Source organism: Corticium candelabrum, chromosome 6, assembly GCF_963422355.1.
Source record: "Corticium candelabrum chromosome 6, ooCorCand1.1, whole genome shotgun sequence".
Lineage (NCBI taxonomy): Eukaryota > Metazoa > Porifera > Homoscleromorpha > Homosclerophorida > Plakinidae > Corticium > Corticium candelabrum.
In genome coordinates, this window is record NC_085090.1 from 2,017,191 (window position 1) to 2,087,895 (window position 70,705).

The 70,705-nt window shown below is 42.6% G+C and overlaps 5 protein-coding genes across 5 annotated transcripts; 3 read left to right on the forward strand and 2 right to left on the reverse strand.

The window, feature by feature from the left end:
• The first annotated feature begins 12,909 nt into the window (after positions 1 to 12,909).
• Positions 12,910 to 15,730, forward strand: LOC134181587 (zinc finger MYM-type protein 1-like). Its single transcript, XM_062648857.1, has 2 exons — positions 12,910 to 13,207; positions 13,267 to 15,730. Exons 1-2 carry the CDS (start codon positions 13,107 to 13,109, stop codon positions 15,623 to 15,625), a joined length of 2,460 nt encoding a protein of 819 aa, XP_062504841.1. The 5' UTR covers positions 12,910 to 13,106; the 3' UTR covers positions 15,626 to 15,730.
• Positions 15,731 to 22,232: 6,502 nt separating this feature from the next.
• Positions 22,233 to 26,886, reverse strand: LOC134181554 (uncharacterized). Its single transcript, XM_062648825.1, has 10 exons — positions 26,715 to 26,886; positions 25,178 to 25,798; positions 24,890 to 25,118; positions 24,710 to 24,822; positions 24,007 to 24,491; positions 23,840 to 23,933; positions 23,440 to 23,637; positions 23,198 to 23,355; positions 23,014 to 23,126; positions 22,233 to 22,845 (listed from the first exon to the last, which is right to left on the reverse strand). The coding sequence occupies exons 1-10, from the start codon at positions 26,884 to 26,886 to the stop codon at positions 22,308 to 22,310; spliced, it is 2,721 nt and encodes a 906-aa protein (XP_062504809.1). The 3' UTR covers positions 22,233 to 22,307.
• Positions 26,887 to 27,023: 137 nt separating this feature from the next.
• Positions 27,024 to 33,149, forward strand: LOC134180706 (uncharacterized). Its single transcript, XM_062647891.1, has 12 exons — positions 27,024 to 27,161; positions 27,220 to 27,343; positions 27,476 to 27,697; positions 27,767 to 27,816; positions 27,893 to 28,015; positions 28,068 to 28,121; positions 28,188 to 28,217; positions 28,282 to 28,353; positions 28,419 to 28,544; positions 32,490 to 32,595; positions 32,666 to 32,878; positions 32,942 to 33,149. The coding sequence occupies exons 2-12, from the start codon at positions 27,229 to 27,231 to the stop codon at positions 33,046 to 33,048; spliced, it is 1,218 nt and encodes a 405-aa protein (XP_062503875.1). The 5' UTR covers positions 27,024 to 27,161; positions 27,220 to 27,228; the 3' UTR covers positions 33,049 to 33,149.
• LOC134180705 (uncharacterized) lies at positions 28,568 to 30,512 on the forward strand. Its single transcript, XM_062647890.1, has one exon. The coding sequence runs from the start codon at positions 29,067 to 29,069 to the stop codon at positions 30,417 to 30,419; it is 1,353 nt and encodes a 450-aa protein (XP_062503874.1). The 5' UTR covers positions 28,568 to 29,066; the 3' UTR covers positions 30,420 to 30,512.
• Positions 33,150 to 53,253: 20,104 nt separating the features above from the next.
• On the reverse strand, positions 53,254 to 54,126 carry LOC134181627 (uncharacterized). Its single transcript, XM_062648894.1, has one exon. It carries the CDS (start codon positions 54,072 to 54,074, stop codon positions 53,502 to 53,504), a length of 573 nt encoding a protein of 190 aa, XP_062504878.1. The 5' UTR covers positions 54,075 to 54,126; the 3' UTR covers positions 53,254 to 53,501.
• Positions 54,127 to 70,705: the final 16,579 nt, after the last annotated feature.

Below are 70,705 nucleotides of genomic sequence, written 5' to 3' on the forward strand. Positions count from 1 at the left end.
CGAATTCGATCGCTTTCTTGGTTTTACGATATTTATATGGGAATCTAAGAATATGTAGCCATGAGAAATTTTATGTCACGTATACGATGACTCTACATACGACTGCAGACTATCTACAGACTTTGCGGTTACGCGAAACGACAGTCGCTATGTAGGATTCTAAATACATTTTACAAGTAGCACGTCTAGAAAGAAAATAGCGTGTATATTCGTAATTATTAGCGACAATTACAATACTGCTCCTAGCGTGTACGTACGTGGTGACTTTGAAGGCTCATAGCGCACGTTACACAGTATCTGCTAGCTAGTTGCAAACAACACCACACTTCCCGCTTCAAGTTTCCACATCCACCTAGTGATAAGACCTTGGGTAGCTGAGGCTGAAGGATGTGAAAATCGTTAGGCATGTCTAGAAACTGTTTGAAAGTGCGTAAAGTACTAAATAAAGATTATTACGACAGCATGAGTATTGATGATGTTCTTGCCAAAGCTAGTGTAACTCGTTCACAGAATGAGGAAGCGCTAACAACAACAGCCAGTGGTTTAGTTGTTGTGTATAAACGTAAGCCTAATGAATGCAACATAAACAACTACAACCCTCGTGTAATGATAGCTTGCCAAGCTAACATGGATATTCAGTATGCTCTAAATGCGTACACTTGTGTTATGTATGTCGCTTCTTACATAATGAAATCTGATAGTGCTATGGAAGTGCTGCTTAAACGTGTTGCTACTGCGACTAGAACTGAAGAGCTTAAAACTCAAATGAAAAGGGTTGGTGCTGCATTCTTGGACCATAGGGAAGTGAGTGCACAAGAAGCTGCAGACAGAATACTGCCGCTTCCAATGAAGTCCACAGACAGAGCTATAGTGTTTGTAGACACGAATACTAAGAAAGAAAGAATTGGTGTGCTAAAGAATAGTGCTCAAATTAATGAGCTTGATGACAATGATTGTAATGTGTTTTGTAAGAATCTACTTGATAGGCATCAGCATAGACCTCTTCAGCTTCAAAATATGTGTCTTGCACAGTTTGCAGCTGACTATGTCACTTATTATAAGGGTGATGATGATGATGTCACTCACAGTGATGTACTCTCCTCTGTCACCACAGGTGATAGTACTGAACTGTCCAGATTACACTCACACTTGGCTATGGTAAAATGAGCAAACGTCGACGTGAAGCTGTGATTAGATTTAGAACATTTAGTAGAGAAACAGAGCCTACTAACTGGTTTAGAGCAAATCTAATGCTTTACTTTCCCTGGTACAATGAAGAAACATACTTGCTGAGTGGTTGCTCTAGCTATGAAGAGCATTACTGTCGTGTTCATGCTATTGTTAGTGCTAACGAGAAACGGTATACGCTGTCTGACATAGAAGATGTTGAGCTAGATGAGAATGGTCCGCCACAGCATGTTTGGGACCACAGTGCTCCTGGTACTAAAGCCAATAGAGCTAACCATGAAGCCGAACGTTCAGAACTCCTTACTGAATTGTCTGAACAGGATGTCAGAGATAACAGACATCTCTTTACATCTACTAGTAGTAGCAGTGTGCACGTTCGTTATGAAAATGCTGCTAGTCATGGTGAAATTTTACCTGATGAGTACAGAAATCTTTTGAGGAGTCTTACTCCCAAGCAAAGCAAATGGTCATGTTTCGTAGGAGTTGGTGTAAGAAAGCTGGCATAGCTTTAAAGAAATGCAAAGCTATTGAACCTTATCGCGTTTTTATCAGTGGTTCTTGTGGTGTAGGCAAGTCACATGTGATTAAGCTCAATCGTTCAGACACTATTAGACTGTTAACTTAAAGGACTGTCTGGTACAATAGAGCCTGATGACGTTATTGTGTTACTAACAGCACCTACCGGTGCTGCAGCGTTTGTAATATCTGGTATGACGCTACACTCTGCTCTATTACTAGGTACTAGTAAATTTGGTGGTTTCCAGCCTCTAAACCATGACCGGTTAAACTCAGTACGTTGTAAGCTGTCACACTTAGCATTTCTAATAATTGATGAGGTGAGTATGGTGGGTTCCAACATGTTACTACAAGTGTATAAAAGACTACAGCAAATTAAGGGAGTCCTACCTGGGAATACTTTTGCTGATGAGTATATTGGCTGTAGGGGATCTACACCAGTTATCGCCAGAGTGTCAATCCCCAGTGTTCATTGTTGTTAACGACAGTTACAGCAAGCTGTTACCGTTCAGGCTCTTAGTGGCTTGGTGAGTTTCAAATTATGGAGCTAACTGAGATAATGAGACAGAAAATTGACTCCAAATTTTGTGAACTGTTGTGCAGAGGAAGAACAGCCACTCATACTGAACAGGATATAGATGAGCTCAGATCTAGGGAGGTTAGTCCAGACGCATCTAGTTATCCCACTGAAGCTCTCTATGTTTACAGGCTAAATGTAGATGTAGATGATCATAATAAGAACATGTTGAATGCTTTGGCTCCACATAGTCAGTAGTACTGTATTAAAGCTTATGATGCAAGAGCTGGTCAGACTAACCACATTGATCTTTCAACTTTATCTGATAAGAGGTCAGACAATGGTGGCTTACACGGTTTGAAAGTAGTGGAGCTAAAGTCATGCTTACGACAAACGTTGATGTTACAGACGGTCTAGTTAATGGTGCCAGAATTGAAGCAGTCAATGTTAGTTAATGGTGCTAGAGGTGAAGTAGTCAATGTTGTATCTGACAATGACGATGCTCTTACACACATCCTTGTCAAGTTTGATCATCGTAATGTGGCAAACTATGAGGTCAGTTCGGACAACAACCTTATGGCTGTTCCTTTAAAACGACATGAAGCAATAGTTCTAGCTAAGGGTAAACATAGTTCAGAAATTAGTCGATTGCTATTTCCTTTGACATTGGCCTGGGCCACAACCATTCACAAAGTGCAAGGACTTACATTAGACCAAATCGTAGTTGACATGAAAGGCGGTCGATTTAATTAATCCTGGATAGGCATATGTAGCATTTAGTCGTGTCAAAAACCTTGAGGATTTGTACATAGTCAACTTCAATAAAAAAGCCATTAAAGCTAGCGAGGACGTTAAGGCTGAGATGGAGAGATTAAATACAAATCTCTTCAGTCCCCTTCCAGTTTAAATTATACATGTCCACACAACTACATTATACTCTTGCACTGCTCAATGTCAGGTCACTATACGTCAAGTTGGCTAATATTGACTGTGATGACTCACTTGCATGTGCTAGTATTCCTTGTTTTACTGAGACATGGCTTACTCCGCAGATGGAAACTCCTTGTGTTCGTGATAAGTGCCAAGCTGCTAGAGCAGACTGTCTATCTGGTGATAACAAAGATGGTGTACTTGTTAGCTTCTCTGACACCATCAGACTTGGTGATTGCAATAATGCTTCATTAGAGAATAATGCTATAGAGATCATGGTAACTGTACTCAGGTTACCTAGTGGACAGTGTTTTCGACTAACGGTTATCTATAGATCACCATCTGTTTCAGCTGATACTGTGTGTCTAACAACTATGACCAATCTGTTAAGGTATTCACAATTCCTCCCATGGTGTCAATTATTACGGGCGATTTCAATGAAGATTTGTTAATTAAAACCAGACTCCAAACTAGCATGTCTCACGAGTCAATTTGGATATTCTCAATAGGTACACACTCCTACTAAAGACAGGACTACTCTTATAGACCATATTTACTGCAATAATTTAACACCAGAATGTGTTGACATTTATTTTGAAGATATGTACTACTCAGAACACGATGTCATCTTTTGCACCATACCACTCTCCTAAACAGTTGCATTAATACAACACTTGATTGCTTCTACATACTGGTATTGTGAATAGCTGAAAAGTAGCTTGTAACTACTTTCAATGTTTACGAAACCATGACAACCAGTGGTAATCATATATAGATTAATTAACATAGTTGCTTGGTAAATAGATTCTGAACAGTAACTGTAGTAATGGAGTTAGTATTGGAGTCAGAACATGTCGGGAACATGATGTCATCGTTTGCTCCATACCACTCTCCTAAACAGTTGCATTAATAGAACACTTGATTGCTTCTACATACTGGTATTGTGAATAGCTGAAAAAGTAGCTTGTAACTACTTTCAATGTTTATGAAACCATGACAACCAGCGGTAATCATATATAGATTAATTAACATAGTTGCTTGGTACATAGATTCTGAACAGTAACTGTAGTAATGGAGTTAGTGTTGGAGTCAGAACACGTTGGCTGAATCATTACATCAATTTGTTGCTGATAGCTAGTGTAGTTCTATTATTTTATCTAGCAACAGGCTCAGTAATAGATCACATTCTGCCAGCTGTTATATCTTACACACTTTAACTTGTTATGCTCCTACTATAGTAATAGCAGGCAGTCACGTGACCTACCTCCACTTTGACCTGTGACCATTTCACCCACATCATGCGTTTCTGTCATACGATTTTGTCATAGCGCGACTAATCACCTTCAAGCTGCATACTGGCCGAGGGTTTGCACTTCTAGTGCTTCATTATTTTTAGGTGTATTGTATGTAGATTACGGGAAAACCGTCGAACATGTATTTATAGCTGTTGCGTAGATTGCAGTATTTTTATGTTTTGCTGATCAAAGGAATTGTTTTAAGGTTTATCATTAGTATAGTATGTTAGCTAGACGATGTAGACTAGAGGTAAGTAGATTAAGACTTGAGAGGCCAGACGATTCTATTTTTATGTATCGAGAAGAATTAATGTAAGTAGCTGTATATAGTTGTAGTTATGATGTGGTAATGACAGTCTTGGTTTGTAGGAGAGTAAGTGTTTGATACTACGGCAGGAATTATCTCGGAGTGTGCAATTACCTTGTCAGATAAAGGGGCGTGTTCCCTGTCCGGGAAGTTCCCCTTTTGGGGAAACTCCCCGTAGTTGAAATCAACTTTTTCTGTTGGGGAGACAACGTGCTACTTGTGTGCCAAATGGCGCTTCGAAATTCGCAAGGACGTATTTACAATCGATTTTCTTCTTGCTCTAAGTGCATGGCAATGTCTGCGAGGCCCGACAAAACAAAGAACCTGAAAATCAAAGGGGTAATTACGTATCTTTGTAACCTTATGAACACGATGGGAATCAACGCAATACCAACACGAAGGCATTATGTCAAAAGTCATCTTGCAAAAAGTTGGCTAACACGTACTACCGTCATTATGGTGCGTTCGAATACTAGTTCTAGAACTAGAATTGGCGAGGGGAGCAAAGTTTATAGCGTTCGATTTTATACCTGCCATCTCACACAGTTGTTGCATGGTCTGATGGTAGCTACAGCAGCATTGTAGAACGTACAGTCGCAAGAAACATCTAATCTAGCGCGGTTGTCCGAGAAGTGTGTGATTGACCACGCATGCGCATGTACTGTGTACGCATCCGGCATATTGCTATCACGTGACTCTCGAGTTCTACGTACCCCAACATGCCGTGGCCGAGAAGGGTCATGCAAGGTCGCTTTTTTGCAAGGTCGCTTTTTTGCAAGGTCGCTTTTTTGCAAGGTCGCTTTTTTGCAAGGTGCGTTGGCCGAGAAGGGTCATGCAAGGTCGGTTTTTTGCAAAGTCGGTTTTTTGCAAGGTCGCTTTTTTGCGAGGTCGCTTTTTTGCAAGGTCGGTTTTTTGCAAGGTCGGTTTTTTGCAAGGTCGGTTTTTTGCAAGGTCGATTTTTTGCAAGGTCGGGTTTTTGCAAGGTCGCTTTTTTGCAAAGTCGCTTTTTTGCAAGGTCGGTTTTTTGCAAGGTCGATTTTTTGCAAGGTCGGGTTTTTGCAAGGTCGCTTTTTTGCAAGGTCGGTTTTTTGCAAGGTCGGGTTTTTGCAGTGACAAGCTACTGCCGTGATACTGTGACTGTTTGTATTTACGTTGCTAGTCTGAAAAGAACTGCTCTAGCTGTTGTAGGGTGCCAATACGGTCTCGCCCACGCATTTCTCACGCCTACTCCCCGCAATGTTTTCTTTCTGACGGCACTCACGCAGTGATTGTTCAAAGGGAACGGTCTGAGACGTGAAAATGGCTCGCTAGATTTGATACTTTTATGGAGATGTAGTATCTTGCTGAGTTTCGTGGCTGTTTACGAGCAATTTGTGTAGAACTCTGCAAGAGCATTTCGTGTAACACGCACGTTTCCTGGCAACCATTTGCCACCCAAGTCTGATATCCAACACCTGGCTGCTCTGTAATTCAATCTAGCTAAGTCAGCCAACAACCTCAACACACAGTCACTGCACATGTTTCTACACAGTCGACCTGGCAAGTGCGTTATTTGCGTAGGCGAGGTCAAAATTTATTTCTAATATCCGGGGATTATGCGCTTGCTGCAGAGGAGACGCCTGATCGTTTTAGCAAAAACGAGGACCGTTACAACCAGCAACGTGTGCTGAAACTATGGATATTGTTAAATGTCTATCATTTGTACGAGTTTGACTGGAATCAGCTGCGTTTCAGATGGGAAGGAGCGCGAACACCTCCGGGGGGGGGTAGGTGACTTCTTGTCTGTGCACTTTTGTCTCTTGGGCTATTTCTGTTTGAAATCGCATGTAACAAGTAGAAGACACGAATTAACGTTACTGGTGATTTTATGATGTTGTGTGCACTGGCGTTTTTCACCAATTCAGGTGTAGCAAAGCGCCCCACCTAGCGACCGTCGTCACGCACGGGGAAGTGTGTAGAGACCACATTTCTGCGCCTGAGCAGTAGTTGGCCGGCTTCTCGATTTGCAATCGATTAGAGCTGATTATCTTGTGTCTGTTCAGCGACTTTCTTGATCTGGGTCGCGTTTCTAGTTGTGTAGTTGTATTTACCAATAGTTCTTGGATTTTATTTACTGCAACAGGTAGGTGACAACTATGCCTACTCTTATTGCCGTTTTCTAACTTTGACAATAAAATTTGTATTGCAAGAATAGTCCTAGATTTTCCAGTGTTTATCAACACTAAAATGAGCAGGTGGAAGAGAGGAGAGGATGTTCACCCAGGGAGGAATTGTGTGTCATGTAGTGTTTGTGGAGGCAGATTTCATCATCCAGACAACTGGAATGAAGAATTCAAGGAGTGGATCATGACGTCATCTCAGCTTGATATGCAGTCTTGCTTGTTTCCAAAGTGTAGTAGATAGTTGAGAAGGAAGTGGGAAATTTTTTGCATATGTGTGCAAATGGATGCAGATGTGCCAAGAGAATTTGAGGAAGAAGAGCCCTCATCATCTGATTCTTTGTCGCCAAGTATCTATTGACTGTTGTGGCTTCATACTATCATTGTACTCATGTGTTCATCATTTGTGCGACCAGAAGAAAGTCCATTTTACTCCTTCAAAATCCAAATTTATCAGAGAGAGTCATTTCCTAGAGGTTGTTGAAATAAATTTTAATTTATTTATTCTAAATAAATGTTTTGTAATGAGTTGTAGACTATCTTAACAACAACAGCAATAATAATAATTATTATTATTATCCCAGGTAAAAATAATAATGAAAATAATTAATAATGACAATAATAATGAGAAATTATAATAATAAATAATGTATATGCACACAAACAAGTTCTGTGTACTATGTCTTCATGAGATGTTGTGTCATTTCAAGGTTACTGAGATGTTGCAGAGCTCATTTGACAGCAAAGACCTGGAAAGATCTACTCCAACTAACGTGAAATCACTTGATAGAATTGAGACACGGAGTACTTCAAATTATTGTCTTTGCTTGGTTCATAAGCTTGCGTGTGCAATGTTTGTGTTATGGAGTTTTATGAATGTTAGAGCGGTGACCATACCCTGAACAGAATCTAGGTATAGTTGACAACTACATCACACTATAGTTCTTACAAGTTAGAGAAAACAAAGAAAAAACGTTTCTGGTGCACTGAAAGTACATTTGATGTGACTAATTTCCGAAGGAACGAAACGTCTTGTATTAGCTGTGTCACACCTCCAAACTGCCCGTAGTCGTTCGCGAAAAAGATCTGTGCAAAACCGTCTGTTGAGGGGTTCGAATTCGACAATACCGTTGCAGTACAGGCGAATAGTGTCCCCACCATCTTGGAAAGTGTCGTAGTGTGTGTCACGCTCGTTCTCTTGAAGTAGTCGATTCTTTCAGAATGTCCATCCCACGCGACGACTAGGCACGCGAATTGGAAGAGAGCTTCTACGTCGATGCGATAATCCAAAAAAGATGTCTGTGTGGCTCTAGAGTACCCGTACACTGCAGTCTCGGATATCGAGTATCTGACTGTCCGAGGACGTACATATGATTATTTATTTATTACTTTCTTCCTCGAGTGCCCAACCATCCAGGTGTACTCTTTTGCGGGGGCGCGGATGCTCTCGCTAGAAAATCTAGTGAGCGCCGTACCGCATTTGGCGGATCGACTGTACTGTACATGTTTCTACATGTTTCTTACTTTATTAGCTTATTAGACAACGCAGAACAATCTCAAATACAACAAAACTATCAATCTATTCCAATTTCATGTCAACAACCCCTAGGTACCAGACATCGGTCACTGTGACCAGTTTCTGCTGTGACGGTTTTCTGCTGTGATGGGTTTTCTGCTGTGACGGTTTTTTGCTGTGATGGGTTTCTGCTGTGACGTTTTTTTTCTGTAATGGATTTTCTGCTGTGACTGTTTTCTGCTTGTAATACTGCAAGATGTAGCGATCGAACACGCGTGCGTAATAGTCACATGCACATGTCCAAGTCTGATGTCTCGACAATCGGGCCGTGGAAGCAGAAAAGACTTTTTGAGCTTTCTGGCGTCCAAAATCGGTAAGGCCGTTCGCCGCAGACTGCAATCATTATCTGAAACTCTTTACAGGTAGTAAAAACAGCATAGTTCGGCTCGCCGTTCTTGTTGTGCGATTTTCGACTACTGCAGTTGGAATATTACATGCTATTTCGTTAGAACTAGACTTAGGATGCACGACTAGCATTCTGCTGCATTTGACCTTCTACGCGGATGCCCAGAATTCTTGGCAGCGCAGACGAAGGTTTATCCTTATTTGGTAAAAGAGGCGGTACATTCTAGGTTTGCGCGGGAATATGTTTGCCTGGTTTTGTGCAAACCACGTAATTTTAATCACAATGGTCACCTATGAAACGGTACATGCACCTATAATTTAGAGACAATATATTGTAAACTGCAGCACAAACCCTTACGAGTCACTCTAATTGTTGTTTCTGTAGCTACAGCCTTAGTTCACTTCTGTTGTTGCGGCGCATGGCTCATTGATCTACATATTTCAGCGGTTAACATTTTACTATTTTAGGATATAAGCTAGAAGATGAGACAGAAGACTTGATGTCGTCCTCGTCCTCCTCAAAAACTGCCGTAGAGTCTGCTGCTCAGTTGCTGCGCGCTTGTGCAGCAACACAACGCCAGCTTAAGCAGCCCGGCTCCAGCGGCCTAAAACACAAAAAGCACAAGAAAGAGAATGTTGTGGTAAGTTCGCGCATGCAGTTGCATTTGCAGTTATTTTGAGCGAGTCTGTGTGCCTAGCTATGTATGTATGTATTTTTTAATTCTATTATTTGCTAAAGCATAATTGCCGAGCGTGATAAGGCTTCTAATCCGGGTCGCACAAACAGAAAGGGGCGTGGTCCTATATGGGCTATCGATCGAACTCTTGGTGTGTGTGTGCGTGTGTGTGTGTGTGTGTGTGTGTGTGTGTGTGTGTGTGTGTGTGTGTGTGTGTGTGTGTGCGCACACGAATCTCAAATTTCTCCTCCCCACGACTACGTTTCATGATAAGACCTACTTCAAAAAATCGTTTTCGTGTCCGACTACAGTTTAGTCTAGGAACGATTCGTGCAAGTGAGCAAACTGCGACGGAAAAGCGTCATGAAGTTCAGTCGCCCTATCCTTTTGTATTGTAGCTAGGGATTGTGTGTACTTGACAACCAAGAAACACCTTCAGATGCTGACTGGTAACCAGTAGGAGCTCAACAAACCACCTGTCTAGAGGAATGCATCAAGTTCAGTTGCTTTAGCTATCGTTTTGAACAATGACCTGTCAGAATACGCCTCAATTGTGAGTGCATACTCAGCTAAACTGAATTGATCACGATTGCCAAACGACGACTACTTGGCATACATACGTAGTCTAGCTACGAAGTTTGCATGTTTACTTGCATGACAGGATTACAACAAGTACGTATTGTTTAGCTAGGACGTTTCGGTAGACGGTCAGAAAACTCCGTTGCGATGTGTTACGCACCAACGCAAGGCGCCACCTACGGATACCGTACTACGTAAATTGTGCGTTTGCGTTACTAGGACGCGTGGAAAATTCCATGGTTGCATATAGTGTACAACTGTGTAAATAGTGTTGTGTTATACGTGATTACGCCTTTGCTATATCAAAGACCAGGAAACGTTTCTATAGCATGTTGACTAGCCCATTGCCCGGTAGCGTTATGTGAGATTGGCCTCATGGCTACATACGGCTCCCTAAAAATTCAAAAAATCCCCGTATACGCTAACCGCCTAGCAACATACATTGCCGTAATAAGTAATAAATTCTGAATCTTTTCGTTAGTAACTCGTTTCTATAGCGACAATTTAAAATTTTAATGCATCTAATAACTAATGCAAAGGCAAAAAATCACTATAATTATAATTAGTACATGGCACAAAATACTATGATCAATCTAATTCGCTCAATATGCTGTATAGCACATGCACAAACAGATAAAAACCTGTACTGAGTCGTTGCGCTCCTGTAAGCATTACCAGAGGAAGTCACGTGGCAACGTTCTTTGTTTTACGTTTCAATATGGCGTGCGATCTCTGCCAAAACTCCCACAACGCAAACAGACGTCGGTAGCACAACGCAAACAGACTTCGGTAGCACAACGCAAACAACACGCATGCAGTTGCTTACTCATACGCATGCTCTAGAGCCTGCAGACTTTGCAGTACACTGTGGACAACGTTGAGCTTCCGTTCGGCCTCAAATAGACACCACTTGAGTCTAGTACGTACCCATATAGAGAAGAGTTGATTGTACATGCAAGTTATTGGTGGTAAAGAAGATTAAAGCTGAATTTACAATATGCAAACGCTTGAGCGTCGCGTCGCGTGTGTCCAGTCGCGTTGTCTTGCGTGGGAGTGGCACGTATCGCGTCACACGCGTCGTACCATTCACAATACGATTTCAGCGCGCCGTAGACGTCGCTGCCTGAATTATTGAACTGACCACTCGCGCTTCGATTATCTACTAGCAGAACTCTGCCGGAACCCCCAGCTTGCTCAAAATCAATTTCTAGGCGTTCTCCCATGCACGCAGGTCTTTGTACGTCTTGCAGTTGATCATCCACAAGCAAGGACAGCTCCCTACACAATCTATAGACCGCTCAACGTCGAGTACAGCGCCCAAATCAATAATCATTGCCCACAGAAGCCACACGTGCATTTTTAGTTGGCTGTGATTGGTCGAAATCAAGGTGATACTTCAGACGCGTCGTGTACAGCTTCCGGTTCGACGCTCCAATAGAACTCGGTTCTATATCTCTACGTACGCGTCGCGTCCTTCGCGCGTCGCGTCGCGTAGGCCATTAACAATTTGAATTTTTATGACGCGACGGGACGCTCAAGCGTTCTCATATTGTAAATGCAGCTTCAGCCGGCTCACCGGGCCTGCGTCTCACGCTCTGCGGCGGTAGCGTCGGCTAGAGTGTGTGCAAATATAGGAAGAGATGCGGATGCGGATGGGGATGAGGATGCTAGAAGCAGCACTCTGGCTAGACTAGACTCTGATCTAGACCCTCCAGGTCTTGGAAGCGCGTATTTCCGAAAGACAGTCTAATACCTTATTGGCATACTGGAAACCGCAAAGGTGTCAGTGGTAACACAAATATCCTATTAATATCAATTTGAACCCCAAAAGTTTAGACCTCTTGTTACGCCACTGGCTCAGTGCTGTGGTATTTTCATTGTCGTTTAGTCCATATGATCAGAAAGCAGCAGCAACATCAGCAGCCAGTTTGAACTAAAAATAATTTAATTAATTAATTACCATTTTACCAGAGACAGGAAACAGCACGAGCAACTTCTTCCGTTCCGATTTGTTATTCCAACTTCTTCCTTCTGCCATCTATTCCAGACAACTCTGTCGGAAAAGGTGGAAGAAAAAGTGATGCTGTATGCATGTTGTTGTATGTTGTGCAAAAGTTGTATGCATAGTTTGTAAACCTATATACATTTACATATGAACATTATTCTTATGTGCAGGTGGATCTGAAACTCATTATCGTTACTTTTACTGCTCTAAATTTTTACTATATATTTTTGAATATTTAGTTGTTGTCCTGCTGTCTTCTTCAAAAAAGAAACGGAAAAAGGGTTGAGAAATCTCACTACGTAGAAGTAGTTTGCAGAAGTCTGGCAAGCTACGGTGAAGTAGTCGCAAAGTGCATGAAAGCGCTAGATGTAGAAGCAGCAGCAGATGATGAAGAAGAAGAAGAAGAAGTACACGAGAATTATGTTCTTACGACACCTGCTGGCATTGTTATTTCGCATCATGACAGCCATTGGACACTTGGATCATACAAAGCTCAAAAACGGCCGATAGGACAATTACGTGTTGGATTATGTAGAAAAGTAAGCATGCAACTAACCGCACTGCATCGTTTATGCATGCTTTGGGCCTAATTGGCAGTTTTGTTATACAGGACAGCATTAATCACACTATTGAGGACTTTCAGCAAAAGGCTGATGCAAAAAGTAGCTACTATAGTATTTATTACGGTGGCATTTGCAAAACAGGTTTTGGGTTGTATATAGCTGTTGTTGATCGTACGACATCTAAGAAAAGAAAGAGAACTGTCAACACTTCTATACGTATGCAAATGCAGTAGGTCGGTCAAGGGCGTCACGTCTTAGGGGCTAGAGAGGGCGCTAGCCCCCCCACTTTTTTAGGGCGTGGCTTGCTATATTTTGAGTCAATTCTATTTTCAACGTTAATTAAACAGAAGTGTAGCTTGTCTTTAGCTAAATTAGCTGATTCAGCATAGATGTAGTACTGCTATGAAGGACTGCCTGGAAATCGAGGCTAAAGCACCCGGATACGGAAAATGTCAGCGGGAGACAGCTGTCACAGCAGCAGCTCTGTCAGCCTCAGCAGCGACAAGAACACAAAGCGGAAAGGACAGAAACTCCTTACCACCTTTCTAAGGTCCACTAACAACGTATCGCGGATTGTTGAAATGGAAAAGTAACACGCCAATTTTTTAGATCAAGAACTTCCCTGCAGCCAGAGTCGTCTCACTCCAAGTCTTTGTCATCTTTTTGTACGTCAAGGTTCGACGATACAGCTAGTTCTATCGTGACTGTGACTGTCTCTACTAGTACTACTGCTAGTGAATCTGGCCCGAAAGATTCTGTGTGTCATGCGTTTGATCCTTGCCGAGGTCCAACTGCTTGTTCTGTGACCAATGGCCCGTATCAACCTTGTGCAAAAGAACTGCCGCATGGGAAATTTCCTCAGACGAAATCTGGCACTTGTAATAGGTCCTTTCAACCACACTGGTACACACAATTTTGCTGGCTTGAGTACAGCCCTGCAGCGGATTCCGCGTTCTGCTTTCCTTGTCGGCTGACAGTAAAGCATAACCTGGATAAACAAGGTTGTCCAGACCAAGCGTTCGTGAGTAGAGGTTTCAGGAAGTGGAAGTCAGCAGTAGCTGACATGAGGCGTCACGAGGAATCTTTGAGTCATATTTCAAATGTTGGAGTGTGGAAGAATAGCCAACAGCAGGATGCAACCAGAGGAAGTGTTATGCAACAGTTGAGTACAGCCTACCAGACACAAGTAGAGCTGAACAGACGCAATTTACGTAAAATTTTTGAAGTAATTTTTTTAATGGGAAGACAAAACATCCCATTGAGAGGCCACGATGAATCTAAAGATTCTCACAACAGAGGAAATCTGCTGGAATTTCTTGAATATCTGTCACGGTACTGCCCTGACTTAAAACGCCATTTGGAAGGAAACTTTCACTACGTAAGCCCCAAAAGCCAAAACGACATGTTGAAACTCATTGCATCTAACATTCAGAAGAGAATTACGACAGCTGTCAAACACTGCGGCTTCTTTGGACTAATATGTGACGAGTCACAAGACATATCAAGGGTAGAACAAATGTCTGTCAATGTAAGGTTTGTAACAGACAGCCTGAATGTAGAGGAGAGGTTTCTTGGATTTTGGCCTTTAAAAGGTACTGACGGAGAAAGTCTGTTTCAGCAACTGACGCAAGTTTTGCTTGAGACGGGCCTATCAATGTCTATGGTACGGGCACAGTGTTATGATGGAGCGTCAAGCATGTGCGGGAAGCACTCAGGTTTAGCTACCAGGCTTCAGGAGGTCGAGAAGAAAGCTGGATATGTGCATTGCCATGCCCACAGATTGAACCTCAGTCTTCAAAACAGCTGCGAGAACGTTACAGATGTGCGAAACGTTCTAGGTGCTGTTTCCAGTCTCTATAATTTACTTGAAGGATCAGCCAAGAGACATGAAAAGTTTCAAGATGTGCAACGAAGACAGAACGAAGGAAAGGGCCCGCAAGCAGTACTCCAACGACCATGTCATACTAGGTGGGGTTCCAGGCACGCAGCAGTCCATACTGTTAGGCAACAGTTTGCATCAATTCTGATTGCTCTGGACGAACTCTCTGACGATGCTGCGATCGGAAGTGAAGCTCACTGTTTACTGACTGTTGTATCTTCATTCAATTTTCTCTTCTATGTGTCCGTTCTAGACACTCTACTAGGATTAATCTCTCATCTATCCCAGTACCTGCAGGGAGAGAACGTAGATCTTCAGGCAGCAAAAAGATCAGCTGATAGCGTCATTGCTACTCTACAAAGTTTCAGAACAAATGAAAGTTTTGAGAATTTCTGGCAGTCATCGGAGAAAGAGAGTAAAGCAAAAAACCTGACTCCACCAGCTCTCCTTCGAGCTCGTCGACCTTCTCACCGAATTGACGAACGAAGCACGACCCAATATCAGCCACTGTCACCAAAAGAACGTTATCGACAAGCATATTATGAATTATTGGATATCATGGTATCAGACCTAACTCGACGCTTTTGTAGCAAAGATTACCGTGTGTTCTGTGGAATTGAGAAGTTGTTGTCCGAGTCAGTCTCGTTATCGGCGCCAGATCAGTCGCTTGTGAGTGAGATATTACACTTTTACACAGGTGACTTTGACAACACTCAGTTCACGTCTGAAATAAGAGTATTTTACAATTATTCTAAACTGCACTTTTCTAAAGACGTTGTGGAGACCGGCAACATAGGTGCTCTTGCTCGTCAGTTTGTTTCTCTCCGTTGCACAGAATTGTTTCCCCAAGTCTTCAAACTGTTCAAGTTGTTTCTCTGCATTCCTGCTACATCTTCAACTGCAGAGCGGTCGTTTTCTGCTCTAAGGCGACTAAAATCATGGCTGCGAACTAGGATGGCTGACGAGCGCCTCCGGTCCCTTGCTCTGATGTGCTTCGAATGCGACATTGCTAAGGAACTGGAGAGTAATATTGATGATCTTGTTTCACAATTTGGTGCTCTTTGTGACAGACGTCTTCCTCTACAATAGTTAGTAAACTTTTTGTAATGTTGATATTAAAAAGAATTTAATATATATGACGCCATGAATTACGTCACATATCTCAGCTTCAAATTTGCGCCCCCCCACTTTTGGGACCCATGTGACGCCCTTGGGTCGGTTAACGTTTCGGCTTCTCTAAAACTATGGCTTTGTAACTTAGTGAGTACTGCATGACTATGTGAGACATATATAGTAAACATCGGCGTGATTTGCAGATGATGTTCCAGAAGACAAACTTGAACGGGTTGATTCAGATACTTCGGATATTGACCTTCCAGAAGCTTCGTTTATAGGGATGTCGTCTTCTTCACTATCTTCTACAGTAGAGCAGCTACAGGAAAATTCCCAAGTAACATACAAATGCAGTTCTGCATCAGTTTATTAATAGTTTGTGCATAGAGACTGCAATGCAATGTTTAATTTATGGTTTTTTGTATTTTTTAGTTAGTTGTGGATCTAACCACTGATGAAATGGCAGAGCAGATGCCTTCTGAACAAGAACGACAACAGTCTCTTCAAGAAGTTAGATATTGACTCAGTTTATATAATAAAAATAATGATAATAATGCTCCTGGGTTTCGGGGTTCAAACCCCAGTGACTACAGTAAATTATGAAACTTGTCTGTCTTCCTTTCTCATGTTTCTCTAGCTTGTCCATAAGATTATGACTTGTTTCAGTCGTTGAGGAGTTTTTGGGGTCTGGTGAACGGTCTGTTGACGATGACGTTCAGCAATTTCTTGGTGGTCATTAATATCCACTAGGCGTGCTTCGCGGTCACCGTAAGACCTGCAATCTATTATATCGAAGTGGCTAGTTATTGCTCGCCGTGTGGACTACACGGAAACATGCAGTGGCGGATCCAGATTGGGGGGCGCGCGCCCTATTTGGCAAAGTCTTTTTTCCTTCATTAGAGCCTGTGTGCTGTACTGTACTTGTGTAGTTCGTAACGCACGCTATAGATGTATGCAATTTCCGGAAGTGTACCGAGTCTGTTCTGTTGCCAACTTGTCATAGTTATAACGTTGACCTACAGTAAATATTCTGTTTTTCATGACCGAAAGAAAGTTCCGGCAACAGTCTTTCAGTGGTTTACTGAGTATACAGTCAGCTAATGTATCTAGGTACTATCTATAGCTAGGCATTCACTTGTGTTTCCTGACTACAGCACTTCGCTGACAAGACGCAAAACTCTTCCATCATGCAGATCAGTTGCAGTTGTTCTGCAGTGTTTTATTCACACTCACATCTGGATCATACCTTCTCTCAAGACCTACTAGTAGCGCATTGCGTCAGGGACATCATTAATATTAACTTGTGACGTCATAGATATTCTGTCATTTCTGCGCTCCTTCCTTTGCTAAATCCTGGATCTGCCACTGACATGTACCCTTCTGGGCTCAACTGCCGGGTTGGTGGGCGCCCAGATGGGAGTAAAGACCCCACTTGCCCGACTTGGAGGAGCATAACGACACATAATAAAGCCACTATAGAGTAGTGGTTAGAGTTCTGGTTTACTGACCATGATGACCTAGGTTCAATCCTGGGTGCGACAACAATATAATCAAACGAGTCTGTTGGTTCTTTGTCACTGTCTATTTGGCTATGTCTGTGAGAGTAGACTGCTTTCCGTCGAAGGGGACCTACTGTGATCTGGCCTGGGAACCTTTGGCTATAAGGTGCTTTCGTGGTAGTCATTGATACCTACTGGACGTTCTGTGTGGTCAGAGCTGGCCAAATCCTCGTGGCGCACGCAATCAGTAATCGATATGTCATTTATTAACTAAACAATTGTAGTGTCATATGGATTACACGGAACATGTACTGTACCTTTGTGAGACTTACATGATGGGTTGGTAAGCGCCTAGTTGAGAGTAAAGACATCACTTACCTATTGAGAGGGTGCATGATGATGACATACGTATACAGTAGACAACGCGCACGCAGTGATGCGCTCAAACGTACGTATCATATTAAGCGTATAGCCTAAACACGTACAGTTGGCTAGAGTGCGAAACTTAAGAGTCTTTTACATTTGTCCGCAATTCCTTTGTTTATATCTTTCTCTTGTATACATGACAGTTTAGAAATATCAGAGCAGCTCAAGACTTGGAGTACGCCGAATCCCTCCGCATAGATCAACTAAAGGTGCTACAGAATGTGTATCATGCAGGCGATAGATACTTAGAGTCAAGATTACGCTGGTTCTTATAGGAGAATGACAATCAAGCTGCGCCTCATGCACAAGAGGAGGTATTTTATTCCTTGCTTAATTTTTTTATGTTGTTTTTCTTAATTGTGTTGGCAATATGACATACAGCTACCAGAAAACCAGGATGAGTCTGAAAAGGTAACGGAGTTGCACATTACAGGATAGTGTACTTATCTGTTGTATCTTTTTGCACAGCAGTGTTTTCTTATGAAACGCACTTTGTTATCTATGTTGCCATCCGAACCGAGTTCTGACGACTACGATACTGTTCAGTTTCGTGTCAGAATGCTTGATTCTAGCATTATAACTCGCAGGTTTCATGGCATAGACACTATTCAGGTAATTATAGTAATAAGATAGTAATACAGCAGCGACTTCAGGAACTAATTAACCATGCATGCATGTAGTTTAGAACGACCTATACTATACACAATGGGTTTGATACACTTACATACATACATGCACCAGCTTTCATTATGAACTCTAGCTACTACTTCATTTCTATAACTTGCACATACATGCACGTATACTGTTGTACGGTATTTGGTAGCTCCGCATCTTAAAATGCAAATGTAATATCATCGTTAGATTTGCATAATCAACAACTATACAGCAGCAACAACAACAACAACAATTTGAGATACAAATAGGCTTCCTGCTCTTTCATATGTTACACCACACACACACACACACACACCCACACCCACACACACCCACACACACCCACACACACACACACCCACACTAAAATAAATAGTAAATGGACGTATATGCTTTTTATTTGGCTTTTTATCTAAAATTAGGATGTTGTGATTTGGATGACCGGCCATCTTGGCAGTACCCGCTTTCAGCTGAAAGACTGCGGGAAGCAACCGCCGACGCGTTTATAGATTTAAACATGATCGAGCTTCCAATTGTTGATGCATTTGATGGTCGAGCTGTTGTTAATTTGCTTCTGGAAAAAACAGTACATTTGAAATTTACAAGAAAAATGTTCTTGAATTGATTGTTTCATCCTGTTGATGCCAATAGGATGAAAGTTCGACGAACGCCAGCGCGCAAGATGAGTCCAATCAAGGTAAAAGACAATCTGGTAGTTGTCTCGTTTTACAGGAAGTACGGAATGGGTGCTCCCAAAAGCACGTCAGATAGACCCAATTTTGAGACTCGACCAATTTGGGTGCTTGGTGATCCGTAATTGAGCTAGTTTTGAAAACGTGTCTTTACGCTTGAGATTTCACTGCATACATGCATGCAGATAGTTGTTTTTGTCTATCTTTTATATGTTCATTCATCCATGCATCTTCATCAATATACAGAGTTTCGCGGCGAGTTTTGGTGGCGATTTCCCAGCGAGTCACAGTGAATCCGCGACGAATCACAGCAAATCCACGGTGAATCCTCAGCAATTCACAGCAAATTCGCGTTATATATATGTATATATATATATATATATATATATATATATATATATATACATACATACATACATACATACATATACATACATACATCATACATACATACGTAATACTTGTGTCTGTAGGTATGCGTGCGTGCTTCCTTGTTGGTGTACACGTCTATTATGTCTAGAGCTGTTTTGAGACAAAATGCACGGTACTTGTTTAAAGATTTGTTGTGTCTATTGACAATATACCGTTTTAGAGCAAAGTTTGTCACTTTCTGCCTGCCTTAAAGAACTTGACAAACAAATTTCACCAACAAGCTCGTGTACCATTGATCCTCGAAGGTCGCATGTTTTCCGTGACCTTCTCGCTGCTAGCAAGAGAACATCTTTCGATCCTCTCAAGAATATTAAAGTAAAAATTAATACGCGTGGACCAAGTGGTTTGTTAGTTGATCTGAAATTTTGTGTAGATTGAATTTGTCGGAGAAGAAGGTGTAGACACTGGTGGCCTCGTTCGAGAAGCCTGGCGGTTGTTGGCCAGGTCTCTAGCAGAAGACTGCGGTCTAATGCAAGGACCACCGAATGCAAGAATTCCGTTACACGATGTAACGTCTTTGCAAGTAACCAGTAGAAAATGAAACCTTTTGGGTGCATTGCCATAACTTCATATTTATATCTACTGCTTAGAGAAGAGACTTTTTAAAACTGGGTCAATTGATGGCTACAGCCCTAGTTCATGGAGGGTCAGGATTTCCTTTCCTGGCACCTGTAGTTTATGACTATATCTCTGGGGTACCGCTTCAAAGACTCCACCCTCATCATTCACAAATTCCACAGGTGGAAATACTGAAGATTGCCCAACAGGTGTTACGAATATATATATATATATATATATATATATATATATATATATATATATATATATATGAATTGCTAAGATGACATATCTGTTATGCTGCAGATAGCAACTTGCAATCCAGAGATGTTGGCTAATGTGCTACAGGAGGATGCCGTGTTGTCAACTGTCCTAGAATCAGGATGCTCTCCTGTCGTCACTTCCGACTTCGATGCCAATACCTCTAGAGACAAAGTATTGTCAGCTATCTCGCTACACTATTGTGTAACAAGCGTGAAAGCGGAACTGGATAACTTGGTACAAGGCATGCAATGCCTAGGTGTGCTTGCTGCAATACGAAGACATCCAGCAATATTTCGGCCTTGCTTTGTTGCAGATGGTACGGAGCTTCTAACAGCTGGTAAGTGGCAGTCGAATTGATTAAGTAGAACAGATAAACCTGGTTGAAATGCACTGTAATTACACGACAGAATCTATCCGAGTCTTATTTAAGACAAAAGTGTTCTCAGATAGAGGGAGTACAGAACATGAGCGGGAACAAGCTGTTTACATGTTATTCCTTCAGCTTCTGGATGACTGTGAAGGTACAGCGTATACAGAATTATCACTATATATGTAGATTACAGACTGCTCGCAACGGAATAACTTTATCATGATAGACTGAGTAATTTTACTTCTTTGTGAAGGTGCAACGTGTGAGGCAAGTTTGAAAGATGTGCTCGTCTTTTTTACTGGAGCAGATGCAGTTCCTTTGATGGGATTTCCCATCGATTGCACTTTGAGTTTCAACAGGGACATCGTATATCCTACGGCGTCTACATGTGCGCTAGAGATGACGTTACCAACTCGATACCACGACAATTATGAACTATTTAAACAGAAAATGGTGCAAGGTCTGCTTTGGCACGGGGGATTTGGTAAGCAATGATTCCAGAGGCAGAAGATTATTAGTAGTGGTTGTGTTGGTTGTTACGTTTTATTGTTCTTGACGTATTTACACAGCATGTACTGTACAAGTGTACCGAAGTTAGATAGAGAGAGGTTTTTGAGTTGTCACCATGAAGCATCGTTTTGATGCCAGTGATAGAGTATTGTTGTTGTTTACACGTTGTTTCCTTTGCACCATGCACCATGAAACATCGTTTTGATGCTAGCTACCCATGACAAAATTCCGAGGTGACTCGCCGTGACCCGCAGTGACTCATGGAGGATTACGGCGAGTCACGTCGAATCGCGGTATGTCACCGTGAGTCACAGTGAGTCACAGTGAGTCACCGCGTGAGTCACAGTGAGTCGCGACCGCTGTAGACGTACCGCATTTCTAAATATTATATTTGCCTGTATATATAGGTAGACGCATGATCCGTCACGGGTTTAGATGGTGTGATCGTTCAAAAAGAGAGTCGCTAAGTCTCACAGTTTCGTACTCTTCAGCTAGAGGGACTATCGATCTCCTCTGCAAGCTGCATGCATGCATGTAAGTTCGAAATGCATGTACGTATATATAGCTTTACAAATAGATATCGGACATCGATCGCCCCGCCAGGCCATGAAAATCAACTACGAGCGTCGAACTGGTGTGCGTCGCATGTACTGAGTGAACGTTCGTCAACGCTACGTGTGAATGTTGTAGGTTTGGGTGGCGCGCGCTATGTCAACATCTGCATTTATTGTTATAGCGCGCGTGAGCCAGACCTATAGAAGTACTGTGTACTGTAGAACTGGGAATGATCGAGTCTAGAAAGTTGTATGGCGACAAACGATCGAAGTCTTATTCAGTGGCGGTGCATATGAACGCGTAACTACATAAATCGATGCAGGCGAAAGGCACCTCAGAATTCGAGGCGGTATCGTTTCTGAACGTCGATCCACGCAGACAAGTGTAATGGAGGACATGCACGGACGACTGCCGGAGAGCAGCGCTATAGCAAGAGAACCAGGCAGACGTTCAATCTCTCTCTGTTTGAAGGTATGTTGTGTAATATATTTATTACTATCAATTAATAATAAATAAGGAAATAGCTCATATCAATATGGTATAAAATTATTAATATCATTCTGAATTATTTTATTCCAACAAACCAATTAATTATCAATTAAGTAACTAATTTGCACAATGTGTTCAGTCTGCCAGTTGAATTCAATAAACTAGAGCAGTATAAAACCTACATTGAAATTTCAACTTTAATTAAATTCTTAGTCACATTCAATAACATTAGGCAGTCTTGCCAAAAAGAAGCAAGTAGATCCGTCCATCTTAATACACATCAACTTATCAGTAATTGTACTGATTTCTACTGCTAAGTAGCAGTCGGACTGATGTGCTGGCATGATGTTCTGACCAAGAAGAGATTGCAAATCTCCATACTCTAAAACAATGTCAGAAAGGTAGTCCTCTTGCACTGTGTTTATAGACCAGTCTTCAATGTCAATTCGTTGTATGATAGCAAAGAACCTTCTTTCATGTTTGATGATTACTTCAATAAAACCAAATGCAGTTTCTTCAAGCTCCTTGAATTCCACGGTGTAAGAATTTCGAGATGGAGAACAACTTGTCCGCGATTGAATTCGATGGCAGTGCAGCATGAAGCTCTGAAGAGTGGTGACTGTATTGTTGTGTATTTCTGCATCTCCACTAGATCTGAGGAGAGCGTTTAAGGTGTCAACAAAATGGTCTTCTATGGTAGAAATCAGCTGCTTCCCTATTGGTGAATCACTTTCTAAAACACGTGCTCTGTAACACAGTTTGCCACAAATAGTATATGCTTTGTCTATCTCTGATACATACATACATACATAATATATATATATATATATATATATATATATATATATATTATATATATATATTATATATATATATATGTATGTATGTATATATAGATATAGATATAGATCTTACTCTAACAGTCCAAACTTGTCAGCTAGAGCAAGAACTTCTGGCTGATTCATGTGTTGTTGTATTGACGGTAACATTGCTGGAATTGCTTTGATTGCTGTGACTGCTGATGCGATCTACAAACAGTTATCGAAGACCCACTATTTTTATACTGTGGTATGGTCAGTCGAATCAAACTGTAACTCACTTGATTGGAAACAAAACGAGTACCATGTACATATCTTCTCAGGATTCCATTGAGCGACTCGAACCAGAAAGTGGAGTATGCCCATAAAGAGCCCCACTTTTCCACACAATCTGCCAAATGCTGGAGAAGGTGGACCTTCATTGTACATGCTGTGATTCCTACAGTCCAAAATACCATAACTTACAACATGCATTTGCCCCCTGAACAATTAATGTGCCTGACATAGGTGATTCCAAACTTACCATACAGCAGTTCATGGCGGTCATAGAATTTCTGCAAAAACTTTCTTGCTTGGTTAATGTCATCACGTGACACTGTAGTTCCACACAGTGTACGGCAAGCAGCAACAAGTAAACAGTAATGCACGTAGTACTCTGTTGGCAATATGCCTCGCAGAACAGGAACAGACCAATAAAAGAGCCATGACCTGAGTTCATTAGCTGTAATGGAATGATTGTGAGATTAATTAACTACCAATTATATGTGTGTGTGTGTGTGTGTGTGTGTGTGTGTGTGTGTGTGTGTGTGTGTGTGTGTGTGTGTGTGTGTGTGTGTGTGTGTGTGTGTGTGTGTGTGTGTGTGTGTGTGTGTGTGTGTGTGTGTGTGTGTGTGTGTGTTTACGTGTTCTCTATTTATTCTTACCTTTCCATGTATTGAACTCTTTCAGAGTGCGAGGGGTCCTAATGATAATATTAGCTGGGGCAATGGAAAGGAGCCTCTTGTCCAAGAACTGTATCTAGGTGATAATTAGAAGACAGCTGCATGTGAGTACACTTAGTTAATATTTTGCATGCCTGTGTAAATGATACCTTGTGACCAATAAAGTATGCTGAAGAACGGTCGCTTAGCCACTTTTCTAGCAGATTTCTCGTGACTCCGAGGCACACAACATGCATGTAGTCAATAGCTACTCCATCCACAAGATTAAATCCTTTAGCAGCTAGAAGAGGGGATGCTACTGGGTGCATTCCATTTACCTGTGACACAAGACTTATTGTAGATACACTCAAACATAATGAAATGGCACTTGCAGCTGTCTTTGATTGTACTGCTTCAAGCACATCACGAATGATGCTTTCATGTGTCCGACAAGCTGCAGTGGAGTTGTAAGGCCAATAGCGGTGCAAGTGGTCATCTCCCACAGTGATGCCAGTGTGGTAACAGTATATGCAAGCACATATACCATTATGCTGTTTCATACAAGAAACCATAGCCCTGGCAGGTAGGTCACAGGTAACTAGCGTGAGGCGAGCATGGCATAACTGCTGTCCTTCAGCTGTTTGAAACTTCACTCCTGTTAATCAAACAATAGCAATGTATATATGATTGTTATATCTTATGTATGTATTTGTGTGAGGATTTTGTATGCAGCATATATGCATTCATGTATGTATGTATGTATGTATGTATGTATGTATGTATGTATGTGTGTATGTATGTATGAGTGTGTGTGTATGATGATGACTATGGTCGTGATGTGTAACTGTCGAATATTTAGCTCAGTTTTCATACCTTCTGTTGACAATCTCATCAGTTGATCCATGAGAGGTTGAAAAAATGCTTGCACAGGTGGCTTTGAGGGCTTGAACCATAAAGCGTAAATGATGACATATTTCAGTGAAAAGCTAAAATTTAGCCGAACCACATCAAAGCTGTAGTTATCATCAAGTCACAACACACTTTACATCTTACCGAGACTTTGGAGAGAGCTCATTGATGGTCAGATATACCGGCCACAAAGATCCACTTCGAGATACTTTGAAAATGGTCATGCCATCAGTGTTCAAAGTTAGTGTCAGATTCCACTTTGAGGCATTCACCTGTGAGACTCTTCTGTGGCCTTGGCTATTGACAATATCAGAGACACATGCTGCATCTCTTTGTTGAAAATTTCGTGACAGTTCTGCACAAAAGTGATGATCTGTAGTGGAATACATCACATAGCAGTGAAAATTTGATTGAAACGGACAAGGGCCAAACCTTTAAAGAGCTGAGCCAAAGAGTCCTCAATGTTGAACATCAAGAATTCATTTGGTGGTGATCCATCACTTTGACATTCAGGTCTGGGGCAGCTTATCTCAGTGTCAGGAAGGAGGTCTTCACAGACAGAGCATACTAGAGGGGTGTTGTGTTGCATTGGCTGAAAAGAATTCTTGAAAAGTTTCTTCAGACTGTATAACGATTTTACTGCCTTATGACCTTGAGGAAAATGGGCATTGAGGAGGTCAAGCAGACCTTGTGCAGTTTTGTTGGACAGCTTGTGCTGCAGAACGAACAGCAAGATAAAGACAGAGCTGGTCTTGGCTGTCAAAGGACACCCAGGGTAAACAAAGTCTTCTAATAAGCCACTCCCTGCATCAGCATATTCTGCTCCAGCTTTTTCAGTGGTATCTGTATTTTCCAATGTTTGGCCCAGTAAGGCCTCGTTTTCATCAGACAAATTGTGTTCAGTGGCTAGTTCTTCAGATGTAGACAAGGAATATTCATCGAAGTCAAAACAGGCATCATCTGGCACTACAGGAAGTGACCTTGTTGAGGTGGACCTATGGATTGCATCAGATGAAGATGAAGTAGATTCTTCAGAGTTGCCTGATAGGAAGCCTGGTAAAAGGAATCACCAACATGTCATGGACATAAAGGACATATTACTTGATAATATGTCATGGTCATGCAAGCAGCAGATGATATTTCTGGACAGGCTGGCCTAGTTGTCAAGAGGCACTGAATAAAATATCACCTAATTCAAAAGCATGTGGAAAAGAGGCATCTCTTTTGAAATACAGTCATTCTAAGGAAGATCATTCCATTGTGCAGGAAAACTGTTACTGAAGACATTTGACAGAGACATTAATAGTTTTATTCATTAATTAATTTAGTTGCTTGAGTTGGGCAACAAAATCATAGAGTGAACTGAGTATGTCGTTTACAGTTGTTTTGTTTGTAGCTGGTAGCTTTGACAACATATGCAATAAATGAATCTGTCTGTCTGCATAGTCTATCTGAACCAAGTCCACTATTTACTGCATAGCTAAATGGCCGAGAATTACTGGTACTTGCTTTTGATGTCTAGCGTGTACTTGTAGAGTTATTGGGCTAATGGATCAATCCGTCTGTGTGCTGGTCTGTCTGCCATACATTCAATTAATATATTATAAGCTATAAGTACGCGCAGTACCTGTAAAACCAACACTTAACTTAATTAAAGCAGATACATACATATTATCAACTCATCTATTTGGCTACTACAAACAAGCACACGCACGCGCGCGCGCGCACACACACACACACACACACACACACACACACACACACACACACACACACATACACACACACACAGTATACTTGGGCTCTACATATTAATTAATACCGGTACCGTAGGCAATGCATACACGACTCTGCTATAGGTACTATCCTCGGAATCCCAGACTTGCGACTTCCTAAATATTTTGCAGTTACTTTTTAAGATTCTACTTGTTTAATATGCACAACTCAGTATAGTATAAATTTTCTATACCTTGTGGTGAAGTACGGTGTGACTCGATATCTCTTGGGTTGACGCCTTGGCTAGGATCAACGCCAGCCATGACCATAGTAAGCTTTCGTTTCAATTTAGGTGGAAGTTGAGTCGTATCTCTGAGATATTGTCTGTAGGGTCCCCGTTTTCGTCCTCGTCCTTTAGAGTCCATTAGTGAGGATCTGAAGTTTGCACCTGTGTACAGATCGAGTTATTGGGCGCCATCCAACAACCAATTGGTTGTTAATTAATAGCAATTAATTGCTGTCGGGTGCCACCTGCCGTAGAGCTATAGTGCATGCTATCTGCACGTGAAAAGGGAAGTGGCAAAACTTGTAGCCAATCAGCGAACGACAGATGGTTCACCCCATCAGACGCGGGACAGCAGAAGGCAACTTTCTGTGACACGTACGCGGCAGCTAGCTCTAGTTCGGGAGCACCTTTCTAGTTAGTAAAGGACTGTTGGTCTATTGCTAATGTCTGCGATTCAGTGTGGACTTTCTAGAGCTTTACAATGTCCAATCTGAAATCGACTACTAATGCTGCTGGAAAACTTCCGAAAAGTCGTCAGCGGAAAAAACCGTCCATGCTGCAGGATTTTGACGTGGAGGACTGCCCAACGTGGGACGGTGAGCCTAACGTATAGACAATCCACATGTACACGTATACGTGCAGATATATGTAGACATTGCAGCCCACGAGTCTAACTAACTTAGTAAGCGCGTGTTTCCCGCCACTGCATGACTCGTGCTTTCATGCAGTTTCGGAATCAACGGATCAACGGTCTGTCACAGTTGAGTTTCAAGAGGATGGACGACGGAAATGTGTGTCGGACACAAAGGTTTGGAAACTGCAGAAAATGGACGAAGACTCCGATGAAGATCTGAAGTTTGACGATCTTCAGAAAGGGGACGTGGTTATGGCATACTGGAGCCCCAACAGGGCATACTATCCGGCTACATTAGTCAAAACCACAGAGGAAGGTGCCAGGCCAGAATATGTACTCTCTAGTACGAGACATGTATATGCATATTAGATTTGTGCATGAATAGGTAATTCTACCCGTGAGAGTGTAAAACGACAGCTCTGTCTCGACAAAGAGGTACAGTAGATCTAAAGTATATGCATGGCCGTATGTGCATCATCACTGAACAGCTGTTCGATCATGTTTGCTGTAGGAACTTCAAGAGATGGAAAAATCCAAAAAACACAAAAAGAAGAGTCAGAAATCAGCAAAAGTAGCAGCTTTGAGCGCCCGAAATAGTAGTCTCTTGCAATCTGAGCCAACAGAGGACATGAAAGTACTCGTATTTGCATTTGTTAGAATAAACAGAGATATAATTCTATTTTCAGATACAGACATATCATTCCTCTACAACATCCACAACTTCTGTTTCTTCCAAGCAGGTTTGTGCATTTCTGGGATTTCCTTCTATGTGCATTATGGAAATACATAACTCATGTCCTTTTCAGACAGCAACACAATGGAATGATTCAAGACAGGTATACTAGATATTGCCTGTATCCAATTTTTAGTAAACTATAAGTGCTCTCATTTCTTGACAAGGATACACAGGAAGTCACTAGAGATACGCAACGGGAGCCCAGCACATCTGATATTCTCCTCCAGTCTGACGAGGTATACTTCTTACTAATGTCATTACAAAATGTCAGATGTTTAATTTTTGGTGCAATATTTTATAGCAATCTTCTACAAACGTTACTCTAGTGGCAATATTTGATGCCATAACAACGCTCCAGGAGATCCTAATTCCCATGTCAGAGAGGTTAGCAAGAGTTGAGAGTCTCTTAACAGCATCCTCAAATCAGGTTATTGAATTTAGTTAATTTTCTTAATGCCTCTCCATTTATGTGCATCTTCTATTACTACCCTTCTGTCTCTCTGTCTGTTAGTCTGTCTTTCTGCCTCTCTATTAGTCTGTCTGTCTGTTAATCTGTCTGTTGGTAAGTCTGTCTATCCGTTTCTGTCTGTTCGTCTGTCTGTCTGCCTATTAGTATGTCTGTCTGTCTGTCTGCCTATTAGTATGTCTGTCTGTCTGTCTGTATGTATGTATGTATGTCAGTCTGTATGTCTGTGTGTCTGCCTGTTAGTATGTCTGTCTGTTTGTTCTGGGACCACCAAAAGATGCTTTAGCAGTTCTTTTGGATTTGAAGGCATCCCTTTCTGAGATCGGTCTAGAAATCAAAGATGAAAAATGCAAATTGTATTTTCCCACTGCTCCTGATAATTTCAGCGCTGGTGTCCCAGTTAGCAAAGATGGAATCGACGTGTTGGGGTCACCTGTAGGCAATCATGATTATGTTCAGTCTAGGTGCCTGGCTGTGGCTAACATGGGCAGCTCGTTGTGTTCAAAGCTACTTGAACTTGACGACCCTCAGTGTGGCCTCCTTTTGCTCAGACATTGTCATGTCCCCAGGCTGAATTTTTTGGCTAGGACTGTGCCACCTGACAGGTTACTGCATGCAGCTGTTTGTCATGACCACCTTACAAGGGCTACTTTCACTGACATGGTTGGTTTGAACGAATTGGATGACACCGGATGGAGCCAGGCCACTCTGAAGGTCGGGTTCGGCGGATTTGGCTTATCATCAACTCAGAAGATGGCTCACCTAGCATTTCTGGCGTCATGGGCACACTCTTTGAAAGAACTGCCATTGAGATTTCCACCTCTGAAAGATCGTTTAGAACGGTTTATTGAAGGTAGCAATACAGGACAACTTATTCGTACATTGGTGGCAAAACTACCACCCAAGTCGGGTGCAGATGATGACGAGCAGTTTCACACCTTAGAGCAGATGACAGAATACCCTAGAAAATTGCAACATCGCCTGACGGTAGACGCTTCTCATAAACGATCAGAAGAAGTTATCAAAAGCATGAACTCAGAGAGACATGTTGCAAGGATCAGGTCCTTACACGGAAAAGGAGCTGGAGCATGGCTAGAGGTAATACCAACTTCAGACAAGAACGCACTGAAGCCGAATGAATTTCGTGTAGCGTCTTGTATGAGGTTGGGTGCTGGTTTGCCTTTCAGCCGGCTGCTTAAGACGTGTGACTGTGGAACTGAGCTGGATCGCGAGGGCTACCACCGTTTGACATGTAAATATGGAGGTGGACCTGTGTGGACGCATAACTCCATAGTGTCTGCATGGAGTGATTGCCTAAGCGATTTACTCATTCCCCATCAAATAGAACCGAGACAGCGATTTGTAGACAACGAAAACCGGCCTGACATCACGCTTTACGACACTGACACTGGGATCACAAAAGAATGTGATGTTTCGATAGCTCACCCTTGGAGCAAAGACATTATTAAAGGTGCAGCCAGAGAAGGTGGCCATGCAGCAGCTAAACGAGAGGCAGCAAAGTCAAAAAAATACTCAGAGGAATCGCTTGCGGATGGATCGAAGCCTATAGTTGTCCCACTCGTCTTTGAACACTTCGGCAGGTGGGGCTTAAAGGCTGACGAGCTGATGAATGAACTGGGGAAGAAGGCGAGAGGCTTTGATGGAAGAAGAATTGCGGTAGAGTTTAAAACCTTCTGGAGGAAAAGACTGTCTATTACTCTTCAAAAATGCAACAGCAGAGTGATTTTGCGGAAGCTGTCAAGGCTTTCTGTGCGCTCATTAGGAGATGACAGTGTTTTGGGAGTAGATAGAGACATTCAGTGTTTTACTCATTAGCAATAGTCTCGGACTACAAGTAGAACATTTCATTTTAACAATAACTGTTTGTAGTAGTGAAGATTGTTGACAATAAACTTGATTCTGTCTGTCTGTCTGCCTGTCTGGCTGGCTATATATATATATATTAGTCTGTCTGTCTGTTAGCCTGTTAGTCTGTTAATGTCTAGCTGGCTGGCTGTATCTGTCTGTATGTGTGTATCATTGTATGTATGTATGTATGTATGTATGCATGCATGTATGTATTACCGTATCTATGTATGTATGTATGTGGCTCAATTGGTTAGAGTGTGCAGTTGGAGATTGACTACATCCGGGACCTTTGGGTCAGAGTTCAAGTGCGGGTGGGCCACATACATAAATTCCCTTGGGCAAGGAACTAACATACAATTGCCTCTCTCTCCGGAGTGTCAAGTTCTGTCCAAGAAGAAGAAGAAGTGACATATAGACAGTGACTGATGATAGCATTGTAGCGTTGTAGCATTGTAGCATCGTAGCATTGTAGCATCATAGCATCATAGCATTGTAGTAACCTGGGCCCTAAGGGTCCTTGTAACAAAAAAAAAAAAAATGTATCTATGTATCTATGTTGCATGTATGTCTGTTAACCTGTTGATTTGTCTGTCTGTCTGTCTGTCTGTCTGTCTGTCTCATGGAATCTATGTTACATGTATGTCTGTTAATCTGTTAATTTGTCTGTCTGTCTGTCTGTCTGTCTGCCTCATGGAATCTATGTTACATGTATGTCTGTTATTCTGTTAATTTGTCTGTCTGTCTGTCTGTCTCATGGAATATATAAGCACATATTTCTTTGCAGTTACATGCAGTTGTATAAGATCAATGCATTTGATCCTATGGACCTTAATTAATTCTCAGCATCAATCCCATACAATTACAACATCAAAATTTGTGTTACCTGTAAAGTTTGCTTGCTTGTCTTTCTGTCTGTCTGTCTGTCTGTCTGTCTCAAGGAATAAGCACAAATTTCAATGCAGTCACATGCAGTTGTATAAGATTGATGCATTTGATCCTAAGGACCTTAAGTCTCTCCATCAATCCCATACAAATTCCAGAATCAAAATTTGTGTGTATTGCCTGTGGAGCTTGCTTGCCTGTCTGTCTGTCTGTCTGTCCGTCTGTCTGTCTGTCCGTCTGTCTGTCTGTCTGTCTGTCTGTCTGTCTGTCTGTCACTGTTTGTCTGCTACTGTCTCTCGGCTGTGACTCTTTCCCTGTCTGCCTGCCTGCAATAAGTGCACACTCCCGTGCTACATTTTGCAAGAGATTAGTACAGAAGCTGGCCTATTCGATTCCCTATACCTACTTTGGAACTAGTATGATGAATGGGTCATCATTCTGCATCAATCCCATACAAATTACAGCATCAGCATTGTGCTTATTCTTGTGCTTGTTTCCCTGCTTTCCTGTCTGCCTGCCTGCCGGTCCCACATGGAATGTATACACTATTCCCGAGTTATTTGGGTATTTATGAGATACAGGAGATACAGGAAGCTTTTCCATTCGATCTCTCATACCTCATATGGAAATAGCTTGGGGAATTGGTCATCTTCTTGCATCATCCCATGCAAATTTAAGCATCAAAAAGTTGTGCTTTTTCCTTTGCTTGTTTGCTTGCATGGCAGTCTGTTGTCAGTCACTGTCTCTGAGCTCTAGCTGTCCCTATCCCTGACTGTTACTATTGCATGGTCTGTCTGTCTCTATATCTGTCTGCCAGTGCGTCCTCACTTAAATAAATACTGTTTTATCTGCCCGTATCATTGCCTAGCTGTTTCAAATGGAATAAGCACAAATCTCCGTCCTGGAATTTTATGTGACCCATTTCACATACTATCTTATTTGGGATTAGTATATGAAGACTGGGCAAACTTCCTGCATTAATTAATATTGTACACAAATTCCAGTATATGAATTTGTGCACACTATCTGCCTGTCTGTCTTTCTGTTTCATGGCTATATCTGTTTGATGTTTCTCTTCGTCTTTAGTAGTATGCTTTCCTGATACGTTGTATGCATACTATGATAGGTCTAATAGATGACTTTCTGTTTGCACAGTCAGTTCAATCTCCTGCATCTCTACAAGTACCAAGCACATACCAAGAGAAATTTTCTCCAAGTTCTCAGGCGCTGCTGTCTCCTTCTAATGTGTTCACCGATGAAGGTCAATGTGATGCAAAAAGTTGGTTGATTGGCCTGAAGTTGATTATTATAGCACATGTGTCTTATTACAGCTACAGTCTTCTTGGGTGATCCAAGTTTAGAAGTAAAAGTGAGCAGGAAGGCTCTAGTTAGAGCCTCTGTGAAAGCTGGGAGAAGGAACCAGCTGGCATTGAACTTACTGGACCTTCTATTTGAACAGAAAACCTTGGCAGAGTCCACAGTCAATGGTACGAGAGATGGCAGCAAGAAGGCACTGGACAGCACCATCATTGACGCCATCAAAAGTAATAAAGGAATAGCATATAGTCTGTCTGGAATCTGATCCAATGTCCGCTTACTACATATAGGTCACTGCTTTGAAAAGTTTCCCGTGACAAGCGCAGAAACGCCCAAGGAAGCCATGCAAAGACTAACAAAGTCCATCACTGACAAGTGCACTTCTCTTGCAAAATAAATCTAGTAACAACTATATAGCGGTTTTGTTTTGCATCGACTTTTACGGTTTGTTCTTCTTTGGCTTTGAAATATGGAAATAAATGCACGTGTATGATACCACGTAGGCGTGTACAGTGTACCATATATAGACGCGAGCAGTCCAGGGACCATGGGGTGCAATCCCATCACGGATTCACAGTGGGTCACCACGAATCCGCGTCGAATCCAGCCACGAACTCACAGTGGATCACCACGGATTCACGGTCAGTCACCGCAAATTCGACGCTACCTCGCCACGGAATCGCTGCGAGTCGCCGCGAAGTCACGACCAAATCTCTCCGCGAATTCGCGATGAGTCGCTTCGACAGACTCGCAGCGAATTCGACGCGAATCCGAGGCAGATTTTCGTCATGGGTAGTGGTGTAAACTGTGCATGGTCCTCTAGATATGCGGTAATATAATACTGTGCGAGATGGCCGAGGAGGGTCACGAGTTCTGCTTGTAATACTGTAACGATTTTCTGCTTGTAATATAGTAAGAGTGATACTTTGGTAGCTACACTTACTCAAGTAGTGAACACGCGTGCGCACTAGTCACATGTCCAAGTCTGTCCCGATGTATCGATCTCTCGATCAAACAGCGGAAGCAGCAAGAGCTTTTTGAGCTTTCAGGCATCAAAAATTGGTAAGTCTCTTCGCCGCAGACTGCTATCATTAGCTGAACATTTCTACAGGTAGTAGAAACACGAGTCCGGCTCGCCGTTCTTGTTGCGCGATTTTCGACTACTGCAGTTGGAATATTACATGCTGTTTCCTTAGAATTTTAAGCAGGATGCACGGCTAACACTTTGCCGCACTTGATCTTTTGGCGGGTGACCAGAATTCTTGGCAGCGCAGACGAAGCTGTTGATCCCTATTTGACCTACATAATACTTAGATGACCTACAGTACAAGTCCAGTGACTGCGTTCGGAGTCCCGGTTTCTTTAAATTGATGTCAAAATTGGGTCACCCCAAACTCTTTCCTGCATCCGCCCCTGCTGACAGTCGATAAAGTAGGAAGAGAAAATGCTGTACGCGAAGAGAGAAGACGAGGCGCAATGCGAAAGGAACGCTTACAACTAGACAAGCTCAATGTCCAGAGACAACTTGAGGCCTTGCAGCGCTCGCTAAACGACCTACAAGTACAAACGTCCAACGTTGAAGAGCTGCTTTCAGATGTCGAAGCTGCAAGGAAGCACAGGTTAGCATATTGCCACCAGCAATCTACAACCCGTTACATCGAAAACCGAAACTGACTCCATCAGATGCGCGTATTTTACCATATGGGGCGATGGAGGTATTACCAGTTGATGGGCAATGTATGTCACGTAACGACGGCCAACGATTTTTTTAGATAAAATTTCTGGTGGTCCCTCTCGAAGAGGAGCCACAACTGGGGTTGGGGTTTGTAGGCACTTCGGCAACACGTTGTCACCAGTCCAGGTGAGTACACAAACGTCAACATTGCTAGAGGCAGTATTGGAAGGTGTGGGAATCATTGACCACAAAGTGGATAAGGATCCAGTGGCGAGCCAATGTAGAGAGACGTTTGGAGGAATAGGATGTCATATACGATACACCCTCGAGAAGACGCACGACCGTATGCAGTAGCTACCCTCGTCGGGTTTCGTTACCATATCACGACGAAGTGAAAGACGAATTAGAAAGAATGCGCTCAGTACAGGCAATTCGACAACACCTGGTCTGAAATCGTCTTGTCATGAGGTTTCGACTAATGTAATTATCAACTCGGTAGCTTCACGTTTTGGAGATATCCGGGGTTCTTTCACCGCGTAGCGCACGTAGTAGAACGTGCACCACTAACCATCAGTCCGAACTCAGATGACTCAACACGCGGGTGTAAATAGATGAACCGGCTAAGAATTAACTGCATGGATGCGCGATACACAGAAGGATGCAGTGAAGGAGTGGTTTCGCAACAGCAGTTAACATGCAGTACAGAATGGTAATAAAAAGTGCATTCATTACTACTGACACGTGGTATGTTAGTTGTGAGTATACTACTACAGTCTGCTATTACTACAAGAGGTTTTATCGTTGTTTTTAATTAATTATTACCCCTTCTCTGTATACAAGCAGTCAGTACAAGTTGTTACAAAATAATGTCGGATACGGACTCTGAACGACTCGAGGGGAGTGAACTCAAAGTGGCTTGTCCAGTGTCTCTTGCTTCAAGCTCAGAGATGGTTAGTCTTGGCTGGAATTATTATCTCTGTCATACTGTTGAAAGTGCATCATCTGATCCTATTATACAATTTTCGCATCGCAGTTGAGAAAAACTACATAAACAAAGTATCTCGTGTAAGAGGAGACGGCGATCCCACGTACGAAATTTTTTGTTTAGATGTCGCAGTTCTTCAGACGATCCTCCTAGAGGAGGCTATACCACCGTCGGTGTTACCAAGACTACACGAACAAAGCTAATGTATTGCGTCTTCTTCGTCGCAAGCAAGCAGAGTCCTCAGCAGTGAAAGAGGCAATACCTTTGTCGGCTCAATCTCGTAGTAACAACACAAGACACGTTCGAGCGCTTATCCATGCAGCTATAGACCACATGCAGGTTTTGCAATTTGTCAAAAATACCAGCAAACAAAAACCCACAAAAAGTCGTCTCGTTTCCTGTAAATTGGACACCGGTGCTAATCGCCTTATAAGGCCGCATGCACAACTACACATAAAGAACGTTTGCTGGTAACCAGAGGAGGTAGTGCATGCTTTCGCACATGCGTATTAACCGACAACACGCCTTACGGCAGTGGGCGCGGTCATTACTTCGGCTGATCTGTTCGCCGCATGGTTTATCCTATTTGAAGCGTGTGCGATGCGAGGTGTTGTCTTACATGTTACACTAGCCACAGAAGTGGAACGGTTGCCCAAGTCTTGACGTGTCTTGAGTTACGTCATGACGCGTGGGTTAATCATGCATTTGCTTTTGTATACGTGGAGCCTTTGGGCCGTTACGCGCTGTTCTGAATAGAACAATAGTTGCTGAGAGGCGTTGCGTTGAGAAACCTCAAAGACTCTAAGATTTCACCTCGCAACTGCGACGATGGAACGGTGTGACGCGTCGGTATGCCATTTATACAGGCTATACTAATGTGTGCGTCTATTAGTCTAGCACGGTACCAACTATTTAGTAAGAAATCGCCAAAAGCTGAACAACTGCCACCTACCATGTATGCATTAAACCATGCAGCACACACGTCGATCCAACTATCATGGCGTAGATTTACCGCCTAATTAATAAACGGAGCAGTGTGAGTACAACTGTGTATAAAACAACATTAGCTAAATCAAGAAAAAACGCTGTAAACCCAAGTTGCGTTCTTCTCAAGACGGTCTTGTGTCCAAGGCTTCAGTTACGCAAATTGTTATGCTCTAGTGCAGGTGTCGCACACTTCCAACGCTGCCAACACTCAAAATATTTATGTACTACAACATCTCTTTACATCCGTAATAGGTATATGACAGCAGAGTGGAATCTGTAACTGCTATGCCTCCTCCCAAAACGAAATGAGTTGCGTCGATTTAATGGCATGTAACGTACTTGGCTAAATTCCTACCGAACTTATCAGAAGTGACCGGACTGTTACGCGAGTTACTCAAGAAAAGCTCTGCTTGGGTTCAGAAACCCGAGCAACAAAAACATTTGGAAAGTTGAAACAGCTGTTGGCTAGTTCGCCGGTGTTAGCCTATTACTTACTGTCCAGAACACAGAACCATAGTATCTGGGCATGCGTCGTTCTACTGCATGGGGCAGTGTTATTACAGGTACAACAGGATGAATGGTGAGCACCCATTGCATACGTTTCACGTCCCCTTACTAACGCAGAAAAACGCTATGCATCACAGTGGAAAAAGAAGCACTGGCGAATACATGGGGATGTGAACGATTCGCGCAGTATTTGCTAGGAAGACCAGAGCCATTCACGGTGGAGACGGATCACAAGCCGTTACATTAACAATCCTATACTTTAATACGCCAACCCACGCTTCCGTCTCTCTGGATGTCTGTAACGCGCCTATCGACACGACGCCTCTCTTGGATCGTCGCGAAACGCGGCGGCCCGTTCGAGTTCGGCCGTTGGAGACGAACGGTCGAGTCGGATTTCGCCCGGATTGCCTCCGACGGCCAGAAACGAGACTTTGGCGGCCTGAAATGAGATGGGCCGGAGTTCTGTAATTGCTACAACGGATAGAGAATGCAAGATGCGTTCGCTGCAGTCGGAGTAAGCCGGCTCACCGGGCCGATTCTGCTTGCGTCGTACGTCTTTTTCGCGTCTTCTTGCCATCCTCTGGTCTAGATTAGAGTGCAAGATGCGCCCGGTGCAGCAGAGGTTTCAAGCCGGCTCATCGAGCCGCGTGTTCGTGCGTGTGCAAACGCGCAAAGATAGATTGCAACCGTCCACATAAACATTATAAACCGACTATGTTTACGTTTTATCTCCTTGATGGAATGTTTGGTTATATAACAATATACAGTACGCAGCCATTTGGACTCATTTTATGAAATTTCCATCACACGTATACACGGCGCAGCTTCCTCTAGTTCTCAATATACAAGATTTAAGTTAATGTCCTCCTAGGCTATAGTATACAAAGGCCAAGTGCGCCTCGCCCGATACTACTACAGCGCGGATTACGTCCCAGGGAAAGAACTCAGTGGCGACTCCAGTGTCCAGACCACCATTAGAAGAAGGAAATGATTTGAGTCTGTAGATTCTCATTTTATGCCTAATTTGCTGAAAGATCTAGTGGCAGTGAAGACGTTTAGATTTTAATTGGATTACTGATGTTGCTGTGACACGAGGGTTCATTTTCCACCTTTTTTATTTTACTTTGTAGGCTTCTCTTTCATAATTTATTGCGTATAATTATAATTTACAGTATATACTGCATACAACCCATCAGTTATCACACACACACGCACGCACGCACACAAACCCAATCCACCTCCAATCTGACCAAGCTTATCATTAATAGCAACCAGACGTTCTTTCTCCACTTCAGATTCAAAGTCTACAAAAACAAAAAAATTCGGTAGCCACCGAAGCTGCAAAACCAAAGCCGGTCATGTCAATTATTCTCTGAGAATCAAGTACCTGAGATGAAGTGCGATTACATTTCAATTTTCCAATGTATTGATACGTACCAGCAGTATTGACATGTGTAGATTATGCAGCTTGGATCACAATTCCCAAACTCTAGGTCAGGCAATTCCCCCGTATTTGCAAGCAATTCCAGAATATGTACCACAATATTTGCCTGTAGACAATGAATACACAACAGAATATGACACATACTGAAGATGCCCATATTACAGTCTGCGTCAAAACTATTGACACATTTCCGGTTTACTTGTACTACTTTTAGAAAGTCTTCTTGTTTTCCTAGTTAATAAGAAACCCGCGCCAAATGTTTCTCAAACATCTGAAAAGCAATCACAAAAGCTATTCCATAGTCTGCGCATCCGCTTAGAGACCTTTTCCATCGTCAAAATGAGTCGTGAAAGACAACTCCGCGATATTCTGCTATTACACCGCTCTGATACCAAGAAGCCATCCAAGATCTGTCAAGAGATAGAACTGTTTCCCGCTCTACAGTGTACCATCACGAGATTAGACACTGGAGAAGGAATCGAACGCAGAACTTCCGGTGGAAGACCAAGAAAACTAGCAGAAAACTAGCGAACAGCACTAATGAACATAACACAACAAAAGTCAGCAAACAAACTTGCCCATCAGCTGGCAGCGCAGGAAGGAGTTGTCGTCAGTTCTGCCACCATCAGAAGAGAACTTCATGACGCAGGCTATCGGTACACTTTACCTAGAAACATTCCGCTGCTAACTGAAGCTAAAGAAAGAGAAGTGTAGACTGGTGCTCTGACCGTGCAGCTGATGCCTGGAACAAAACAATCTTCACAGATGAGACCACTTTTAAGCTGTACCGCAATACCGTCCATGTCTGGGTTCCAGCAGCTGTTGAACCAGTCAATCCGCTTCCTTGTCAAGACCCCAAAAATCCACGCATGAAGTGGGATAAGCTCGCGCGAAACAACTGTTTTGAAAACGTTCAAGACAAACATGACAACAGCCATTGTTATCGACATTCTGGAAGAGTGTCTTCTTGAATCGGCTGATACACTTTACCCAGACGGATGGCGTCTTCAGCTTGACAATGCTCCTACGCACAGCTCGTCAAACTCAGCGGTGGCTGCAAGACAACGGCGTCACGGTTCTCGATTGGCCCGCTAACTCACCAGATCTTGCGCCAATAGAAACCTCTGGGCGGTCATTAAGCGGCGTGTTGAGCTTCGTAGGCCACAAAACGTCTACGAACTTAAGACGCAATCCAGGCGGAGTGGCAGTTTCTGGTCAGATTGTTTTCGCAAGCTGCATATCCATCATCGCAGGGAGCCAAGGAACAGGTACACCACTACAGACAACAGACCGGACATCGTCTTTTTTCGACTCCGACACTGGATACAATATCGATCTCGACATCTCCCTTGCTCACCCGTGGAGCAGTGACATCATCCCCACATCTGCTGGTGTTGATGGTGCAGCTGCAGACAGGAGAGCGGACAGGAAGAGAGCAAAATATAACAAACAACAACTACAAGGAGGGTCAATTGTCAGTGCAATTCCATTGGTAATGGAACACTTTGGAGCATGGGGGTTTGATGCATGGAAATTCTTAAAAAAGATAGCAAAGAAGTCATCAGATGAAGTCGGAAGACTAACTGCAGCGGAGTTTATCGACTTCTGGAGCAAACGCTTTTCGGTCCAACTCCAAAGGTGCAATGCGAACGTCATCTCTAAGAAGTCATCTTCATTGACTGGGGTCAACAGAAGTGACTTTTATGGCACTCAGTTCTTTAGCCACTAGCTGACACCGAGCTAGGGCTTTGCACGTAGTGTAGCTGCGTTTAGAGTTTCTAGAGTTTCTAGAGTTACTAGTTCCTTCAAGTTTTGTTTTGAATTTAGTTTAGTTCACGAACATTGATAGCAGTTGGACAGCATATATAGTTATTTGCATTGCGGAAATGTATCATAGATAAAATGTTCAAATTAATGTGTTTGACAGACAGACAGACACCTTCAAGGCTATTCTATCGCTCCAATCCATTACTGAATCACAACGGAGTCAATGTACCATGCCTGTGAAATATGGAGGTTTTGGTTTGACGTCTGTAAAAGATGTTGCCTCTGCGACATATCTAGCAAGTTGGGCTCATTCTGTAGCTACTTTACTTAAAAGGTTCCCAACTCTTTGGGAGTCACCTGAGTTAAATAACACGAACAATATTCAAGTCTCATTGGACAATGCCACAGTGGAATATAACGATTCTCTTGGTCATGGTGACGTTTCTCAGGTGAGAGGATTTTGTGATCTACTTGTCAACAACACAAAAAGCTTCAGCACCGTTTCTCTGCCCAATCTTTTCAAGCAAAGTCGAGATGTGTCTAGGGACAGCTGGTGATGCCAAGGGCAAGGCTCGTTTACAATCAGTTGAAAGAAAAGGTAGTGGCTCATGGCTTGAAGCGGTTCCCTTCTCAGAAAAGCTTGCGCTTAATCCCAGCGAGTTTCGCTTAGCGGCTCTATTGAGGATGGGTTGCCCAATGCCATTTGGAGGTTGGCTGTCACACTGTGAATGTGGGAAAGTTCTCGACAAAGATGGATACCATCTTAGTTATAAACATGGAGGAGGCCCTATATGGCAGCATGATTCTGTTGTGAATGGATGGTCTGAATGCTTGCGTGAAGTAGGTCTGCACCACAGAAAAGAACCAAGAGACAGATATACAAATAATAATACAAGAGATTAGCCTTTTGAAGTTTGAGACAGAGACAAGGATTAGTGTATATTTAGTGTTGTAATTGTGCTTATAATGTATTGAAATAAATGAAGACAGACGACAGACATCCCGGATGAATGAAAGCGGCACTTACAGCCTAAGCCTGGTTCACAATATTGACGCCGACGTCAACGTCAACGTGATGTCGTGACGTCCACCTGGACGTCGAATTATGAACAACAAAGCGGCGTCAACGAGGCTTCATGACGTAGAAGTAGAGCAAAGTTCTATTCCAGCGTCAAAACCGGAAGTGCTCAGCGTCAAATGTAACCATGTGGGCATTTTTAGCCCACAAGTACAAACGTCCAACGTTGAAGAGCTGCTGTCAGATGCCGTAGCTACAAGAGAGCACAGGTTAGCATATTGCCACGAACAATCCACAACCCGTTACATCGAAAATCGAAACTGACTCCATCAGATGCGCGTATTTACCCTATGGGGCGATGAAGGTATTACCAGTTGATGGGCAACGTATCTATCACGTCACGATGGCCAACGGGCTTGCTCGTTATCTAAGATTTCTGGTGGTCCCTCTTGAAGAGGAGCCACAACTGGGGTTGGGGGTTGTGGGCACCTTGGCAACACGGTGTCACCAGTCCAGGTGAATACACAAACGTCACCATTGTTAGAGGCAGTATTGGAAGGTGTGGGAATCTTTGACCACAAAGTGGATAAGGATCCAGTGGCGAGCCAATGTAGAGAGACGTTTGGAGGAATAGGATGTCTAAATCATTATCATATACGATACACGCTCGAGAAGACGCACGACCGTATGCCGTAGCTACGCCCCCGTCGGGTTTCGTTACCACATTACAACAAAAGTGAAAGACGAATTAGAATGAATACGCTCAGTACAGGCAATTCGACAACACCTGGTCTGAAATCGTCTTGTCATGAGGTTTCGACTAATGTAATTATCAAATCGGTAGCTTCACGTTTTGGAGATATCCGGGCTTCTTTCACCGCGTAGCGCACGTAGTACACGTGCACCACTAACCATCAGCCCGGACTCAGGTGACTCAACATGCGGGTGTAAATGGCTGAAACGGCTAAGAATTACCCGTATGGATGTGCGTGACACAGAAGGATGTAGTAAAGTAGTGGTTTTACAACAGCAGGTGACATGCATTATAGAATAGTAATAAAAAGCGCATTTATTACGACTCACACATGGTACTACTACTACTACTACTACAAGAGGTTTTATCGTTGTTGTTAATTAATTATTGTGCCTTCTCTGTATACAAGCAGTTGGTACAAGTTGTTACAAAATGTCGGATACGGACTCCGAACGACTCGAGGAGACTGAACTCGAAGTGGCTTGTCCTGTAACTCTTGCTTCAAGCTCAAAGGTGGTTAGTCTTGGCTGGAATTATTATCTGTGTCATACTGTAGAAAGTGCATCATTTGATCCAATTATACAATTTTTGCATCGCAGTTGAGAAAAACTACATAAACAAAGTATCTGTGTAAGAGGAGATGACGATCCCACGTACAAATTTTTGTTTAGATATCACAGTTCTTCAGACGATCCTCCTAGAAGAGGCTATACCACCGTCGGTGTTACCAAGACTACACGACCAAAGCTAATGTATTGAATCTTCTCCGTCGCAAGCAAGCAAAGTTCTCAGCAGTGAAAGAGGCAGCTCAATCTCGTAGTAACACAAGACACGTTCGAGCGCTTATCCATGCAACTACAGACTACATGCAGGTTTTGTAATTTGTCAAAAATACCAGCAAACAAAAGCCGACGAAAAGTCGTCTCGTTTCCTGTGAATTGGACACCGGAGCTAATCGCCTTATAAAGGCTGCATGCACAACTAAACAAAGATGAAAATTTGCTGGTAACCAGAGGAGGTAGTGCATGCTGTCGCACATGCGTATTAACCGACAACACGCCTTACGGCAGTAGGCGCGGTCATTACTTTGGCTGATCTGTTCGCCGCAAGGTTGATGCTATTAGAAGCGTCTGCGATGCGAGGTGTTGTTTTACGTGTTACTCTAAAGTCTGTTCGATTATTGGAAGACGTGGGAACTGCGGTTAATAGATAAGAAATTGAAGAGCTGAGATGGGCGTTGTTAATTCCAGCTAGTGAAATAAACGGCCCAACCCAGGACGCACTACAGATGCACGTGCAGAGAGCTAACTATCAAGCCGCAGTTTGGGTAAGAGCTCTTCAAGCCAAACCGGTTGTACCCTCTCCTTGTGGGTATGGGTGGGAAATTGTGAATGATCGATTAACAATGAAATGGATGACACGGAAACCAGCACCTGATGACCTACTGCATGGTTTTAGTCAATTGCCGTTGTCATACTGGATGTAGTTCACGTCGACGTTCTTGTGTACGCGAAGGGATGCCTTGTACAGATGCTTGTGGTTGTGAAGACTGCGACAATCAAACCGCTTCATGTAGACGTGAAACAGACAGCCAAGGAAGTGACGATGAAGCAGAGTTCTAGAGCGGCCGACTTACTTTAGCTAGTTGTTAATTTGCTTCAAGTTTGCTGCACACATAGTAATAATATAGACTAGAAAGGCACATTTAGATTATTTTTCTCTATTTTGACAAAGTTAAAATACTATATAGTTAGACTACTAACTTGATTAGATACGATGGATTAGGTAAGATTGCCGTTTTGAGTAAGAAACCTTGGTTGCTATGGCAACGCAGAGTATCTTTGGTTCTACCACTTTGAACACTTTTTCAGACTAACTAATGTTAAATTCGCACTCTTCTATGTCGTTTGTCGAGATATCAATAATAAAATTTAGATCGGACTGTTGGGGCGACAGACTTGAAAAACTGACCGTGGGCCGTAGGACTACAGGTAACTATCACGGAACATAACTTAAATGTTCTCCTATAACATATCCAGACTCACATAGAGATACTTCCAAACGAAACACCACTACGTCACAACTTGAAAGATCCAGACAAAAACATTGAAGTGTACTCTTAATCAAACACCAGTAAGTCACAACTTAGCCATACGTACATAGTTATTACAAGTAATATCCTCATGTATCATACAGATTGATGACCAGGAAACAACACTTGTTCAACGAAGTCAGGAAACACTTAATTTTCTAGCAAACGCTTTTCCAGCAAAACGAGAAAATCCTCAGGAGACTATCTGTCATTGGAAACAAACTGGTAAGACAAATGAGAACCTTTTATACGAATACTATCTTACACTGAAGAACTGCATGGTTTCTTATAGGATGATGTACTGAAGATGAACCGGCGATCTCGAGCTGATCAAATCCTGGCACCATTACACCAAACTGCACTCAACAACTCTAGAAAAGTTGCCGAAGCCAAATTAAAAAGGGGCCATGTTAAATGGCCAAATCCCTGATACGGTGGTTTCTCACCCACGAGAAACTAATGACATGTAGAGTGGGAAAAGCCAACAGTGGAATATTAGAAAGTAGACCACAGACTAATCAACATCAGCTTCATCTCCTCATATATCCACAAGCTCTGTGTCATTTCCTCACAGATATACTTATGCACATGCATTTTTGCATTTTCCGTTTCAGACTTTGTAGCAGAGACCTACAAGACAAAACCATGGTCGCCGTCAGAGATGATGGCAGCAATAAATAAAGGCTTCTGCAACTACAAGTCGCATCCCCGAAAGGAGTCTCAACCAAAAAGTAGAACTCACTAGACGTAAAATAGAAGTAGAACTCACCACGTAGACATAAAAATGTTATGCTGTTTTTAGTAGAAACACGTCGGACGAGGTCGAAATCTAACAGATCGAGGTTCAACGGCCGGTCATTTCTAGCTACGCGCATGCTCGCAACCTAACCGCGTGCATGTGATCTCCGTATACTTTCGGCAGCGAATGCTACACTTTCCGCATGCGTCTCTTGTGCGATTACGCACGCCATAACTGTCATGCGGATCGAGGTCCCAACTATGTAAATGAACTACATATTTGCGAGTCGACTCTTATCGTAAGCATTTCGTATGCGAGTCACAAAAATTCTCTATAGGGGAAAGCAGAAGAGTCAGATCATATTTCCCAAGATGTCAAGAACAAAGACATCACGAATGCTCAGATTTGGACATCCAGCAAGTGGAAAGAATGCTACTAGCATTGGACAGATTCAATCGTAAAAGCAGCAGCTGCAGGCCACAGACTCAGCAATGTTTTCCGATGAAACAGTTGAAGACAAAGCACCCCCTCTCAGTTTAATGCAAAAGAAGGAATCAATACCACAAACACACAACCAGGCACAAAACAACAGTGACCATAGCTCACTACAACAATTGTACAGGTCAGCTTTACCAAGCACCTCCTGAAACAGAAATATTTATCAACTTCTAGTACAAATGATTTCATGCAGGTTACCATCCAAAACCACAATGGCCAACAACAACAGTGTTGCTCCAGTGGTTGTCTTGACTGGGAGAAACACTGACATGTCATCAGGAAAACGAAGTCAGTGAAGAAATTGCAGCCACAGCAATTAGCACAAGCAAGATACACGCTGCTTTAGTACGCAGACTCTCGGAGACTATTGCTGGAGAGCTTAAGCAGCTGTGTACATTCAATGCAGCAAGCGTGCTTCAAAAAACATCATCTGAACAACTGCTATCATTCAACATTCACAGGGTTACTAACGAATTAAGGTCTCAAATGCCTAGTTAACGATTGTCGTGATAGCCGCTGCAGCATCCACCAGAAAGAGGGAACAGAAAATAAAAAGACCGATGCCAGGCACGAGAAGGTTGCAACATATGTTTAGGTGCTATACTGCTTAGAGAAAGAGGTGACAAAATGTCAGCTCTACACTATGCTATTGGGTTTGCTTTGCATTGTGGTGAAGCTACTTCTCAACCTTTGAGAGGCTGTCCAATTTTGGAGCAGTGCATCACAGACAAATTAGTTTTATGAAAGTTAGATGAACAATGTAGCAATTTGACTGGAAGGTTCTGCAATGGAAAGAGTCTGTTGAGAACTATATGATAAACAAAACCTTGTCTTACAAACTGATTGGAGATAACCTTGATTTGCAAGTGGCAACTTAATACAATCTGTCCAATACTATCCCCAGAGCCTCCACTGGTTTGCTTGCTGTCAATTCAGCATCGTGTTCATGCAAGCTGCCCATCGACCAGTAACAGATCTTATGCATTCTAACTTTTTGCCCTCTTCTCGTGACCCCTGTGAACTTCGTAAGCACTTTGTCATTCTCATAGGCAGAGTTCTTGTTGAACGACTCACACGTTTTGAGATCTTGAGAGGACAAGCAATATACCATGTAAGATACAAATGCAGCAATGTCATGAAGAGTAAAACAGAAATGGTAAGATGTGTAAACAGAGCCTAAGAATGCATGACTAGCAATAACTGATATCAGTGTACTTCAGATTCTCCTTGGCTGACTAAGGAACAATGAGAATTGTCAGCAGTAAAATGATAGACATTATGAGACACTGCTACAAGTATGTTCACCAACATCAGGAAAATATGCACAGAGTGTGGTTTGGAGAAGATCAGCTGAAATCTGAGAGGGCTGGAAATGCACAGCTAGCAGTGCAAGATAGAGAACGCACCCGAGTCCATACTTGAAAGTGTGTGCAAAACCGAAGACTGGCACTTGAAGGTCAGTTACACTTCTTCAAGCAATTCTCAAAATCTTGTATGGAGAAGACAGTGCATGATGACAACACTGGTTCTCTAAATACTTAACATTATATCGAATCGAATTTTTCTGTGCAGATGCCCACAAAGACGTTGCTGCAGTAACTGAGTTTATAGATCTAGTTACAGATGCCTATGTATCTACCACCAGTACACCCAAACAATTCAAAGACATATATGCTATGTCTAGCAAAGAAAAACAAGTTCTACTCCATGACATTACAGCTGAGATTGCAGACTACATTTCGAAAAATCATTATGAGACCCTAAGAAGACTCTCAGCACACCAGCTGACACAAGAAAGACTATTGCGCAGACAAGATGGCTGACAAAGTCATATCGGTACAGCAAATGTAAGACATGAACAGCAACAGCATGGTATCTAAATCAACCAACCAGAGTCAGCTACAGTTGTGGATCCGGAGGCTTTCAGACAAGATGATCATATGTACAACTATAGCACAGGTGTCATGAAACTGGGGTTATTACACAGAAATTTCTAGAGGAGCACAATACGTGAGGGGGATAGAGAGAGGTTGGCAATGCTGTGAAAATTTGCCACGGGCATTAAAAGTATGCAATAGAGGGTCTTCTCTTGACACCCCGACTACAACCCACTTTGTCTCCAAGGGCAGCAGAGGTAACGAAGTGGAATAAAAGTGTAATCACCACAGGTGGTCCAGGAAACTATTCCTCTGGACCTGGCTCTGGAACATCTTCACCATGCAACAAAAGCAGATCTCAAGCATTTTGAGAGCCAACATAACAGAGGTGTCAGCAAGAAGATGCAGTCAATCTGCAGGGTATTAGAACAATGTACTTGAACAGCTAGACCAGCAGTTAGATGTTGCTCCCAAGCATGGAAGACATACAACACTTAGCACAAAAGAAGATTTCAGACAAACTGGAATGCTATTCATTTACGTCAGTCACTACATGAAGGTACAGTAAGTTCAAGTCAGTTTCGCACGATCTTTTGAAAGACTTGAAAAATGAGAAACTGTATGCATGGCTAGACAAGCACAAGACATTGATTACACGTTGTGGTGGGAAAATACTTGTATTTGCTAACGCTGTAGCTGTCGGTTAAGTGTGCGGCAGTGCAGCTAGTAACTAAATTTACTTTTCATGCTGTCTTGACTGACTTTATATAACAAATCAAAAAGGTTGCACGTGACAACAGTGAACGTTATCTATACAAGACGAACATATCAGGTGGAGAAATCATGTTGTTGTACCCCCTAAATGGTGCTTGTCTCCGATTCAGCTGCTACACGCAGGACATCAAGACATTGTAAAATAGCGGCCTTGGCCAGAACTTCGCAGCTAGTGGTGGCCAGGTATCGATCTCAATAACTAGAAAATAGCAAATGAGTGTGACATTTGCCAAGTTAATGGCAAAGCCCAAAAAGTTCTATAACATCCGTGGAAAGTGCCCGGCCATAGGAAAGGCTGCACATTGATTATCCAAGGAATTTCAAAGTCAAATGCAGTTAGTGATTGTGGATGATTACTCCAAATGGATAAATGTTCATGTTACTTACTACACGGCAGCCACGCAGAAGACCATAAAAATGGTAAGTGATTCACCTGTGTCTAGAAATTAACGCGGATTTCATGGCTCTTGCAAAGAATGCTTTTAATTCTAGTAGTCGGAAAACTTGTCTGGAAGAATTGGGCTTTAACTTTCCAGAGTTAAATACATTACAAAAATTCTATATTACTCTACCACCCCTAGTGTCAAGTCTAGATAAAGAATCTACTTCATACCTTCTGAAGGAGTGCAGCAAAGTGACCCCTCGGGTCCATTGCTATTCAGCTTGTTTTTGTCATTCTAAAGTTTTTCTTCCACTCCCATCATTCCACACCACACGCACTTGATCCCACCACCTGCAGCTGCAGAGCTTTATCCACTCTGTTCGTCCTCGGCGTGCTTGTTCAGTTTTTCTAAGCAGGAGCTGATAAAGTACTGCAAATATTTGCAGGAACTTCCTGCGAAAAACCAGCATCAACGCCAGTAGTCGTAGCCGCTTTTTGCTGCGCTGTAACGCAATGATTTGTCGACGCCGCCTGTCTATAGCTGCATACTGCCGACGACGAAGAAGTAACAAGAGCACATTCTGTTTGCCCATCGAAGAATGTAATGTAATACACACTAATTGCATGCCAATGTTGCTAACCTTGCGCTAACCATGCTTGCTGTCTGGTTAGTGCTAACCAAGAATATGACACCTAGATGCTCTCAGAAGGTCTGCAAAATGGTAGTTATCTATAATTGAGTTTGCTAACCAAGGTCGCTAACCCTAGTGTGAAAACGCCAATTGAAGACAAGCAGCTATACAAACAAATAACAAGAGCAGTTATAGGTATACAGTCACTTTTTGCAACAAATCAAAGAATTAGAAATAAAGATTGTTCAAACTTTGCCCAAGAGTTGTCTGTTGGTAATTCGGTTACCAGGACTGGCAATGGCTCACCTTATGTAAAGGCTGTGTATTGGCGTCATCAGATTATGGCAACGGTTGCTACGTCGCCATGTTGAGTGTCCAAAACACGTGTGCAATATCCGGTGTGAGTAGCGAGATCAGGTTTTGTTCTGTACTGTTGGTGCGTGCGGCAGACAAAGACAGAGCAAAGGTATAGTAAACGATTACGTTTGATCAGCTGCCGGCCTAGCATGCGGCTTATTGCGCGGAAGCATGCGCGGCGCAGTTGCCTATATATGTAAACCACACGCAGTAGCCTACTGCTAGGAATACAAAGCAGTGGTGGAATAGATTACGTCTCAAACGACGAGCTGGGGATACACTAGAACGAGACAAAGTGGATAGTGTACATTGTTTATTAGAGATTTGCTGTCCTATGTATGGATGCGCTATAGTATCATGCTACTAGAAGAACGCGGTACTCTACGTATTACGTAGAGCTTGACAACAGTACCAAAAGAGGTGAACATTGACGATCCGTGCGTGGAGCGATGGGGAAGGTGACAGCGTCGACTGGCAGCATGCATGCACTGGCGGAACATGCAGCATCCGATAATCCTGGCATTCACAACTATGAAATATTACCCCTTGGTGTCTACACACAACAACAGTTGAAGGCCTTCAAGAGACTAGAAGGATACAAACGTTGTCGATGGCTGGGTTAGCAAACTTGTTGTTCTGCGCCTTGCTTATTTTTCCAAGCTCCATGCAGATTGGCAATCGCTCATGTTAAGACACTCACAAAGTTTTTCACCCGCTCTTGTGAAGGCATATGTGGCAGTGGAACCTTGGGACCATTATATGTGCTCATTGTACTTGTATGGCTGGTAGCGGAGGGCGATTACTAATGTGCGCTAATGCCACGCCTATAGTTTGAAGTACACTAGCTATTTCTGGTTATCGTAGAAAATTTCTGATAAGTTGCTGCTTCTAGATATTGTCTAGACAATGGAATGTGTCATTGTGGTTGCAAGTGCTAGCGCTTCTATTGTTCACATAAGAAATGAATGACCATCCACTGCAGATCGTACGTGGACGATCACCTATGATTTACCTGTCGTTTTATTTTCGCATAGCGACCAAAATGACTCTACATGTACAAGCGCACGTGCCTGCTTGCGTCTCACAAATGTTGTTTTGCATTGAGTTCAGCGTATTCGAAACGTACGTGCAGCCAGACATCACCTACTGTTAGCACTCGTTACAGTGATAAATTGCGTGATCGAATCCGTGGTAGAGAAAAAAGGCCAGAGAGAAGGCATACAAGTGCAGAGTCAATTTTCTGGGAAGGCCTTGTTTCGAGAATGAACGAAAGTTGAAGAAGAGCTTCTTGTTACGTACGTGGCTTTACACTGTTCGGACAGCATGGCCCAAGTACTATAACGGTAACTGAAAGTGAGAAGAAACATCTAGATTTCTCTATGACAATTCGAATGATGACTTTAACTAACCGAACAGGTATGTCAAAAACCAAATAAACAATATAATAACACTTCTGGTTGCATAAGCACAACACAGTATATTCACTTAGTCACTGTTTACCGTTTTCTAGCATCGTCTTGTCTGCTAATTAATTAAGTGCTCTAAGAATCATATAGGATTCACACGAATCCATGTGGACGAGTATATTGCATACCAGAAGATAATGGAAAATTAATTTCTTCAGTTCCCTATTTTTCGAGGCTCAGGTACTTTCCAAACGTTAAAGTTTGCCGGTCTGCTTTAATTTGCAGATTTTGCCTCTAAAGCTAGACGTACTATAAATCGAAGTTTGTAAAAAGATCAGTAACGCTCTAGATTTTCTCGAGTTAGCAATAACAGATGTATTTAGAGCATCTTCGATGCGCGTTATGAATAAGGCTGCCTCCACTTGTTGCTCTCTAAACATGTTTAATGTTAAACATGTTTACCTAAACAGCGTTTCCACTTGTCCATTTTATCCGGAACTTTGTTGTACCGCGCAAATTCGTTTCTTGTGCACCAGACAGTCGGAGATTGTCTCCTGGTCGTCTCTCGAAAACAATCAGAGACACAAGTCTCTGTCTTAGCCGACATCGCGCTCTCTCCGAGCACTTTGCATCAGTCTACGCCGTTTCTGACATTGCCTAAGTTTGTCTTCTTCCAAAAGTCTACAAAAAAAAGAAAGAGCAGCGCGAAAGAACTAACATACATCATGTAACGTGCGTTACTATCACGTGACCGTTAAACCTAAACCACTTCGCTAAACTACCTCTGAAAAAAAATGTTTACCAAAAGCTGTTTAGGTTTACAGTTAAACAGGTTTAGCGCTAGTGGAGACGCGCCCTTACATTTCTGAATGTCAAGAGACTAATAGCCCGTTCACACTAGCGTTTGTAACTGTGCCAGCACGGTGCGCCAGTTTGGTTCGGCTTCACTTCGCAGTGTGAACGCCGGCCGAACCGAACCGAACCAAACTAAACCGTGTTGAGCTGGCTCACCTCAATCTACCGTGCCATCACGGTTCGGTTCGATTCAGCTCAGATCGGTAATCCAGTGTGTGAATGCAAACCAAATCACATTGCACCTGGCGAATGCTCTGTCTCAATTGCAAGATGGCGTGGTTTGAAAGCGAAACGCTCTGCCTCATTCAGTTGTGGGGTGAGGTAAGTATACAGGCCCAAATTGAAGGATGCAAGCATAAACAAGCAAATATCTGCGAAGTTGGCTGCTCAAATGGAAGAAGAGGGATACAAGCGAACTGGTCCGCAGTGCCGAAAGAAGGTGAAAAAACTCAAAGAAGACTATCGCACAATAAAGGATAACAATAATGAGTCAGGCAGAGCACGTCGTTCAAGCAAAATTTTTGAGGCGATGGATAGAATTCTTGGGCACAAGCCAGCTACGCATCCTTTCCGTTGCTGTGGATACGCTTTCACAGACATAGTAGAAGGCAGTGAATATACAAAGGCTGAAGCAATCGATGTTTTTAATTCTTACGATTCCACTGATGCTGATATTCACCTTGACGAAAGCTGACGGATCAAAAGACTTCTGAAAGAACTACCCGGATATGCACAGGTAGCTGAATACACGCCCAATTTCTTTGACTACGCACTCTCAGCGCGCTTTCAAGCCTTTGGCAGTGTGAACGCAGGCCAACACGATTAGCTGACGCGGTTCGGTTCGGTTTGGCTTGGTAGCTAGGCTACGTAACCATGCTAGTGTGAACAGGCTATAAGCAAAATAGCAACTGACAAGACTGGTTTCCCATTCCAACAGTGTACATGCACAATGGGCCGACAATAGGCAATACATTCGCGCTTTGGAAGGTGTTAGTGTCGGCGTTCTATAGATCTTTCTGTCACCTTTCTTTACGTGTTGGTTTTGCAAAGCAGGATTCTCATTGTCTTCCTACATCTTAACTTCTTTGCAGTAGTAAACGTTTTAATCAAATAACCACCACGAACACGTTGACTATGCCTTCTTGTCTTGGCGTAAAACGAGCGTGTCCACGATCTCTTAGTTGGACGACGCCTACGCCCGTATCTACGCCCGTACCTACCATATGGCATCATTGACTTACGTTTGAAATACCGCTTGCGGCGATCCCAACTACGATAGACGGAGCCAAAATTAAATACACGCAGGGGACCATTATAACGAGAATTGGCAGGTACACGGGCCTCGGAGGGATAGAATCGGCGATAGATACGGGCAAGGGCGTCAGCGGCGAAGGCGGCACCATATATTGTGGAGGGGCGGGGTAACCTATTACCCCAGTAGGTGCGAAATTCTGAGAAGCGATTCCAGTGGGGCCGTACCTCGGCATGACGGTCGCGTAAACGGCTCCCATCGGGCGACATCTCTGTCGGTGTAGTCCCAGACTCCGAGGGCTCTACCGACCGGTCCTCATACGCAACGCGAGGAACATTTTGTAGAGCCGTACGCAACTGCGCTCTAGAAGGAGCATACCCGATAAGAGTACCGATATAGCGTCTAAGACCATCCAATCCGGCCGCAGCTAACACCAATCCTCTTCCTCCGACACCACCAGGTACACCACAAGGGAAGAGATAATTCATACACTTACCAGTAAGCGAGATGAGACGAGAACAACGACGCAAGCGCCGTCACGAGCTTTAATAGACAGCATCATCCGGTCCCCTGACGTCGTTAGCGACGCTATGACGCAAAACACACACGTACACGGTATTTGCTGACATTCCATACTATATTTAAACATATCATACTAACTAATACATCCAATGCAATCAATATCCACTATCTACGCTTACGAGGCTTGCGACCATCGAACTCAATCGTAACCTCAAACCAAGTTATAATATTAGCAGGATCATATCCTTTCTGCCCGGGCATGCCTCTACAAGATATGACAAACGGTTCATATTCTACGGTCGCAAAAGTTGGCATATCAGTAGAAATCTAGGAAATATTGCCATCCACGTTAACACCGTCTTTCGTAGATTTCAACGTAGAAGACAACGAATGCACCTTCTTCACAGGCACCTTCGGATAAGGAAACACACACTGGATCTGATTACGAGGATTATATCCGGTATCATTGGCGTTCTTCTTTGCAAAAAACATGGTCTTCATCACTACACCACTCTCGTCAAATGCACTATCCTTCGCATAACTTATAGCACTGATACTCCTCTTCGGGATTAGCGCATAATCGACACTCGTACCACCAGTAACATTAGTAGGCGCAACATGCACAGTCACACTCTTCACGCGCAGGAGGCTTCCATACGTATGAAACTTCTCATTACCCAACAATTCACCTAGGTTGAATTTCAGCTCTCCTGAACCTACATTGGGATACTGAGGAATATTGAAACCATCCAACTTCTTTTCCGTCAAAAACGTCTTCACCATACGTCCGCCATTCCCCCGCTCACCGTACCTTGTGGTCTTCGCGAAGGGCGAACGCGTCCACGACCTAAAAGTTGGCATTTGACGACCGTCGCACCTACGCATCCTGAGATAAGGCATCCTAACGCGAGCAGACGGGAATGACGAGGCCAACCTCGTCCACGACTTTTATACCCGCCGGACTCATCTACGATGACGTCACAAATGACGTACGTCCACGTGTATACCACTGCATGCAACTACGGGGAACGTCAGCAAAAGTACAGTACCCAGACTGAATGTAAATGTGCAATCAGAGGTAGCTGATTTTCTGAAGTCTCAACCACAGCGGTTCCAGGTTTGAATAAAGTAATCTTTAGGCTTTTCTACTATGTAATTTCTAATTTGTGCTACACTGAAGTGCTTGGAAGTCTGTCTGTTTTCAAAGCCAGGAGGAAGGTGCTGACGATGCTTTTATTGAACTTTCAACTTTCATTAAAAGCAATGAAAATTTAAAGGCTGGCTGGCTGGCTTGATACGTTGTTGCTGCCTTCCTGACTCTTCTGACCATCCACCAAACTGCCTCAACAGAATGCCAACAGGATATATTGAACATCAGATAAATCTCTTCAATGCCAGCCATTACAGCAAGGTGATTTCACGTGTTCTTGTCTTACCCAGTACTTGATCTACATCTGCCTTGTTCTTCTATTTAGATTCCAAAATACCCCCGTGATTATGAGGACTCGCTGGTCCATGCTGAATTTGGTATGAAACGGCAATTTGCACAATGGCCTTGCCTGGCAGCGTGATGAACACTTTGGAGTGAAAAGCACCATGGTCCCGGGAAATGTTAGGTGATTAAATGTAGGCAGCGCGCCTTTGTTTGACAACGCTTTTGTACTTTTGTTCCTGCAAGTTGTGCATGACAATGATTGGTAACCATGCATCTATTATTAGTATGATTTTGAACATTCCAGAAATTCGGGTGAGCTAGCCATATAAGCTGGGTTTCTTCCTGTACAAGCGGAGGTTAATTGTCTTTTCAAACCACAGGCCACAGCTTTGGACAAAGCTGCTGAATGCAATCCAGGTGCTCGATGGTGGATCAACTAAAGCTACTGGATGCGATTTCATTCCTGGTCTCTATGAATCGTCCGCCTTGAATGGTCTGGAGATGTTGATTGGAATGATGGCACACTGCAAAAACATACAAGAAGTACAGAGACCATCTCAAAGACATTTCTAGTATTGGAAAGAGCAGCAATTCACAGACCAGGCTTGTACTTTCTAAACTTCAGTATGAATTGACTGGAGATCTGCAATATTTGGAAAGTTGCATCTGCGCACACGTATATATGCACAAGTTCACACCTAACGCACGGAATAGATGTATGTTTAGCTTAGAATCACACGATGATTTACAACGTGCTGTTGCTGCTGAACGTACCGAAAGGTTATACTGTACTAGAGAAGTCGACATGGACGAGGAAAATTGAAGTCACAGAGCAGAAAGTGTTCTAAGCAGAAGTACGTATACTCAAGTGCCCCTAAAGACATAGCAGCTGCAAGCGCGCCAGAAGAGTTATTTGTGATGAAGAGTGCATTACAGACCCGTTAGGGTCTACATGCAGAACACCATTTTGCATCAGTCAAATCTCCATCAAACTTATGTTGGAGCCACTCCAAATGGTATTTTGCAAATCGCAAAAGAGCGCAATACTTTGCTGACGACGAAATCGATACCTTCGAGGAATTTATGGGCCAGCCAGAAAATTGGAAGTACTGTGCAAAAGCAAAGCACGCAGTATTTCATCTATTAGTATTTCAAGCCTTTACTTAATAGAGCATATCCATATTCGAATCAACAAGACGTTGATTCATACAATGGAAAGGTAAAATGCCGGCAAGACGTGTCTTGAATATCGAATGATAACCAAACGCACTATTTTCCAGCCAATTACTGCGACAGTGATAGAACAACCTGCAGATGAGCACATACGTAACGTAGATGAATACTTTGCACGTGCGCATATTGCAATGAAGACAAAAAAGGACGGCAAGCACACCTAAACTAAGTCTTACTATTAGAAAAGTAAAATGTTTTCGTAGGTATTTCGCCCTTAACGCGTTTCGTACGCATGTAATGATCTTACAACGAAAGTTTGACGAAGCTTCTCCCACTCACTGACGTCCTGAATGAGAGTTGTATTCAATAGGTACTGTCCAGGTTCATGGGTAGATGTGTGCCAGTGAAGGAACGTAACCTACAGCAACCGAATCGGCCGTGGTTACCGGAACCTAACCACCATCAAGTCTGAGCTTTAGATAAGACACTACCTGACATAGGCATTTAAAAAACAAGCCTATCATGGAGGCTCATTCATAGGCAACCACATTCACAAGTGCTGCCAGGTTATTTTAAGCATCTCAATTTATAAATTTGCTTATAATATGATTCGGATGAAGTTATCTTCGTCATTTACAAGCCTGGTGTTCGGATGGCGCAGCCCTCTAATTCTTACTTATATGATTCGAATGAACTTATCTTAGTCATTCACAAGCCTGGTGTTCGGATGGCTCAGCCCTCTAATTCTTACTTATAATATGATTCGGGTGAACTGGTCTTCGCCATTCACTATACAAGCCATACGTATTGAGAAACTGTGTCTTAAGGTTGTGCAAAATTTGTAATGTTTATCCATGCGTGGCATGGTAGTGGGCGTCGCTGTACCAGCTGATCTAATACTGTTACTCCTGGTCAAGTCTCCTGTGCATAATTCGTAATGTTTATCCATGAACTTATGTTCGTCATTTACAAGCCTGGTGTTCGGATGGCTCAGCCACCTAATTGTTACTTAGAATATGATTCGGATGAACCTATCTTCGCCATTTACAAGCCTGGTGTTCGGATGGCTCAGTCCACAAATTATACTATACAGGGAGACAATATAGAAACGCTTTGCAATTCTATTGCAACAGCCGTGCCCCAGGACCTCACAGTAACAAGGGCAATAGCAGAAAACATCGCTCAAGCATTTACAGTAACATTCAAGCTATTTGCAGCCCGCCATAATGGTTACAGTGTTAGCCAAAAACTGGACGAACATGAAATAGAAACAATAGGTTAGCAATCAGTACTAACTAATTGCTGCGAAAGTAATATGAGCCAACTCACTGCACGTGTATGTTATAGACGCCAATGTCACCAAATTTCTTCTAAACTACAGATCTACGTTGCCCACAGCCTCAATAACACCTAAACTGCACATGTTCGAAGATAACGTGATGCCATTGGTGCGGAGATGGAAATTCGGACTGGAGTTTTATTATGAACAGGGCGCAGAGTCCATTCATGCCCGATTCAACTCGCGATCGATGCAACGGATCTACGACAACGTGAGAAACGCTACAGAGAGACTGAAAGCAATCGTGAAAGAACACATGTCAGTTTTGCCCTACGTTGCTGAAAACCGGCCTGACGTTAACAAGAGAAAGACTACAAACAAAGACTAACGATTGCTTATATTACATACTCCTTTTTTATTGTAACTTTAGACATTAGAATGCATGAAATTCAGAGAAATCTTCTGTAGGGGCGTGCTAGCTACATCAAAGACCTTCTAAGAAACAAGCTCACCTTTAGCCAATCTGAGACGGTACAACTTCGGTGTTGTAATAGGACAAAGCTACACAAGCTACTTGTATACCTGACCGAAAAATATCACTCGCAAAACCTGGAGAAGACGAAACTAAACAAAACAGGCACTCCTAATTTATGGCGTCAACACCGCACCAATGCAATAATCGATACAACCACACACAGCAGTAGTGCCTAACCTCTTCCCCATTCGCCTGCACCACGGATGGTTTTTTTAGAACAGTACAAATGCCGATTCCCAGACGCGACTTCACACCAAAGTCAGATACCTAACCTGCGCATGCGTAAAACAAGTTGGCGCAAAGTAGCATGCGCGAAACAGCTGTGAATCCAACTCTAGTGTCGATTCCGGAGTGTACAAACGTAACCGGAAAACACCTGACACTTTAAAGTGTATTGTGGAGGCACTATTCGAGCATACAGAGCAGAAGGAATTTGTTGACAATCCTGTCAAAATGGTTGTTTATCATCCACTGAATGAACGACTTCCCGTTTCACTTGCTATAAATCAAAGAATAGTCTTACTAAAGCCCGGATTCGACATAGAGGGTCTCATCGACAGCGTGCGGAAGTATCTTTGTCTTTAGCGCGTGCATTTAAAAGAACATAGACCTGTGGAGTAAGGAAAACGACTGGAAGAAAGTGGCGGAAGAAACTGGCCTCTCGCGTGAAGACTGCCAAGCATGGGTAAAGCTTTCGGCACAGATTTGTGCGGGAGCTCAAAACGGTCAAGCATCGTGTCAGTGGTGATGAAGGCCCTCTGTACGTCCCAGCTTGGGAATATTTTGAGCAACTCAATTTCCTTGCGAAGTCTGTGAAACATAGACAGTGAGTGAATCACAATCACCTTGCATGCGTGTGTCACTATTCTTCTATAGTCTGTATTTTTCTTCTTTCGGTTCTTTGTCGCCTACTTGTGTTTTTGGAAGTTTATTTGCAACGCTGTGGTCAGGTCGTATTTGTTCACACTTGTGTCAATTCATTTATTTCAAGTGCTTTTCACAGTTGAAGTTCTGGATACTAATGATTTTGCTATTAAGACTGACACAAATTTCATTGCAAGTAGTGAAGTCATCCAAATTCAATCTCAAGGTTTTGCTGATGCAGCAAGGTAAATGTTCTATTAGTGCACATATGCTTTGTATAAATAGCTGAGAAAATTGTTGTTTAAAACTTCAATGTTACCATTTTGCAGTTAACACGTTTGTCTCTAGTACTTTCCATGAAGTCAGATCTGATGAAGAGTGTGATGTCGACAGTGGTGGATCATCAGTGTTATCAGGGTCAACATCTGTAGCAGATCGTGATGTGTCTGCTCCATATTCATTGCGTTCACTGTTTGTCAATTCTACAAACAGGCAAAGGAAAGCTCAGTCTGCAGATGTCGTTGAACTAAAACTTATTGAAACGTTACAGAAAACAAAAGATCTACAGTTCCAGAGTTTTTGTGAAATGACGAGTACCTTATTGGAATGCAGATAGCACCAAAAATGAGGAAACTTTCGGATCTTGCAAAGTTGAAAATTCCGCAAGCAATGCCGGAAGTCGAATTTGGATACCAATTCCAGGACTTTAATCAACAACAGCCTTATCAACAGCAGCCTTGCTAAAAATAGTCTTTCAGTAACTTAGTGATATTAATTTAAGTAACTGTTCAATCAACCGGCTTTTTTAAAAAGTCACAAAATTGTCTCAGAGACAGTTGAAATTTTGTGGATACCTACATGTGATGTAGTAAGTTAATTAATATCTGCACGTTATTACAGAACAGCAGCAATAGATTTTCTCGTTAGCAAACACACAATTTCAACTATTCACTATACTAAAAATAGGCTGTCAGAAAATTTTAGTTGTAGTTGAAAAAGTAGTTGAAATGACTCACTCATAGCCAATACAATCTACTCAGCGCTGTCAGTCATTCACAATTGCTTTTGTTCTAATGCGTTGATCGGTACCGCGTATCTGGTGATTCCTTCTGGAGCAAATGTAGATAATATTATTTGTTTGCAACACTGGATTTATCTGCATGTCTATCTGCCTGTTAGTTAAGCTAATTGCAGATCGATACTGTCTTTGTTACGGTATTCCTTGTGTGATGTGGTGTGTGTGTGTGTGTGTGTGCGTGCGTGTGTGTGTGTGTGTGGTGTGTGTGCGTGCGTGCATGTGTGTGGTGTGTGTGCGTGCGTGTATGTGTGTGTTAACCCACATACGTATACCGTTTGTGTAGTGGTTTTTAAAAAGCCGGTTGAGGTGATACGAAATCAACACATCAATATCCAGTGCGGTGGATATGATCATATTGCCAATGTAGCTCCTTGAGACGACAAAAATCGCTGAAAAGTTCTCTAACTTCAGTAGCAGATCGGCTGCGCATGTTTCTTCCTACACGGCCTGTTCTTTGCAATCCTTCCTCCAACTTCCACAACAATTCCAGTTCCATCCTCTGCATTAATAAATCCAGGAGGACACTAAGCTGAGAACTCGGTTATTCGGAGAAAATTATGCAAGGCTATAGCAGCTTTGGTAAATACGACAGTATTTTAAGGGAATGCCATAAAGGGCTTTCGTAACCAGCGTCACCTGGCTCTAACATCCCAAGCTGTTTTCAATTGCTCGTCTACATCGACTGAGACGATAATTGAAAACTGCTTGAAAATCTTCTAGATTTTTTCCCAGGAAATGGGCGCATCATATCAGTGCGAAGTGGAAATGCTGCATCGCCCACAAATACAAAGGGCGGCCTATCACTTATTGATTTTCTGGATATAATCTGTCTATATTGTTCGTCGAATAGTGTTGGCTAGGATGAGTGTATTGTATCAGATTTAGGAAATTGTAAGTGAAATGTATGTATAGTAGATACTAAGTACACAGACGTCTAGTTTGCAAGTAGGCGTAGCAAAATACATAAATAGATGATGTCGATACTCGAAAGTTTTGGGCTATCTAATTTCTAAGAGCAAGATCTAAAACACGGTAAACACATATCAAGACTCTATATAATTATATCCCTTGTCATATCTATTCGTTTCAATTCGCTAAGCCCCAGGTATACATTTATAGACGTTTAGAACTGAAAGAGTACTGCGCATTCTCGACAGACACGCCATATCATTACTCTCTAAAATTATTTCGTCTTCCGCTGGTTGATCTGCAGATGTTATACGTAAAGTGAAAGTCAACAACAACATAATGAGTGAGTTATTGGCAGTTATAGAGAGACGCTTCGATGTGAATGGAGCTCACGAAGATGAACAACGGTGGCCGTAGACTTCTGTTGATATTACCGATAACGCGTAACGAGTCATAGTTGACCCCAATTCTTGAATTGAATACATGAGTAAACAGACCTACAATAGAGCTTTGTAACAAAGTATAACTAGTTGTAATTGCTCTTTCGTGGAGCTCTAGCGATTAATTTAGCAACAACATCATCTATAAGCTCCAACTCTACTTTACGGCAGCGATCAAAGCAAGTGTCTCAAGTCCGAGACATAATTTCTGGAGGACCTGCAGCATCAGCTGTCCAGCTAAAGGATGAACTAAGACACCTAAGAAAGGAAAGAGATGACCTTTTGAAGGAAGCTGGGTTGATACCGACTGGTCTTTATGTAACTCAAGAGGAGAGCCTTGCCCTGAAAGCAGATTTATCTATACCCTGGACCAAACTACGAGCTCTTAGAAGGTAGACACAATACTTACTTGGCTGTATATTCAAGCTCTTGCTCACTGTCTGTACTTCAGATGGCTATCACGCTGGGGTGTGACATTGGCTAGTGAGAAGAAACAGAGACGGCTGTTAGAAACCTGGACGCCAGTTGATATTGAGGGTGAGACTATAATACTAACATTCAAACTGCCAACAGGCGAAGAAGAACTCCGGTCATCGCCTTGTGTCTTTGTACCCTCTCTTCCGAAAACAGTACACTCACTTCTGAACGAGTTCGATAAGTAAGCCAGATTAATCATGCTAACAAACAAATACAAAAAAACTCTCACCATTGCAGAGCCAACCAACTTGTCTGGCATGAAGTGATCCCTGAAGATGAAGTGTGGTTGAAGGTTGGAGGGGACAAAGGAGGATCAACGTTCAAATTGTCTGTCCAGCTAGCCAATGTGCCAATTGTGAATTCAGTAAAAAACACCTATGTCATAACGTGCTAACAAGGCAGTGACACCATCACCAATCTACAAGTTACTATAGCACGATACAGAGAACAGCTGCACGAGTTACTTGAAATTGGCTGGAGGTAAGAGCTACTATTTAAAAAGCACTGATTGCATTAATTACAAATTATTCATAGTGGAAAAAAGATGCGTCTCTTTATCTTTGGAGACTATGAATTTCTGACCAAGCTTTATGGGATATCTGGAGCTTCAGGTATAAGTCAAATTAATTTATACGCCAATTAACTTATCTGGAGCTTTACTCTCAGGTAGGCATTGCTGTCTTTGGTGTCTCATTGACAACAAGACAATGGCAAAGCCAGTATCAGAGAGAGGCACATTTGAAGCACGAACACTCCAACGACTGAGTAGTGACTATAACAGATTCATGGCTGCAGGCGGAATGATAAAAAAAGCAAAGTTCTTCAACAATGCCATACGTCCCTACCTCTTCAACATTCCTTTGGATCAAGTATGTTAAAGATCACAACTGAGGCTTAATGAGTGGTTTCAGTATGTGCCTGCCTCCTACAGGTTGCGATTCCTGCTCTTCATATCAGCTTGGGTATCTTTCAGAAGCTGTACGAGCTTCTAGAAAATGCAGCTCATAAAGTTGACCTCCACAGAAGTCCACAATGCAGACAACTAAGTTGCGCGGCCTTCCATAGTTGAAACGGCCGTGAGATGGACAACGCGAGGGCCGGACAACCACGAGGTTAGACGTCAAAGGGTTAAGGAATTTGCTGTAGAATGAAGAATTTCTGTAAGGTGCTCCTTGGCTCAGCTGTTTGAGCCCCTACCTCTGCTTGGGATGGAGTCTGGTCTGAATAGCTTTGCCTCAAGCATCAAAGTCAGCTAGGCATATTCAGGGTTTTAGCCGGGCTCCTTCTCCCCCTTTTGTCGCCCGTCATGCAGTCCGGGGTCGACCATATATTAAAACTCGTCCAGTCAAGGTAAGAAGTCAACTTCTACGATACAGATGATAAAAGGCAGATGAATATTCTTTCTATTGACAGCAGTGACTCGCTAAAGGAAAATTATTGCTAAAATTCTATAAAGCACATATATATTTGAATGAACACGACGTTGATTCACACCATGGAAAAGTAAAATGCGGGCAAGGCATGTCTTGAATATTCAATGACGAACAAACGCACTATTTCCCAGCCAATTATTACGACAGTAATAGAACAACTTCCAGATGAGCATCTAACTTAGATAAATAGTATACACTTTGCGCACGTGCTGTATATTGCAATGAAGACAAAGAAGGACCGCAAGCACACTTAAACTAAGTCTTCCTATTAGAAAAGTACACTGTTTTCATAAAATGGTAAATACTGTAAACTCATTATACATGTTAGGCGTGATGTTGTTGTAGGTATTTAGCCCTTGACGCGTTTCGTACTCATGTAATGTCCTTACGACGAAAACTTTGACGAATTTACTCCCACGCACTGACGTCCTGAAGTTGTATTCAATAGGTACTGTCCAGGTTCATGGGTAGATGTGCGCCAGTGAAGGAACGCGACTTACAGCAACCGAATCGACCGTGCTACCGGATCCTAACCAGCATCAGTCAGATTCCGGGAATGCACGTGACTCTTAGTTAGCCAACAAAGCCGCTGAAGAAGTTCGAGGTGCCAATGAATATGCGAAAAGCAAAAGCGAAGGCGATATATTGTGCATGATGCAAAATCAGGAGGCACAATTGCTAATATGACTGAAGAAAACGGCAGTAGAAGAGCGACAGCACTCATGAGAAAACGTTAGGTTTGAAAAGTGATAAAGTCAATCGTGCAATATCAAAAACGCCTATCAGAATCAGTATCAATTGTAAAGCTTACCACTAAACGACGTGGTCAAAAAACAGGATGCGTCTCTCATAAAGGTTTAATTAAATGCCTTATTATGTATGTCACAATGGCCGGAGTGCAAAAACCGGACTCCGAAAGAGGCGCGTCAGTATTTTGCAATAAGAGATGCCTTAGTACTCGAAAACAGGACATTGGACAGAGGAAAGTACATGGCGAAGCCGAGGAAAACGTTTGAACCGTGTTTGACTACGGTATTCCCTCAGTCTCGCGGTCTCACAAACTAGCTTCTATTTGTTATGAGTCATACCTAAATTATCTAGCAAGATATGTAAACGTTTCTACTTATAGCTCGTTAGAGTTTTAGTAATACACAGAAAATTCACTAAAGAACTACAGGTCGAGTTTGTGAGAGTTACCAACTTTGGCATGAAAGAACGTCTAGAAAGAACCTCTAGAATCAATTCGCCTACCCCAATTTTTTTGATCTGGCGTACAACGTAAAAGTGCCTAATTTTCAATTTGGCAGTACCAAACGTACGAGAGCTGTCTGCCGGCGTCAAGTCGGACAGATATGTTATGTTCACGCCACTCAACGAGACGCTGTTCCCGATACAATCACGCGGGGGAACAATGACAGCCCACTTCACCAACCTGGAAAAGATCAAATATATAAAATATTATAACCTCCTATTTCATCTGCTCAAGGCAGTCCACACGTTTCAATTGGGAAACGTGTCAACGATAAAATCTGCAGGTCGGACTCGCCTTGACAGGAACTACACCATCTTGGAGCGCACATCACGAATCGGGCTGAGGCAGGTGGCTGCAGAGTGGAGGCCAGGGTACAAGCACGACGACGCGTCGTCCGAGTACCATCGCCCTAAGGCATTCAACATCATCAACCTTCTCCGCCCTGCCACCGTTAGAGTGAGTTACATTAGCGCGCCGCAATACATTGGGAAGGTTAGAGAAAAGATGCAACTGGCGGACAACCGTCTTAGAAGAAGCGGCGTCACAAGGCATCATTCCAGTGGACGTCTGATTTTGAGGCAGAAAAGGATATTCGGGGATTTGAAAGCCTATTTGCCTATACGCGACCCACAACAGTATAAAGACCGACCCGATTAAAATAGTCCTAAGTTTAGTCAATCTGCAAGGTGGAAACTACAAGAAAAGACCCAAGTAGACATGTTTTAAAGTGTGTTTGGTGCATCTTTGATTATAAGTCAAAATTCTGTTCCTAAAATCTTGTCAATAAATACAAAAATCTAAATGAGATGTTGTGATTTGCTGTCTACTTTCAGAAAGAAATTGTGCGATGTAAATGTACTGTCTACTCGCCAAATATACTTCATTTAAAACTAAGACGATTCGAATTTCACTGTTATATTGCAGAGATAGAACAAGTAAAGCCTATTAAAACACTGCACACAATTGTTAGTCCATAGAGATGACACTACATCTCAGGTCCTTTTTGGCTTAGATAACGCTGCACGTAACCAAGTCAACTAAAAAATGCATATGTATGTTGACGACAAGGTAATGGCACCTTCTGCAATAGCCGATTATGATACTTTTAGATTACACTTTATGTCTTTGAACCTCAGCGTTAACATACCCAGACATATTCAAATATATTTTCCTCCTCAAATTGATTCTAAAGAATGCATTTGTTCCTCATGACGCGTTACGTTCCATACGTTCACTTCATTTCAATTGTGGAAGACAAAGACCATAATGACATCGCGTTCTGATATGGGCTAAATGAATGTTCATAAAGAAGAATGAGTGTAAGTGTCAGCTGTACTTATGCGAAACTCAATTTTTGTTAGCAGTGTTTGAAAAAGCTTATAAACTATGAGATTTCTCTATTCCGTTACCGGTAACGACTTTCTTTGTACAGTTGCAAAATTTCCGTAAGGATACTGGAATCACGTCTGGCTAAGTTAATGTGAGCTTGGATGCGGAAATGTAACCGCTTCCGACCCATAAAAGTATCGCTCGTAAAATCAAACACTTGCCTACAGACGCACACTATTCGGTACCCATTAATGGCCACAATAAGACGAAACCGTATCTAATGACTACGATGGTGGCCGCTGTGGACAGAGTTCAGATCGGTCTCTACAGAGAGTTATGTCGACCACAGAGTCAGTGCAAAATAACTAGGCCAATAATTGTGCGTTGATTACTCATAGAGCTCGAGGTCTAATACTGATGCTGTCGATTGCATGTTCACTTGGTGCGTTTGACTTACCCAAATTGTGCACACTGCACTAAGTACTCGTCTTGAAAGACCTCGGACTACACCGTCGGGTACGCGCAATAAATAGGGTGTACTGTACTGTAACACTACAAAATGCCCTACACTACACGCGTATGCAGTTTGCATGCAGTACATTATATAAAATAACAATCTGTTTTGAGAAACAACAGTTACTTTCTACGGCGAACACGAGCCATACAAGACGCACGTGATAGGCAGAGTCCCGGATGTACTGTACTTCATGTCATCATTAGCCCTCAAGAGAAGACACGGAGGTGCACGACACGAGTGAGGTCATATACAAGTGCACAGCAAGCGTCAGACAGAGCACTTAAACTTAAGCAAAATACCTACAATAAGCTTTGACGACTGATCCCAACGATCGTCACGATTTCTGTAAAGTTCCTGCCTGTACACAACCTCTATTGCTCCGGCACTCTGGCACGTACCATGCAGGTGCATCTAGCTTCGTTCTGAAAACGCGCGTAATCAATTCCTACAGACCTCCTAGCCAAACACCGGTTGTCTGCGTATGAGTATAGGTATTGCTCATTCGTCAGCAAACAAGGCGCTGTGTTGGGAGTCCTAATGCGGATTTGCGCAAAGCGTTACACGCCTATGAACGCAAAAGCATGCGCATAAATTTTGACAGTGTCGCTTTAATAAACACAACAAAATAACGCAAAAGTCAAAACCAGTGAATGGGAAATAGACGTGCAAGTTCTGCGTCAGCATCAACGTTGCCACTTCGTGGGTAAGACACACGTGAAAATAAGGCAACAAGTAAATTGGAAATGGACGTAAAAAGTCCTTCAAATTATGCCACAATTAATCACAAGTTATTTTCAAACATCTGCAGGATTCTGCATCTTCCGTTGATCATGCCGGTTACATCTGCGACAGTTGAAAGAGCCTATTCATCACTGAAGTATGTCAAGACTAATTTGCTCAGCAGCAGGAATCAACATCGCCTTAACGCCCTTCTGCTGCTCTATACTCACAAAGATATAGAAGTGAACCGAACCTCAATGCAGCTGTAAACAAATTTGCGACGAAGAAATCTAGAAGGCTACTACTGGCTAATCCTTTCCACCGCTCACCTGAGTCAGACTCTGACACTTCAGGCTCTAACCGTTCAAATTCTGATGGTGCTTGTGATTTGTACGTTAATGATTGGCTAGTAAAGATCAAGTCCGTAGCTATAGCTTTTAATCAAGGAGTAGTGCATGAAAGATGCACATGCCCAAGTAAGAGGAGTCTATTTGTTTGAGGTTTTAGTTCAGTCTGTTATTTACTTTTCGCTTCAATTTGTCTTGTCCACGCCTCTTCAGCTGTTTCTTGGCTCCGTCACTGAAGTCTTAACAATGCGCGTCTGCTATAATGCACGTGATGTAAACAGCGTTTAAATACTGAAAACGGTAAATTCCGCAAATTTTTTTAGTTGATTCATAGTGACGTCATATTAAAGTAGAAACTATATCACTGCGCCACTCCCTCAGTAAAACCCAGGATCAGCCACTGGTGTATATACATATATCTATATATACACCAGTGGCTGATCGCAGTAGATCGCACGATATCTCGGTCTAAAGTTGAAGGTTTCTTCATGGCGTGATTGCGTAGAAACAGATGTTTGAGAGTGATAGTGCAACGCGTTTGGCAGCTGGTGGAACCGAGTCAGAAAAGAAAAAGTAAATGAGAAAACCCAAATGCGGAGAAAGCACTGTAAACCATCTTGTAAAGAAATTGATGGGCTATCTGGACAGTCACAACATCTAGTACGACAAAAAAATGCTCAACGCACAAATCTTCATGCTTATCAAAGTACGTGATGGGAGGAGCAAACGTTGTCGTCCCAGACGGGCTACCTAATTCTTCAATTTCAAGTTGGCCATTGTAAATTACATCCCATCGAACTCGTACGGGCACAAGTTAAAGGCTATGCTGCAGCAAACTACAAGGACTTCACAATGGCAGTATTCCTAAAATTTGGCCACGAAAGGAATCTAAAACGTGACAGCTGAGAAGTGGGAGAAGTGTGTTGACCATGTAATTAGGGAAGTAGTGTCGCATTATAGAGTCCGCAATGGTATTGTGGAACCTTCTCCAAAAAGCCTTTCAATAAAGTTGCGAAAAGTGTTGCTACGGCCATAAAGTCTGTACACGAGGAACTTAAGTTAGCACATTTGGACGATCGGTGGGAAAGCTGTTACGAGGCTACTGTATAGATATGACTCATCGAGCTGTCGAAAGTGATGAGATCTTTGTTTGTGGCTGTGTTCACACTAGGGTTTAGAGCTGGATTTGCGACTGCTTACCATAACCAATTAGAATACATCAGGTCAGTTCACACAGGAATGTAGATTAGAGCAGGGCTAGCATCACCCTGCTGAAAAGTAGGGTTAGAGCGGGATTAGACCTGGGTTTACCTTGGGTTACCGCTTGTCAAAACATTCCAGTTTATCCATATTGTGTATCACAGCAATGCATCAAAGAAGATTGCTCTACTTTGCGTTAGTGTGGCGGTTGTTCATTGAGCAAATCACATCGGCAGCACGACTTGCGGATTTCTTTCGTGAGAGGAGCGGTCGCATCTGAAGATTCAGACAGCTGTTGCTGTCCTACCACACGCATGTCGTCTTCCGTTGTCGCCTTACTTTGACATTACTGAGGGGTTTTGTGGCTCTACATCGCCGTCATTTTGTTCAACGTACCGTGTGGGTCAAGCCCAAGTCAGAGACATGGTGGACAAACGTAGTCTGTAGGAACTGGAGTGAACGTGAGCGGAAAGCTGACTTCCGTAAGTGGAAGACTACTTTCACGCGCCTGTGGGCTGACTTGCATCCATATATTTCTCGTCGCAGCACTCGATTTCGTGACCGTGCCGGTAAGCAAACGTGTTGCTGTCTGTCTCTGGAGGTTGGCGGGGAATTCTGAATTCCGTACAGTTTCTCATCTGTTTGCGATTGGTCGTTCAACTGCTTGTACAATAACGAATCAAGTATGCAGAGCTATTGTGCGCCAGTTTTTGAAACGTTATGTTGGCTCTCCCAGCGGAAACCGACTGGCAAGTGTAATTGCTAAGTTTCAGCAGCAGCAGGGATTTCCCCAAGTTGGAGGTGCGATCGATGGTACACACATTCCAATGAAATGTCCTTTTGACTATTCGGAAGAGTACTACAATCGAAAACATTTTCATTCGGTTATTCTGCAAGCTGCAGTTGACTCTTTCATGTACTTTACTGACATCTGTGTTGGATGGCCTGGACGAGTCCACGATGCCAGGGTATTGTCCAATAGTAAGTTGTATCACAAAGCTGAGCGTTTTGGGACATGCCTTGCTGACGGTCAAACTGTAAACATCAGTGGAGTAATGGTACAAGTTCTTATCATTGGAGATCCAGCTTATCCCGTTTCTATGGCTTATGAAACCATATCCTAAAACAGGAGCGCGTAATAAACGAAACTTCAATTCTAAACTGAGCAGTACAAGGATGGTTGTGGAGCGGGCATTTGATCTTCTTAAGGGTCGCTTCAGGATTCTGCATAAGCAACAAGACACTACCTTGCACAATGTTTGCCATGTTGTTACTGCTTGTTGCATTCTCCACAACTACTGTATTGCACATGATGACTGGCTCATTGACTGTGAAGATGGAAATGACAATGATGATGATGATGATGATGGCCATAATCCACAAGGCAATAGTGATGCTGATGACACAAGAGAACCTCTATTACAGTACGTGCAGTGAAATCAGTTGACAGTAATAAGCTAGATAGTAAAAATGATATTAAAACTTGTCCTTATACGTCTTGCATGCAGTTATACTACAGTACTAAAGTTTTAGTAGAAGTTTAAGCAACCCCAAATCTATTATTAAATTAATAAAAACACAAAGTAGAACTCCTAGTTGCTCAAGTGCATGCATACGTTGCAATGGCATAAACTAGTAATAAACAAGAAAGTTACTGGTCTTTCAAAACTCTTAAAGCCTCAACAACTCTTGTTGTTTTGTGATTGGTGCTTGATCTGCTTCAAGCCTTTGTTGCAGTAGCCTTTCCTCTCTCTCCATCTGCCATTCCATTATTGCCAGCAAATCTGTCTTCCATAGAAGACAAACTTGTTTCAATGGTGGTTGCAATGCCTTCAAAAACGGCAGCAGCTCTTGGACGTTTTCTCTTCTTTTTTTTCCTGATCAGTTTGTCTTCTATTGGCTGTTCCTTTTTCTTTGGCAACACTCACACAAATACTATCATCACAGCTTTCATCAAGAATCTGTACGTCATTGCTGGGGCTACTTGCTTGAACAGGTGAGGTTGCACAAACGTTGTCGTCTACTAGTAGGAAGTCATCCTCATCATCTAGATCCAGACCATCTTCAGTACCACTCTCAATGATAAAATCAGTGCTCAAAATTACTGCCGGTCATCGGTCAATGGCCGATCATATTTGGATAATGACCGGTGATAATTGCTAATTACCGGTCAAGGTAACCGGTCAACTTTTGTAGGTCATTAATTAGTGATGAGAAGAGCTATCCCAGCTCTATGAACAGCCAATTAAGTGTATAGCTAGTCTACATAGCTATGTGATATTATATGTTAGCTATGTACATCATTTAGCACCATCTATTTAGTCTCTGTTCATGTGTTGGCCTCTGAATTTGTACTCTACAATCTATAGCACCGCCCAACTTTTACCTTATTTGTCAGGCCTCAATCATGTCTGCATGAGAGGGACAGCCCTGTATGTTTATTTACGTCTTGTGAGAGGACCGTTTAGCTATTGTTGTGTTACTATGAATGCCATAACATCTCTAGTGAATTATGATACAATCAGTTAAGTGGTCATGCTGTG

Coding starts and splice junctions, on each gene's coding strand:
- LOC134181554 (XM_062648825.1), bottom strand. CDS start 26,886: ATGGACTCTAAAGGACGAGGACGAAAACGGGGACCCTACAGACAATAT. Junction 24,823..24,889: donor GAGCTCTCTCCAAAGTCTCG/GTAAGATGTAAA, acceptor GCTAAATTTTAG/CTTTTCACTGAAATATGTCA. Junction 24,492..24,709: donor GATGAGATTGTCAACAGAAG/GTATGAAAACTG, acceptor TTTGATTAACAG/GAGTGAAGTTTCAAACAGCT.
- LOC134181627 (XM_062648894.1), bottom strand. CDS start 54,074: ATGCCTTATCTCAGGATGCGTAGGTGCGACGGTCGTCAAATGCCAACT.
- LOC134181587 (XM_062648857.1), top strand. CDS start 13,107: ATGTCAGCGGGAGACAGCTGTCACAGCAGCAGCTCTGTCAGCCTCAGC. Junction 13,208..13,266: donor CTCCTTACCACCTTTCTAAG/GTCCACTAACAA, acceptor CCAATTTTTTAG/ATCAAGAACTTCCCTGCAGC.
- LOC134180706 (XM_062647891.1), top strand. CDS start 27,229: ATGTCCAATCTGAAATCGACTACTAATGCTGCTGGAAAACTTCCGAAA. Junction 32,596..32,665: donor TAATGTGTTCACCGATGAAG/GTCAATGTGATG, acceptor GTCTTATTACAG/CTACAGTCTTCTTGGGTGAT. Junction 32,879..32,941: donor CATCATTGACGCCATCAAAA/GTAATAAAGGAA, acceptor TACTACATATAG/GTCACTGCTTTGAAAAGTTT.
- LOC134180705 (XM_062647890.1), top strand. CDS start 29,067: ATGGGCAGCTCGTTGTGTTCAAAGCTACTTGAACTTGACGACCCTCAG.